This window comes from Mustela nigripes, chromosome 16, assembly GCF_022355385.1.
Source record: "Mustela nigripes isolate SB6536 chromosome 16, MUSNIG.SB6536, whole genome shotgun sequence".
NCBI classification, from domain to species: Eukaryota; Metazoa; Chordata; class Mammalia; order Carnivora; family Mustelidae; genus Mustela; species Mustela nigripes.
The window spans coordinates 21,190,014-21,260,086 of NC_081572.1; the positions used below are offsets into that span (position 1 = coordinate 21,190,014).

At 44.6% G+C, this 70,073-nt stretch overlaps 2 protein-coding genes and 1 long non-coding RNA gene across 4 annotated transcripts in view; 1 reads left to right on the forward strand and 2 right to left on the reverse strand.

Annotated features, from left to right (window-relative positions):
- Positions 1-7,199: 7,199 nt before the first annotated feature.
- Positions 7,200-19,225, reverse strand: IGFBP4 (insulin like growth factor binding protein 4). Its single transcript, XM_059379737.1, has 4 exons — positions 18,409-19,225; positions 10,978-11,135; positions 10,107-10,241; positions 7,200-8,431 (listed from the first exon to the last, which is right to left on the reverse strand). Exons 1-4 carry the CDS (start codon positions 18,755-18,757, stop codon positions 8,297-8,299), a joined length of 777 nt encoding a protein of 258 aa, XP_059235720.1. The 5' UTR covers positions 18,758-19,225; the 3' UTR covers positions 7,200-8,296.
- On the reverse strand, positions 11,146-18,402 carry LOC132003883 (uncharacterized). Of its 2 annotated transcripts, XR_009400353.1 has the most exons (4): positions 18,076-18,402; positions 17,679-17,745; positions 16,255-16,389; positions 11,146-11,697 (listed from the first exon to the last, which is right to left on the reverse strand). It is a non-coding gene; the product is annotated as an uncharacterized LOC132003883 (long non-coding RNA). The 2 variants fall into 2 exon arrangements; XR_009400352.1 differs by having other exon boundaries at positions 17,679-18,402.
- A 20,918-nt stretch (positions 19,226-40,143) lies between the features above and the next one.
- Positions 40,144-70,073, forward strand: part of TOP2A (DNA topoisomerase II alpha) — a 30,745-nt gene continuing 815 nt past the window's right edge. The window contains exons 1-35 of the mRNA XM_059378485.1: positions 40,144-40,298; positions 41,170-41,325; positions 41,545-41,635; positions 41,905-41,968; positions 43,399-43,544; positions 43,699-43,796; positions 44,002-44,214; positions 44,558-44,731; positions 44,923-45,024; positions 45,133-45,270; positions 47,716-47,854; positions 50,480-50,637; positions 50,919-51,044; positions 51,316-51,426; positions 51,566-51,671; positions 51,763-51,872; positions 52,122-52,214; positions 52,965-53,079; positions 53,436-53,557; positions 54,811-54,959; positions 57,083-57,314; positions 57,546-57,680; positions 57,790-57,990; positions 58,370-58,565; positions 60,065-60,156; positions 60,260-60,424; positions 60,549-60,632; positions 62,751-62,933; positions 63,253-63,343; positions 66,939-67,091; positions 67,327-67,453; positions 67,574-67,617; positions 68,014-68,154; positions 68,600-68,799; positions 69,795-70,073. The exon at positions 69,795-70,073 is cut by the window's right edge and continues 815 nt beyond it. Of these exons, the coding sequence (XP_059234468.1) occupies positions 40,278-40,298; positions 41,170-41,325; positions 41,545-41,635; positions 41,905-41,968; positions 43,399-43,544; positions 43,699-43,796; positions 44,002-44,214; positions 44,558-44,731; positions 44,923-45,024; positions 45,133-45,270; positions 47,716-47,854; positions 50,480-50,637; positions 50,919-51,044; positions 51,316-51,426; positions 51,566-51,671; positions 51,763-51,872; positions 52,122-52,214; positions 52,965-53,079; positions 53,436-53,557; positions 54,811-54,959; positions 57,083-57,314; positions 57,546-57,680; positions 57,790-57,990; positions 58,370-58,565; positions 60,065-60,156; positions 60,260-60,424; positions 60,549-60,632; positions 62,751-62,933; positions 63,253-63,343; positions 66,939-67,091; positions 67,327-67,453; positions 67,574-67,617; positions 68,014-68,154; positions 68,600-68,799; positions 69,795-69,923 (4,605 nt within the window). The 5' untranslated portion in view covers positions 40,144-40,277 and the 3' untranslated portion in view covers positions 69,924-70,073. The remainder of the gene's footprint in view (positions 40,299-41,169; positions 41,326-41,544; positions 41,636-41,904; positions 41,969-43,398; positions 43,545-43,698; positions 43,797-44,001; positions 44,215-44,557; positions 44,732-44,922; positions 45,025-45,132; positions 45,271-47,715; positions 47,855-50,479; positions 50,638-50,918; positions 51,045-51,315; positions 51,427-51,565; positions 51,672-51,762; positions 51,873-52,121; positions 52,215-52,964; positions 53,080-53,435; positions 53,558-54,810; positions 54,960-57,082; positions 57,315-57,545; positions 57,681-57,789; positions 57,991-58,369; positions 58,566-60,064; positions 60,157-60,259; positions 60,425-60,548; positions 60,633-62,750; positions 62,934-63,252; positions 63,344-66,938; positions 67,092-67,326; positions 67,454-67,573; positions 67,618-68,013; positions 68,155-68,599; positions 68,800-69,794) is intronic.

A 70,073-nucleotide genomic window follows, 5' to 3' on the forward strand; every position in this document is an offset into this window, starting at 1 on the left:
GTGCTGAACAGGGTAGCATTAGCCATACTGGGGCTGGGCAAGGAATGGAGAAGAGGTCTGCATGTGCCCCACAGATGTTCTATCCTCCAGAGCATGAGATGTGACACCCGTGAACACTGAGATGGGACATATCATTTGTCCAGTTCTCACCACTCTCACCTACACACACACACACACACACACACACACACACATCACAACGTCCCTCTTCTGCATCAAGAATTAGAAGCCTGGGTGGTCAGGCAGATGTGGGTGGCAGGTCCCCTCTGCCATCGACTAGCTTCGTGATTTATCAAGAGTCGGATGCTCAACCAACTGAGCCACTCGGGCGCCCCATCTCATTTAACCTGGACAGCAATACTGTATAAATACTCTTATTTATGCTCATTTGATGGATATGGAACTGTGGAGTAGAAACTAAGTCAGCCTCTTGGGATCCAACCATAATAAGTAGCCCACTGAGATTTGAACCCAAGCAATCTGGACCCAAACCCATGGTGATGATGACAATAAGAATGATATTTGGAGTTTGTTGAACCCAAGGTCATCAAGTTCAATCCCCACATATCCCAGGATAGGGCTGTCTGCCTCTCCTCTGGTGTCTCGGCCAAACCCCTCCTCTCAAATCAGGGATTAGGTCCCCCACCCCAGGCTGCTCAGGATATTGACAAAGTCACCCCTCCTCCTTCCTGCCTGGAAAGTGGCACATCTCCCCCTATAATCTCCCACCCAGAATCCCAGAATCTTCCCCCAGGGCCACCTTCCTTCCTCTCCAACTAGAGCCCTTAGTTAACTTTCCCTTTCTGGTATCTGAAGAGTTTCCTGTGGAAAGGGTAGGTGCCCAAACATTCCCCCCGCACTCCCTAGGAGATGGTGCAAATAGAATATCGCCCTGAGTTCTAATCCACTTCTGCCACCAGCTCTTTTATGGCTTTAGACAAGCCAGTCGCAGACCCCAGTAAGCCTCCATTTCCCATCTGTGTAATGGGTGAACTGGAGAAGAACTTAAAGGCTGCTCCCAGCCCTAGTCTTCTTGATAGTGACCTTTCTCAGTCACCAGGTTGGAGCCATCCTCTCTCCCACCACATGTGCCCCCTCTCCAGTGAGATACCGCCTGGCTCTCCCCAAAGCTTCCTGTGTGGTCTTCCCCATCGCTACCCCCCACCCTAGGGCAATGGAATCTGCCTGTGGACAGCCTCTGCTCTCCCCCCATTCCAGACCTGCCCTCTACTTTGGATTGTGCTGACCCTCCCTTCCTCTGCCAGAGCCCAGAGTCCCCTATAAGGCCACCATCTTCAGAGAACACAAAGGGAGACTAGCCCTTCCCTAGCCTGTGGGCCGGTTCCCCTCATTTGAACCCCAAGAACATAATCCCTTTGCATTTTAAAGGCAAACTTCCCCACTCCTCTCCCAAAAAAAGAAAACTTATCAAAACTTTCAAGGTCCCAGTTTACATTTCTTACATAAACCCTTCTGGGCCTACTGCCTGGGATTTGGGACTCACCCACCCCTAAATTCAAAGTCTCTTTTGGGGAGGGTTTTTGTTTTTACCAAAACCCCTCCCTCATTGCATAGGGCAAGCACTGCCCAGGGCTTTTGGAAGTGGGGGTGGTCACAGTTCCGGGCTGGCCTGGCCTGACCCCTCACACAGCCAGCGATCAGGCCAGGGTCACTGAGCAGTCACATGTCACTTTGAATGGAAAGCCTTGAACTGAGGCTGAGAAATGAAGTTGGGAAACAGCTCGGCCAAAGGCAATTGAACTTTTTTTTTACTTATGTTTTTTGGGGGAAAAAAAACCTCTATTGTCCGGCTAACCTTCCATGATGCTGGAAAATTAAATTTATTTCCTGAGCAGTCTGGTCCAATTTCCCCTGGGTGGGGACAAGACTGGGCTTCCCTCCCTGCTGTTCCAATTTAGAAGCTCTGGCTGCTCTCAGAAACCGGGACCCAGGAGGGAGGCAGGGACCCTGAGTCTTGGCCCTTCCAGGAAGCACGACCCTCCCCCACCCCACAATCCTTTCCCAGGAAGCCCCCATTCCAGCCCCTGCAGGGTAAGGAAGCTCCTCCCCCAACCCGCCCTGCATTCTCAAGGTCCCAGTGTTCACTGCCATTCTCACTTTCACAGCAACCTGGGTTTGCTGGGCATCCATCCTGGCCTGTCCCAGACCTACCCCAGCAATCCATGTGTGCCCCTCTGTGCCCCCCCAGCTTCCTGCCTCTGTCTCCAGTCTCTGCGGGGCAAGCCAGTAGAGGTACAGCTGTAAGGCATTTGTGCTGGCCGCCAGGCTGTGGGGGAGCCATCTGCAGCTGAGGAGCTGCCAGGCCTGCAATGACTAGAACCCTGGGCCCCAGCCCTTCCACCCCAACCCCCAACACAGGAACCTCTCTGTCCACCAAGGCCTAGGAGGCCAAGGGGAAGGGGAATGACCTTGAGGCCACGGCAGGAGGCAGTGTACAGACCTAGTCAGCCTTTACTGGGCAACCTGCAGCTGAGCGTCACTGCAGAGGTGGGGGATGGGGTGCTACTCCCAGAGAAGGCTGTCGATGGTCGGGGGTCAGGGGTCGGGGATGGGGGTCGAGGGCTACCCCCCAAGCCTCGTGACAAATGTGTCCTCTGGTCAGCGCCCCATTGCTGCCCTTCCTGGGCTAACAGAAAAGTTCCCAGGGCAGTAGTGGGCAGAGTAGCAAAGAGGGAAAGGACTCTCTCCTAGCAGGGGCACAGAGAACCCCCAGGTCCCCACTTCCCCTAAACTACACCCACCTCCCCTCCTTGGGTGAGGGGGAAGTTGCATTGAGTGAATGGACTTCTGAGATGCCTCTGGCCACAGCAGACCCATTTGGTTCTCATCAGAGCCGTTTCCCAGGGCACATGGGGGAGGGAGGCTGGGCACAGGAACCGCCCCCCACTCCAACCCCTCCCCAGAGTGCAGCCCCTGTCCTATTAGATCTCCTTTCACCTCCCAGGTGGGTCTCACTCAGCAACTGGAAGACTCGGTGAGACAAATCTTAGGGGGCAACAGTATAGACCCCGGAACTATGTCCATGTTAGAAAGACAAACTACAGAGGAGAGTGGAAAACTGAAGGAAAGAGGGGCCTGGAAAGAGGAAAAGGGGCTGCAAACAGAGTCAGAGCAACCAAGGTCCTGGAAACCATGAGGCCCCCACCTGGATCCTATCACAAATGAGGAAGCAGAGGTCCTGAGAAGCAAATCTAATAGAATCACTTACTGAATTCAGACCCAACCCCTGTTCCTGCATTCTGCTCAGCAGTCTTACTAGGAATTACAATCCCACCTTCAAAAGATGGGAAAACTTTTGCTCATAGAAGTAGGAAGTTCCACCTGCCCAACCTCACCCAGGTGGTAAGCAACCAGGGCCACCGTTTTGTCTTCCCAGCCATCTCTAGACTTGGATCAGGTGGGAGCCCAGTTCTGGAGACATCTACCCACCCCAGGTAGGGAGGTTCCCCAACCCTCACCTAGCCAGTCCCAACTTCTGTCTGGGATGTGCAGGATAAAAGCCTGGGGGTGGGGGTGGGGGGCCTTCCTGGTCATGCCTTGGTGCCAGGGTCCTAGGGTCCTAGTTCTGGCCTGGATGACTTTGGCACTGGGGTCTCAACTTCCCCATTGATAAAATTAGCCAGTATTGTCTAAAACTGGATGGGACAGTGATTCCCCAACCCTCCATTTCTATCATCCTAAACAAACCCAAAGGTTTCCCTTGGCTTGGGTGGTCTTTAGGAAGAAGGTCAACCCCAATTTCAGAATTTAGAGCTGGCAAGGGAGCCAGCTCTAAAGAGAACAAGGGGACCCAGCCAGCCATGGAAGCCGCTAATCTCCATCTCTCCCTGGGGGGACTTCACTGCCGCCTCCACTGAAAGCAATTTGTCATGCCCTGAATTAAGTGATTCCAACAAGGGTTTAATTTCAGTTTAATGGCTCTGTTTTTATGTGTAATTAAATACCATTGCATGGCGAAAATATGTTGTTTGCACTTCTTTAGAGACTGTGTAAGGGCCCAGGAAGCCAATCCCATGGGGTTTCTACTCCCAGGCTCCACCAGCCCCTCCCCTAGTCTGGCTGGAATTGTCCAGGTCTCGGAGAAGGGGGCTGGGGACCTGGGGAAGAGAGGGGGACCGTGAAGGGGAGAAATGGTCCTGGTGGCGCCTGCTCACTCAGTAGAGCATGTTTCTAATTATCCTCAGCACCCCCACTTCTACTCCCTGACCCTAACTCTCTCCAGGCCCTGGGGCCTCAGACATAGAGGGGACAGATCACTCTGACAGTGAAGATCTAATTAGACCCTTGGCTGGCTGAAGTGGTGTCTACACCCCCGCCCCCGTGGGTATACCCAAAGGTCTGCCCCATTGTCTCTCCTCCACTTATTGTTCTCATTAACTCTCTCCTCCCCCATGAATATGCTTCCTCCCCATTGATCCTCTCCCCTGACTCACAAACCCACCCTTTCCTCCCCTCTTCCCTGAGAGGACCCCCGGGACCCAAAAACTGACCCAATGTCGCAGCTGCCTGCCTGCCTGCCTCCCACATCATCTTGACTTTCTCTTTCTAGGTCAGAGGTGACAGTGCCATAGGGGTCTGGAATGCAGGGGGAGGTTCTCTGGCTGGGAATGTTTCAGGGTCATTTACCACACAGTCATATCCCCTCCAACGAGGGGGGGCCAAACAGGCACCCCAAGTCCTGCATACCTCATAACATTCCTGGAGCAGCTTGGTAGAGCTGAATGTGGCCCAGAGGGCCGAGGGGTTGGGACAAGCAGCCTTTTCCTGGAAGGAGCTAAAGGGATTGCAGTAGCTGGAACCTAGGAACCTTCGTAGGAGGAGGGGCCAGGAAGCTTGGCCAACTCTCCAGAGATGCCCCCGCCTGAATCCAACTCTGGAGCTGGAGTCAGTCCAAGTCTCCCCTTTTTTCTCCCTATCCCCACCCTGCTGGCTTGCCAGTGGAACACCCAGCCCCCAGTCCTCAGTGACAGCAGGGCTTGATCTCAACTAATGAGCTGGGAAATGGAAACCAAATGCCTGAAGTAGATCAGCACCAATGGGCTAAGGGATCCTGGTGGGGAGCCTCCCACCCGCCTGCTCCAAGCCACAGTGGAGGGGAATAACATTTCTTGGGGAAGCAGAGCAGAGCCCTCAAGGACTTCAGTTTTAAGTTTCTCTAGGTAAGTCCCAACAGGACACAAGAGTTTAGTCCTTGCTCCCTCCTCCCTTCCATGTCTGCCAGACATACTGATGCCCTGTGGCTACTAGAGCGACCATCCAAGGGTATTTGGAGGCCATGGCTGGGCAGGGAGGGGGTGGGGCTAGGTGCAAACTAGACCAGCAATTCTCTGAAGCCTGGTTCTCCCCACTGTGGCACTGTCCAGGACAGTGTACTTCCTCTAGCCTGGGAGTGGTAGAGCGTGCCCACGCTGACACAGAGCTGCCTTGATTTCCTTCTTTTTGGACACCTAGGACCTGACTCCCAGATGGTGGAGGCAAGCACCAGGCAGTGTTTCCGTGGGATGTGTAATTCCCTCTCCCAAAGTGTGTATCCTCTATTCTTTGACGCTTGCTTAAGCTCCCCACATATCCTGCAGTGGGGACACCTAATGAGTGAAGGCCATGCGTTCATAATCGGCAGGGAACTACAGACATACTCTGCGAATTTCTCCATTCCCTCCCGCCTCACGTCGCATGCATTCGCAGATTCACACAGCCCACATAAACACGCCCCTCAGATTAGCATCTCCCCTACACACACCCACACCCAGGACACATGCGTTCACATCTCACCTTGTATATTCGCTTCGTGTATTCAGATGTAGCACTTTGCTGTATTTACACAGGTGCGTGCACCCACACTCAAACCCACACACACAGGTACCACAAACATGCAGATATAACAAAGGTTCATCCCAGGCCACATAGGCAGCTACTTCCCAAGCAGATCCAGCTCTTTTCGGAGGCCCCCGAAGGGAAAAGGACCTCTTAGTACTCACTACCAATGGTACCAGGGGTAGAGCATTGAGAAGGGGGGCTGGATAAAGAAGGGAAATTTAAAGAGATGCTTTAGGGAAAGAGATACTCTCTCTACATTTATTTGCTTTAAGGACCTAAAACTTAATTGTCAGCCTACACCTACCTCCCACCCCAACAGGCCTTGGCCTCAGCCCAGGAAGTAGGGGGCTCCATGAACGGGGGTCAGGGGGCCCAGGTCACTTTGTTCTTTAATCTCCTACTGCTGGCAGTGGCTTGCGGTGCCTCAGGGAGACCAGATGGCTGCGGGATGCTGTCACTGAGGCAGAGCTAGAGAGATGAGGATTGCAGGCCCAGATTTACGATACAGATAGCACAGGGGCCAATTCATCAGCAGCCAGAGAATTTAAAGTCTGAGAGTGCCTCTGGAACTGGAAAGGGGCTAGGAATCCAGAAGACAACCCAACAGGAGGGAACCCCTTCCCCCCACCCCTGCAGAGCACAGCAGACTTGGTGCACAGGGTATTCAGGCTGCCTATGACCACCTGAGAAGGGGTACCCAGATCAGCGTACACACACACACACACACACACAGCACAGAAATGGTGGAGAGGGGTGACCAGAAATCCAGTCATATCACATGGGCACAAATTCTGGGTCTGGCCCCAAGAGCCCACAGCCTGCCGAACTCAGGACAGCAAAATCAAAGATGCCCCTACTCCCAATCTCTCAGAATCAAATAACGACACAACCACCCCATTAAGGAATCTAGGCAGCGGGAGCTATGGAATATATTGGAGCTTACCCCCTTCCCTCAACTTCAGGGAAGTGCCTCCCCCACTAAATTAATACATCAAATCAGATGCAAATCCAATATGCCTGATGCCCTAGGAAATACCCCAGCTTCACACACCATATGATCCCAGAAATAGCTCTGGCCCAGCAGGGCTGTCCTTGCTTGCCTTCCTTCAGAAGCCATTATTTGCTCACCAGGAGTCTGAACACAGACAGTATGACTTTGGGGACAGGGAAGCTCCCTAGGAGGAGCCTGCAGGAAAGAGGAGGGTGAACTGGTTGACTCTGCAATCCTCTTACCATGTAGGATAGGTCTAGGGACCACATGATGACCCCCCTTCCCACCCCTGGTGCATCTCTGTCTCTAATTATAAATAAATCAACCAAACACAATTGTCTAGATTTTTTTGTTTGTTTGTTTTGTTCTGTTTTGTTAAAAAAAAAAAAAAAAAAAAAAGACAAGACATCATGGCCAACTGGTAGGTCCCTAAGTCTCCTTCCATCCAGTCAAGTCAGAAATGCCTGGAGGATAGGGAGGTACAGGGAGGGAGGCAAAGCCACAGGCAGTGAGGCACTGGAAGGATGGAGTCATCCTGGTGACTTTGTGACTGTGACCACAAACAGGGGAGGAAGCAAGACCCTAGACAAGTCCTTTACCCCCCAGCATGTGTGTCCTCTGTTCCATCTGGCACATGCAGTCCCATTGCGTATCCTTTCTTCGCACTCTGAATATTCAGAAATGGGCCCCACCTCCCCAGCGCTCTATCCCGCATGACTGCTTCTGACCTTCTTCCCTCCCCCACAGCAGGGTCTGGGCAGCCAGGCAACAAACCATGTGACACACCAGACCCAAAGGTGGGCTTGTCTTATAGGTCCTTCCCGGTGGAGGGGCCTGGGGAAGAGAAGAAGGGGAGCCTGGCAGGTTTGAGCTTTGGAAGTGGGTCTGGACTCCTGACCATCGAATCATCTGCCACCCCACACTTTCCCTACGGCCTCTACCCTCTGACTAAATTGAGGGGAAGGACAATAATAGTACAAGGTACAAAAGTCAAGGTACATGTCTACTTTGCTTCTCTGATTCTGGAAATGGGACTTCTCTTCCCCCACAAGCTTGTGCTCAGCTTATAAGAAGTGGCCTCACATGCCCAAATCAAACAAAGTCAATATAAGAGCCCCCAGGACTAAAAAACTAGAGCTGGCATGTATATGTTGTCAATAAGTGTTTTTAGATGGCTGGCTGAATGAATGAATGATTGAATGAATGAATCCAGGATCAATTTGGAGACACACCAGGGCTCCCCGTTGCCACTCTTAGACCTCTCTGACTATCTAAGCCCAAAGATACCACTAGGCTTTTGCTCACCCCAAGGGCACACCCATGCACACACACATACACACACAGAAAAAGGGAAACTTCTGGGCCAGAGACAGAGCTAAGACTCAGACCCAGGCTCCAGGTCAGGTCTATAGCCTCTAGGGGCTGGGGGCCGCAGGGGGCACTGAGCCCCCTGCCTCCTGGCAGGGCTCACTCGCGAAAGCTGTCAGCCAACTGGTGGCAGTCCAGCTCCCCTTTTGGCTCCAGGCCCCCCGGAAGCTTCACTCCCGTCTTCCGGTCCACACACCAGCACTTGCCGCGCTGCCCATCTAAGGCCGGGTGACACTGCCAAGACAAGGGTGTGAGAGGTCAGTTCCCAGGCAGTCTGCCCCCGTCCCACCCCAGCTCAAGTCAGACAGCTGATCCCAGATGGCCTCTGAGGGCAGAGGCTCTTTCATGAGTTCATGGAGTAGACAGAGCTTGGCCAAGAAATGAAGGTTGTCTCAGGGGCCAGCATTGGTCTAGGGATAAAGGGCTCAAGTGTCAGAATGTTCAGTGGGAAAAAAACTGGGGGAAGAAAACACATAGAACTATACAACAAGAAAAGTGAACCCTAAGGTAACTTATGGACCAATTTTAGTTCCTTAATTTGTGGTAGCATATGTACCACACTAAACCAAGACGTTAACAGGAGAAACTGGGGGTGAGGAGTAGATAGGAATCCTGTACTTTCTGCTCGATTTTTCTGAAACCTAAAACTGCTCTAGAAAATAAAGTCTATTAGCTCTTTTTAATGAGGGAAAAACATTTTTAGAAATTGGTCAAGGATGGGGTTGCCTGGGTGGCTCAGTCAGCTGCGCATCTACTCTTGGTTTTGGCTCAGGTCATGATCTCAGGGTTTGGAGATGGTGCCCTGCGTGGGGTTCCTGAGATTCTCTCTCTCTTTCCCTGTCTCTCTCCCCCTCGCCCTGCACTTGCTTGCACTCTCTCTCAAATAAATAAATAAATAAATAGAAATTTTTTTTTTTTTTTTAATGGGACAAAGATAAAATTCGTGTTGGGATAAAGCTTGCAGGTAGGTTTGGCACTGGTTTGAGAGGCCCTTTTTGGTTCTGCCCTCATAACCTCCTCATGCCATCCTGGGATTTGCAGACCTGGGAGCAGCCCTGCTTTTCCTATCTAGGTGTCTAGCCCACTTTGTGGATCTATCTATAGAGCACAGAGTGGGAGAATGTATGTATCTATGCCCACAAAGAGCTGGAGAAAGACCCAGGCCAGGACTCCCCAGGTCACACCCAGTATAAGGCTCTGCCCAGATGTGCCACCCTGCCAAGTAAGCCCACCTCTTACAGGTCAGAGTTGGGGCTGAGGCAAGCCAACCTTGCCAAATATCCCAGCCTCCTGCGGGGTTATGAGAGGAACCCATGTTCCAAGGGAATGAGGGAGTATGGAGGTTCCTGCATTCATATTTTCTCTCCTGTCCCACTCCTGCCTCTGCTTCCATCCAAAGCTCCCTTTCCCAGCTGTCAGATCTGGCTTTACCTCCATCCTGGCTGTACCCCAGGTGGTTTGGGGGAAAGGGCAGGCTGAATTTCCTCCTTAAATCTTCACAACTGAGCCCCTCCATCCCCAAATGTAACCTGAGACATTCTGTGGCAAAGGAGAACTACTCATAGGACGGAGTACAGTACAGGGAGTGAGAGAGTGCGGGGAGGTAGAGGTTGGCAGGAGTGCTAAGTGGTAGATCCAGAGGTGATGGAAATAACCCTGGATGGGGAGGCAGGACAGCTGGTCTGCCGTTAACTCACGCTGTGACTTTGGGCCTCAGTTTCCTCATCTCCAAAATGAGTGCGGTAGGCAAAATAAGCTGAAACTGTAAGGCTGGGGGAGGGTCCAAGGGGTTAGGTGTAGGTGGGAAAGTTCCCTTTGCTGAGATCTCCATCCTGGACCATCTCGTGGAGAGACCAGGCATGCCCCAAGAGCTGAAGTCAGGATGGAGCCAGCGGGGATGAAGACCCACCTGCTTCGGGTGGAAGTTGCCATTGCGATCGCAGTTGGGAATGGGGATGATGTAGAGGTCCTCGTGGGTGCGGCTCTGTGAGGCGGCCAGCCGCTCCAGGGCCCGGTGCAGCTCACTCTGGCAGGAGCCCTGGGGCTAGAGGAAGGGAGAATGAAAGCGCTTAGTAGAAGGGAGAGAGGCAGGAAGACCAAGGCTGGGGGTCAGATCAGAACTAAAGGCCCAGAAAGGAGGCTCAAGGCCCAGAGGCCAGGCAGGACCCAGGGTTCAGGGGACCCTGGTGGACAGAGCAGGACACTAACGAGAGGATCCTGAGCCAAAGAGCTTCTAAAAAGGAAGGGTGTGAATGGAAGGGACCTTGTAGGGGAAAGTGGCTGTGGAAACCAATGGAGATGGTTGGGAAGGGAATGATTTCTAAGCAGGAGGGATAGCGGACATCATACAATCAACAACTTGGTAAGAGCTGGGCATGGATCCATCAGAACCATTCATCAGAAAGGACATTAGCCAGACTGTGGGGCAGGGTCTCCAGGCCCCCTGCTGTGGCCAGCGTTAACCCCTTAGTTACTGAAAAAGTCTGCATGGAGAATCCAAGAGAAGAAACACCAGGAAGCTTGGAGCAACCACTATTTTTACACACCAGTACGGAAGTATTTCAGTACTTAACAATTACTTCCACTGCAGCAACATGTAGAACTGATGAACAGGAAAGGAAGTTCACGGAAAGGAATGAGGATTGTTTGGGTCCTGATGATGCATTCTAGGTGCCTCTTGCACACAGTTTGGCATCCAGTGAACATTTGCTGAATGAACATAATCCAGATCTAGTGGGGAAGGGTGTGCACATGTGCATTTGTAGGTCAGAGGTCCTCACCACAGGCCGAGCTTCCTCCCGGGGCACCCCGATGACCTTCATCTTGCCCCCGCTGTTGCTGCGGTCTCGAATTTTGGCGAAGTGCTTCTGCAGGCACCTGCGGTCGTGGGCGCTGCAGGGACTGAAGCTGTTGTTGGGGTGGTCACCCTCATCCTTGTCTGCAGTCAGGCCGAGATAGGGAGAGGTCAGCACTGGGAAAGGACAGGGCAGCACACCCACCCAGCCTCCCACCTTGCTTTTCTCTTGGGGATTCTCCAGCCTGGTTCTGGGAAAGAATAGGGGACCTTGGAGTTGCGGCGGGGGGGCGGCGGGGGGGGGATGAAAGCAACACCCTCGTCTCCTCCCCATTCTCCCGGGATTTCCTCAGGAGAATATTCTTCTTAAAGTCCTTCACTTGTCCCTCACCCCACCCAGTCCAGCCCTCAGATGAGTCACCAGCTGCAGCTGCGCAGACAACAGGAGTGTCCCCTGAGCCCTGCAGGGAGGTCTAAGGCAGGCAGGAGCCTCCCCACCAGATCTCACACCCTCCTCCATTCAGCTCCTCCTACCATCCCCCACTCCGTCTGCTCTCTTTTCCTGTCTCCTGTCCGTTTCTTTTCAGCATCTGGCTGAGCCAACCAGGGGATCCTCAGATCTGTTGGCTCTGCTGCCCCTCTTCCACATGGCCAAAATCAGAATTTCCATGAGTGATGAGAAATCTGGCCCCAAAGGCTCTCCCCACTGGCTGAACAGGAGAGAAGAAGCAGGAGTGGGTGTGTATGTCTACATCTGAAAGTGTGAGTCCGTGCGTGTGTGACCCACTGTGTGGCTGCAGGACCAAAAACACCCTCACACCTCCCTTCAGTTCCCCCACCCCAATTTCTTCCATCCTTAGACTTTGGACTCCATCCGAAGTCCATGTCTATTGCCCAGAGTCAGGGCACTGGGGATGTGGAGATGGGGGTGGTGAGGCTCGACCTGCACACTCTCCCTGGGATCTCCTGAAGACTCTATCTGAACTCAAGAATAACCTGATCCCAAAGTCCCAGAATCCTAACCACTATTCCAACCTCCAGACAGCCAAAACGGGGATTCAGGGCTGAGCTGGAGAAAGAGGTTGCAAGACCTCTCTGCAGATCAGAGTCACCTCTAAAATGCTTGGGCTTGGCAGCTTGCTGCTGGCCTGAATGCAAAGCCCCTGCCAGCATTCCAGATGTTGGCAGCCAGACAGAAGGTTACATCTGGTTTGCGTCAGGATTTTTTTCCTGAGGAGTTAGCAGGTTCCTCCACGCATGGCAGCAGTCCCAGAGCTGCCTCTGGGTCAAATGGTATTTTTCCGTCTAGCCAAAGTTAGTTGGGGGGTTAGTTCTCTTTTTATTCTCCTAGTTCTGGCGGTGTGGGGGGGAAGCAAGTAGATAAAGGGAAACCGGGCAAGAAGAAAGTCTTTGTCAAGATTCCATACCCAAAGGTTATTGATAAAATTGAGTCACCAAGGATGGGAAGGTTTTGTCATGGGTGGAGGGCGGGTTTAGAAAGAATCAAAGGTAAGGAAATAAATGAAGCAGATAGATATACTCTGTCCTTCTGCATATTTAACATCCCAAGAAAGACAGTCCAGAGGGGACTCGTCTCAGAGATGACATCAAGTTCTTAAGGGTCAACCGAGGAGTATCCACTATAGCAAGACCTCCCAGCGATGTGGGCAGTAAAAGATGTGGGTAAATTTCGGAAGACCAGGATTGTCAAGGGAGCCGTAAGAAGACGGACCCCAAACCCTTGGTCAGAACCAGAGAAATGATCTGGGATCCAGGCTCTACCCTAAAGACCCTCCCAAGGAAACTTTCTGGCCAAAAGGCCCAGAATAGCCAGCGATCCCTGCCCCTGCATCCACCTTGCACAAAAGCATAAGACTTTTGGAGGGCTCACAGTGTTGCAGGGGTGTAGGCTGGAGGTAGATAATGGAGAAGAAGAGGAAATGGAAGAAATAAAAGAATTAGAGCCAAATTTTGAAACAACAGAGGCTGAGCTGAACTGAGCCATGGACAAAAGCACCACCATTTTACCCGGAAATGACTGGAAGGAATCACAAGGACTCATGTGCCACAGCCCATGATGCTAATTCAAGCGGCACCCTTGGAACCTGGAAAAGGTTTTGGTCTTTCCTTTAAGCTTGCTTTCTTTTCATGGCCATAAAGGGAAGCACTACTTTGCACAATAACACTTGTTTCTCTTGGTAAGTGGGCAGAATGTTCTCAGGTTCAAGAAGTAAGCAAGAGTTTTCTTAACAAACGGAGGTAGAGAGTCTCCCATCCTGAAAGTGTGGCCCATCAGAGTGGTAAAGGCCTCAAGAACCTAGAGATCTGGAGTAGAAATATAACCGCAACTAGGCTTTCCAACATTGAGTTTCCATGAGTTGAAGTTCACAAATGACTAACTCTTGGGGGTTATTAATGAATATATGGAATATTTTTTCCCTTAACTTAGGAGGCATGATTAAGGAGAACAACTGTTGGAGACGTCTGGGTAGCTCAGTTGGTTAAGCAGCTGAGCATCTGGCTCTTGGTTTAGGCTTATGTCATGATCTCAGGGTTGTGAGATCAAACCCCAAGTAGGGGTAGGACTCTGCACTCAGCACATAGTCTGTTTGGGGTTTTCTCTTTCTCCCTCTCTCTCTGATTGTGGATGCTGTCTCTTTCTCTCTCTCACTGAAACCTGGAGCTCTATGGGCCATAGGGCAAGGCTGGAAGCATAGCTTATGCTCTTGTGTGGGTAGGGCCCCATGTCACACTAAGGGGGTTATCTGGGAAAGCTAAGCAGGCAGTGTGCCTGGCCTCCCCTTCCTTGGTTTCCCCACTTCTTTGTTGTTGCTAGGCCAACTTCCTTTTTTATTTTTTGAAGAACTGAAGAATCCTACAAGCCTCCAAAATACACATACTTGAGTCCAGATACGCATCCATGCCATACTCGGACCCTTCCTGTCCAAGACCAGACTGTTTCACCCCACCAAAAGGGCACTCCACAGAGGAGATCAGTCCTTCATTAACAGCAAGCAAGCCAACTTCCAGCTGCTCTGCCACTCTGCAGATCTGGTCCCGGTCTGTCCCTACCTCGAGTCTAAGTTCAGGGAAGAATACACCAGAGAGGAAGAGTAGCAGCTCACTTACTCTCACAGGCACACAGATACACAGAGTATATCCGTATCTTCCCACTCAGACACAGGCCAGGATTCAAGAACCACAAACATATACAAACAATCACGTGTCCGGGCACTGGTCCACACAGGCACACCCACATACACTTGGGCACCTTGACCCTGCCCTGGGCAGAGACACAGAGACTGGGGGCAGGGCACTCTGCCTGCCCCATCGCTTGTTGACTTTCCATTTAATCTGTAACTTTTCCTTGCTCAGCCTTGCTTAGCAGGCGGACTGAGGATCCACCCCAGGATCCACCCCTAGACACTGGGTTTGGGAGGGTGAGGGTCATCGTAGCCTTGGGCCTCTGAAAAATGTTAACCTTCCACTCTCCAAAGCTGGCTAAATTCTTGCTACTTCCCCGCTCAAGTAGGAATTCCATCCCTCTGGTCGTGCTCACCCAGGTGGAGCCCTCAATCCCTGTGGACCCCCCCCCCCCCCAGAGTCAGACCTAGTCCCCTGAAAGATTTGACTTTCGGACTTCCAGAAGGCTTATTTAGAGGGTGGGACTTCCAAGGTGGGCCAGGTCATCTCTTCCAGCCCCTGCATGGGGCTAGGCCAACAACATGCAACCACAGTGCAAACCTTGGTCTTTGCTCTAGCAACTAGGTGCCCAGACAGAGAAAAGACTTCACAGCTTTGGCACCAATGGCTGAAAAGTTCATGGTCAAAGCTAGAGGATTTCCTCTTAATGGAAGCCTGATTCCAACCCCATGATTCCTCCTCAACTCCAGCCCCCATCCCCTTCAAGACACCCAGGGTGAGGCTGTGACGTAGGTGGGCCCAGCCACCCAGACACAGGCGTTTCAGCTCACCCCTCCTACCCTGCAAGAAAGGCTTTTTCTTTCTTCCCCTGGACTCTCTCTAGAGAAACCAAGATCATCCATCCCAAGTACCCAGCCCTTACTTCAAGGTCAAGTTCAGAAGGCGTCCCCTTCACCATCATGCCACACTGCTTGCCTCAGACTGAAGGAAAGCTGATCTGTTCTTCCCTTGTTTACAGCATCAAAAAGGACCAAGTTCCTGCCCACCCCCCTCAACAACTCTGAATGTCCCCCTACTTTGCTCAGTTGCCCTAATGTCCCTCAAAAATCCCAGCATCAGAGGAGGATTTAAGTTTGGACCAAAATCTTCTCAGCTTCTTCTTCTTCTTCACCATCCTCATCATGGCTCTAACTGATGAAGCTCTTACTCCATGCCAGACACCCCAAGCCTGTGAGGCAGGTCCCGTTGTCATCTCTATTTTACAGATGAGGAAATGCAGCAGCCTGGGCGGAGGAGAAGGAGGACTTATCCCTGCAGCTCCTATGTCTTTAAATGGAAAGACTCCTGATACCCGAGGCACCAATAATTCTGGCTTTGCCAATACTAAAGAAAAAATGTTAAGCAGCCATGCTCCTCCCCCTACCTCCCCCAAGGCACAGAACTTCTGGGAAGGCCCTGTTCCCATGACATGACTGAATTCCCAGTACTGAAGTAAGGGGGACAATATTTGCTGCGTTGACTAAAAATTAACCCAGTCTGTCTGTGCCCTCACCCTGTCCCAGAGAGACCCAAGAGCACAGTTTAGGAGCTCCCCAGTCCAAGCACCGATCTTCGTACTGTCCACTCCCCCAGATTCCATGGGTCAAGGGTCAGTCCACTGATGCAGAATTTTGGACTTCTGACGCACATGTTCCTTCCCACCCCCACCTCCGGGGGCCTGAGCAGTGTTAACCCACAACATTTCCTGGCTCAGAAAGCTGGGACAGGAGGGCTCTGGAGAGGTTAGGGGCAAAGGCTTAAGATGGAAGGAGAACACCTGCTCCTGGGGCACGTAGTAAGCAGCTGGACATAGCAGACCAAGGGAAGGGACATGCCATGTGACTGTCTGCCCCCAGTCACCTGCTGAAGCTTAGCTCTAAGAGGAAAAGGCAGAAAGAAGAGCCTGATACTCTCTGCCAAACTATTCCCAAGGCAAGAGGGTCCAAGTCTGGGGACCTAGGAGGGACACTGGCCTATTGACAGTGAAAGGTTAGAGAGAATAGTGGGGATAAGGGCTGAGCTCTGGCCATCTTGTCACACCAGAGACCCTGCAGGGCTGTTGCACAACTCTAGGGGGCACCTTTCACATGGTGCAGGGGAAGCTTCTGTGATGACTAGGAGGTGAGAAGGCACGGACACAGCTTGCCGAGTCGGTACCAAGTTTTCCCCAGGGTTCTCCAGGCTTGCCCTTTCCCTCTCCAGATCTTCGCATACCCTGCATGGGTGGAGGACAGGCAAGGAGGGAGGGGGTGGGCATTAGAGACCTGGACCCTGTAATCCCAAGGGGACATAAAGACCAATTCACATGATGTCCACAGGGCAATCACGAACTTCATACCATTTCTCCCAAAGCCTCTAGGGGATTAGATTTTCCCCCACTACAGGATGAGGTGCTCCTGCTCAGCCAGGGAGGAAGGGGTACTCAAGACCCTCTGAGAGCTCTTTTGTCCTGAGTTCAAGTCAGTGAGAGAGGAGAAGCACCCCATTCTAATCTGGTGCCAGATACATACGCACTGGCCAGTGAAGGATGGAGATATGAAGGAAAAGAGATCCCATTATACTCAGGGAACCAAGGGTTCAGCCCTCACTCCCAGTCTGGTCTGGTACCAGTTCCGCTCCTCTCCAGCACCTATGCCCCAGGATCAGTGCCTTACTCCCTCAGGACCACCACCCCCCGCCCCCCGCACCCCCCCGCCCCCCACTTCCCAGATGTGTCGGGTGCCAGGCTGGCATTTCTCCTAGCATGTTTTTTGCTGACCCATCTCTCACTGCCTAAGGACAGGAAGGGCAGAGAGGCCTGAGGCCCAGACCCCTGGGGTCCACCTCCTTCCTGTTTTCCCTGCATCCTGCTTTCCTCCACTAACAAGCTGCAGAGGATTGAGGAAGTGGACGGTCTGGGACCCGAGGCAGGAAGCTCGGGGCCAGAGTCCCAGCATCCGGACTGCAACAATGGAAGCTTCAAGCACCAGGAAAAGAGACAGACACAGACAGAGTCACAGGGAGAGCAAAACAGTCAGAGAGGGAACAAGAAACAGAGGCAGAGATACAGAAAAGCAGACAGAGAGAATCCAAAAGTAACAGAAAGATAGGAACAAAGACAGAACGAGCAACAGTGACAGAGACACAAAGAGAAAGAGCAACAGAAAGAGGCTGAGGAGAAAGTGAGAGAAGCAGGACAACAAAAGCAGAAAGGGAACAACGTAGAGAAAGAGAAACTGATAACAGGCAGAAGACACTGGGGAAAGGAGAACCAAGGAGAACTCAGGCCTGTTGGTAGTGAAACTAGAGACAGCGAGATGTCGCAGGAAATAACAAAAGAATACGAACGACTGAGAACGATTAGAAGGAGAAACTGAGAGGCTCACTGAAAAATGGAAAAAGAGAAAGTGTAAGAATGAGTTTAGAGCAAAGGGCCTCCCCCCCCCCCTCCCCCCCCCCCCCTCCCCCCCCCCCCCCTCCCTCTCTCTCCCCCTCTTTCTCCTTTCTCTACTCCCTATCCCGCACCGTTAGGTTTCTACAGCTCTGGGCTGGGAGCCAAGACTTGCTTCTCTTCCGCCACCTCAGATGACACCTGCCAGGGGAGAGGAGCGGGGTGCCCATATACCAGAGCAGGATGAGGTGCCCAGGCCTGGCAGAGAGACCTCTGTCTTCCCAATACCTCTCAAACAGCTAGGTGAGCTGCCTAGGGGCTTTGGGGAGGGGCAACTCTGATGCCCCCCACCACCAAAGCCCCTCTGATCTGCATGTCCCACTCCACCCCACCCCACCTCAATGTCAAAAGGCTTCTTAGACCCCTTGGGTTTCAAGTGTGGCCAGGACGAGGGACATTCCAGGATCAGGAACAGAAAGCCGCCACCCCTGCCAGCCCCATCCTCTAGTTATCTGACCCCAAGCCGCTCACTTGCAGGCTGCTGGCTGGACCAGGTCAGGCTATGTTCCACTCCTGCAGCAGCAACCAGGACTACCACCGAGACCTCTCTTCCCAAATAGGCACCCTTGGGAGGTTTGAGATGGAGGGCTGGGACAGTCTTCCTTGCTGGTGGCAACAGGCTGCTAGGGACTCTACAGCAGTTTCCCTGGGTGAGCCTGTCCCATGCCATTCCAGCCCTGCCAGGTACCTGTCTCCTTAACTCACGAAAGATTTTCAAGGGCTTTTCGGACTAGCTTGAAAGGGGAAGGGGTGTCTGGGAGAGGAGAACACCAGGTAGGGCACGCAAGGACAGGGGCACCTTACCAGAGGGCTGCAGGCTTTCCTGGATGGCCTCGATCTCCGCCAGCTCCATGCACACGCCCTGCCCGTGCATCAGCGTGTGCAGGGGCTTCTCCACCCCCCGGGGCGGGTAGCAGCGCAGGCCCGAGCCACAGCGAGGGGTATACACCCCGCAGGGCATCCCCTTGCCCAGGGCGCAAGTGGCGCAACAGCCGCAGCCAGGCTCCCGCACCAGCTCCTCGCAGCCCACGGGGGGGCGGCAGCGCGCCAGCTTCTCCTCGGAGCAGGGCGGGCAGTGAATGGCTTCGTCGCCCAGGCTCGGCCCGGGCCCGGCGGCCAGCAGCAGCGCGGCCACGAGGCAGAGGGGCAGCATGACCGAGCTAGGACGGGGGCGCGGGCGCGGGGCGCGGGAGCTGAGAACGCGCGCGCAGACTGGCAGCAGGGACCCAGGGAGACCGCGCCTGGCGCGCCTGGAGGACCCGACCCGGAGGGCGCGGGGAGACGGGGCGGCCCCGCGGGCGGACAGGGACGGAGCCAGGGAAGTTAGCAAGCGGACGGGAGGGGAGCGAGCCTGGCCGCCGATGCGCTGCGCCGCATCCTCGGCCGGGCCCAGGCAGCGGGCGGTGGGGCAGGGGGGCAGGGGGCTGAGCGGCTGCTTGGGACCGGCTCCCCCGGACTTTATACCGGCCCCTGGCCACACCCCCAGAGCCTTCCCAGAGGTGGGGGAGCGGGGGCGCCGGGGGGAGAGGGAGAGGCGGCCGTTAGGGGGAGGGGGCGCTGTCCTGAGTCGCCGCCGCCGCCGCCGCCGCCGCCGCCGCTACAACATCTGAAAGTCCTTTTCTGCCGCAGAAGGAAGCGGAGCAGTTTGGAAGCCGTGGCAGGCGCCGAGAGCGCCTCTGAACCGGAGTCTGGGAGGGGAGAGAAAGGAGAGGAGACGCCAAGGGGCTGCTCTTTGGACCCCTCCTCCGACCTTGGAGGATTCCTCCCCTTCCCCTCCAAGGCGGCTGCAGCCCCACCCCCCGCCCTCCAAGAACGCGACCTCCTAGCCCAGACTCCCGGCTCCGCGATTCAGTCTCCCGGGCCAGAGTCCTTTCCACCACCACCCCCAGTGCTTCCAGTCCCAACCACTGGAGACCAAGTCGGGTGAAGCGGGGAAAGGGAAGCAAGCACCCAACGAGGGACCCAGAAGGGCTTCATGGCCCTAAGAAGTTAGTAAGCTCTCTTCCCACTTGCCCTTCCAACTCCCCGCCCCGGCCGCGCGCGCCCTGTCTCCGCGGGGCTCATCTGGGTCCTGATATGCTCTACCTTCCTGAGAACTGAATCCACCGAACTCCTGGAGAAGGAGGTGCCCAACCTCTTCTTCCTCCAGGATGCTTGCTTCTACTGCCCGACTCCTTCCCCAGAGGAGGACTGGCTGGGGAGATTGCCACTCTCAGTGTGCAAACTGTGCATAGCACAACTCCAGGGGGCAACATTTCTCTTGTGGGCATTGTAGGTTTGTGTAGCTGTTAAGACAGTTTTCCAGCAGAGGGCAGTCAAGCATTTCGAGGAAGGGGTGCCTTCTAATTCAGCCAGCATTGTGCGTGGGGCTGGCTAGGCCCTCTGTGATATCCTATTGGTGCCTGTTTCCCTCACCCTTCCCTCAGTCCTGCTGCGATCCAGAGAGACCTGGAGTAACATTTGAGTAGAGACCCATCTCCTAGGTTCTCTCTCTGGTCCCGCAGGTACTCACCGGTCCTCCCCCACAAAGGCTTCTCCTGTCCTGGACCTGGTTTCAGGGTAAGAGTGCCTGTCAGGGCACAATCAGTGACACACTATGGACTTTTTTTTTTTTTTTTTTTTTTTTTTTTTGGCTTGGCTTGGCTTGGCTTGGCTTGGCTTGGCTTGGCTTGACTTAGCCTAGAAAGCGGCAAGGCAGCCAAGCCAAGTGCAGATCAGAGACTGTTTTCCTGCTTCCTACTTCCTTTCCCAAGGCAGCAGTCTTTCATTTCAGTCTCACAGCCTTTAGGCCCTCTCTTACTTTCTCCAAGTGTAGACTGTCCAGGTGATAGTAGGAAGAGAGGAGCTAGAAGCTGAACTTGCCTGGACAGAACCAAAAAGTTGCAAACTGACGGCACCTACTGGCAATCATCAAGACTGCAGAAGGTCTGGAGAGCTCTGGCAGGGGACAAGATTGTACAATCCTCTCCCTGCCATCTCGCAGACATATTGGGGTCTCTTCTGTCTTGGAGCACAGCAAAAAGAGCCAGGATCCTCATGTCCCTGGGGGAAGCCCAGCCTGTCCCTGATTCAGAAAACTTCCCCCAGCCCTATCCCCCTCAATCATCTTGAACCCATTTCTGCCACTAACTTATTGTGTGAAGTTGGACACCACTCCTTGGAGTTTGAATGTCCCTAACTGTAAAATAGAGGTAGGTCATCTCCACCTATTCTGCCTCTTAAAGCTCTTATGAGAGTAAAATGGGATCAGAAAGGACAGTTCTGGGGCGCCTGGGTGGCTCAGTGGGTTAAAGCCTCTGCCTTCGGCTCAGGTCATGATCCCAGGGTCCTGGGATCGAGCCCCACATCGGGCTCTCTGCTCAGCAGGGAGTCTGCTTCCCCCTCTCTCTCTGTCTGCTTCTCTGCCTACTTGTGATCTCTGTCAAATAAATAAATAAAATCTTTAAAAAAAAAAAAAAGAAAGAAAGGACAGTTCTGATACCAATGCCAGACTTGCCTCATAGACAGCAAACTTGGGAGAGCTAAAGACACTGGGACGCGGAGGAAAGCGTGCAGGAGAGGCTGGACTCAGAGCAGAAAAGTACCTGAGGTGAAGCATGAGTGCAGGTGTGAGAAATCTAGAAAGGTTTCCAGGTGAGACAGGTGCCCAGACCTCTACCCCAGCAACCCCTATCCATCTGCTGGTGCCCACCCACCACCCCACATCACTGTCTGGGATAATTTCAAGGAAGCAGAAAAATAGACATAAGTAGGCCATCCAAGCACCTCCCCATCATTCGTGCAACACATATTTACTGGACAGTGATTTGCGCAGGCTTTGTGCTACATACTGAGGACACAGAGATGACCAAGATCACTCTCTGCCTTCAAGAAGCTCACTGCCTAGTGAGGGGGGACAGGCATATAAATAAAATGAACCTAAGAAGTGTGCAGGTGCCCTGGGAGACATTCGTGTGGGGCACCATGGGGACCCAGACGCATAAGTGGTCAGTTCTACAACCAAGGCATGGAAAAGCTTCACAGAAAAGGTGACTGATGAGCCAACCATCTGCCACGCTAGAGTAAAAAGCACTGGTATTAGCATTAGGCTGACCTGGATTCTAATCCCAGCTTTGCCACTGGACTCACTAGGGAATCTGAAACAACTTACTCTGAGCTCACTGTTCTTACCTGGAAAATGGGGCTTTGTGATAAGAAAGATAAAAGCGTAAGGAGGGAAGAGAGAGAAAGACTAGATTGTGCAAATTGTCCAGCCTACAGGGGCACTGAGTGTTTGCTCCTTCCTATCAGCCACCCTGCTGGAAACTAAGGATCTTTGTCATCCTGCACCCCCCACCCCCAGCCCCGGCGGACTGGAGGCTCTCAGAGGACTAGAGATTTAGTGTCCTCCTTGGGCTTGCTGGTGCCTGGGGATAGGCTACATAAAGGGCACAGGATTTGGAATGAGAAGACCTGGGTTCAAGTTGTAGCACAGCTGCTTAAGAGCTATGTGACCTTGGATACCCACTTAATGTCTGGAAGGGTCATTTCATCCTCTATTTTAAAAAGAGAAAAAAAAAAATCTGAATTCAGTTCTTCTGTGTTTTTTACATGCTCCTGAAACAAAGATATAACTTAAAAAATTAACCTTAAAAACATATCATAAAAATAAGAAAAAAAGAGCAAGAGAGGTAATTGGGCTTACCCCACAGGATGATTTCAAGAGAAAATGAGACAATGGATAAGAAAGGGTTCTGGAACCCAAGAAATGGGGTACAGAGGCTGCTCATTGATTTTCTCCAAATGATTGCTGCTTCCTTGAGGACTGAGAGCACCTCCAGGAGCCCCCGGAGACAGAAACATCGCCTTTCTTCCCTGTCATCTGTTCCAGCCCAGGGCTCTACCAGAAAAGGAACCTGTTTGGGGCACCGGGGTGGCTCAGTTGGAAGATCATGCAATTCTTGATTTCGAGATTGTGAGTTCCAGCCTCACACTGGATTACTGAAAAAGAAAGTAAACTTTTTAAAAAGAAAAAGAACCCCTGCCTCCCTCTCGCATCCTTGTCTGTCCCTAAGCTCCTGCGTACTCAGGATGCCAGGAAGATGCTACGGATGGAGAAGTGAGAATGATCCCCACTCCCCGCCCACTTCTTCCAGCCCACAATCTCCTTGGCTTGTTGCTTAGAGTCTAATTAGGCTCCTTGTTTGTTCAGTTTCAAAACTCTACTGCGTTCAGGATGGGCTTCTTAGAGAATTGACAGTCCTGCCTTCAAGCTACCCCCAATCTCATGGGCTTGTCCTATAGAGTGTCTTGTCTGATGGAGTAGGCAAAATATGCATAATAATGAAGGTTAACACTTGATGAGCATGAGTCGTGTGCTAGTCGGTTCCAAGTGCACTTCACAACAATCTCATGAAGTAGGGGCTATCATTATCCCCTTTTTAAGACAGGGAAACTAAGGCACAGAAAGATATGTAACTTACTTAAGTCACACAGCAAGTAAGTCAAAGAACAGGGTTCTGAACCCCACCAGTCCTGCTCCAGAGTTTATATGATAAACCTTTATGTTTCACAGCCTTCTGAAAGAGCTGTCAGAAGTATCCTAAACAAATGCCAAGGGCAAAAGACTATTGTAGAGAGTGCAAGATGGGTGTAGGGGGTCAGAGTGGAGGAGGCGGTAGCAGAGAAATAGGCCCCAGGCCTCCCCATACCTTTGGCTTCCCAGCCCTTCCCTGGTTGCCCTGGACTTCCCACAGTGCCCAAACTGAGTAGGGGGCTCAACTCCCCTCCATGTCTGCTGATGTCCAGACCCCAGGGAGAACATCCTTCACAGTCACTCCAGGTGTGAGCTGAGCAATGGCCCATCAGTACAGCTGCCTCCTTGTGCACCAGGGCCCCATACTTGGAGAGATCAGATCAAGAGAGCTAGAGTCTCCATAGAGACCCCACAGTGCAGAGGGAAATCTGGTTCAGGAGCTAGAGCCTGGGTCCTTTCCTCAGGACATGTGGCTCCAGAAATGAACTCCCAGACAGAGGATGCAGAAGGAACAGGAGAGCCCATCTGTAGTTGGACTGGGCAGGATTCAGTGTCTTATCTCCAATCCAACCAGCTCCACTACTTGCCAGCTTTGTGACCACTTCCCCTTCCTCAGCTTCAGTTTTCCATCTGTAAAATGGGGGAGGGGAATACATTGAATTGGGAACCCCCTTCCAGCTTGGGCAGTTGAGGAATCTAGAACCTCTGGAGTCTTTACACGGTCCTAGACCCCAGGCCAGCATGGCTCCCAACACTCCAGAGTTTGCGCCAAGACAATTGGCACCCGTGGAATCACTTTCTCATTAACTCATCAGCCAAAGCCTGTGTAGGAGGCAAGTCAAGGGAATGATGTTGGGTCCTTTGAGAGTTCTGTCACCGCCCAGAAAGGTGATGAGTTTCACCAAAGGGCACACAGCTAGTAATTAATAGAACCAAGATTTAATATATTTATATTAATATTTTATTAACACGTATTATAAATATATTATATATAATACATATTTTATATATATATATAAATATATTTACTACCTGCTACAGACTTAGTGCCCTGAGCCAGGCTGCCTCTGCTGCCAGAGCATTTCCAGTGAGCCATGGGCTCAAGGAAGGCGTGAGTGGGAGGAAAGGGAAGTACAACCTGGGAGAATCTATACAGACAACACTTGCAAAAGTACCGATACAGAGGGCACTCTGGGAGGAGGGTGACAGATGTTAGAAAGCCCCCTCGACAGCTGCTGAATAAAAGAACAGCATACCTGTTTGCCAGGGTGCCTCTTGGCCTGACAGATCAGAAGCCCAGAATCAGAATAGACCCCAGGTTCTTCTCCCACATTCTCTGGAGGGCCACTAGGTCCTACCTTTTACTCCCCCAACCATGGAGAACAAAGTGTTACCTACCTCTTACCTACTTCTTAGAAAACTCCCAAAAGACTCTACTAAGGAACTGCTGAGCCCAGAGTGACCCCTTAAATGGGCTCTAAGCTTAGAGAGACCCCACAGACTCCTCTGACTTAGCAAAAACCCCAGAAAGAGGTCCTGGGATCCAGAAAAATCCCCAACATCCATACACACGTGGGCTCATATTCCCCGGCTACACAACCCCTCTTTCTACACCAGCACTCAAAATTCACAAATATCCACTGTCGTGCCTTCTCTCTATTTCCAGACCTCTCTTCTGGCCCCCTCATCCATGCCAAGAGCCAGAATCTCTTCACACCCATCTTTATGCCTCATCCTTTCTGTCCTACCATCCCTGCCCACTTCACCCCAGGCTTCCTCTTTTCCTCACACAGGAGAACATCCTGACCTGAGGGCCTCCCAAACTTGGTGGGAACCAGGCCTCCCAACCCTACTGGGGAAAGTGGTGAAGGGGCCTCCAGGAAAGGTGAGTGGATCGTGCAAGAGGAAGGGGAAAGGAGCAACTGTGGCCTCCATTCCTCATCTGCAAAATGGGAATGATACCTGCACTCCTAGGGTTGTCAGGACAAGCTTACAGAGTGCTTGCTTTCACCTCATTTAATAAATAGATATGAAAAAACATACTGAGATACCACTTTATAGCCACCAGATTGGTAAAAATTTTAAATGCTGACAGTGCCAAGTATGAAATAAGGGACTCTCATATAATGCCAGTAAGAAAACAAAGTTGTACAACTGCTTGAAAGCAACCAACAATTCTACCCTGAGATATATACCCACTAGAAATGTATGCATGTGTGTGTGCGTGTTTGTATTCCAAAACACATATACAGTGGTCATAGCAGCATTATTCAGAATAGCCAAACACTGGGATCAACAGTGGAATGGATGAATCTATAGTTGAATAAACTATTGCTCTACCAACAGCATAGAGGAATCACAAAGCAAGCAAAAGATTGCTACTGTAGGATTGTCTTTCCATAGAATTCAAGAACAGGAAAACTAAGCTATGGTTCAGAAATTACGATAGGGGTTACTTTTGGGGAGAATGGAAGTTACTAGAAAGTGCCTCATGGGGTACAGGTGATGTTTATTATTTTGTTACATAGTATATTTACCATATGAACACTCATTGAGCTAAACATTTCTTATTTCTACACTCTTCTGTATGTACTTTCATTTTTAACTTTCATTATTTTAAAGATCTTATTTACTTATTTATTTATCTATTTATTTGAAAGAGAGAGAGTGAGAGAGCACAAGCAGGGGAGCAGCAGAGAGAGAGGGATAAGCGGACTCCCCATTGAGCCAGACGAGGGGCTCCATCCCAAGATCCGGGAAATTATGACCTGAGCTGAAGGCAGACACTTAATCGACTGAGCCACCCAGGCGCCCTTTAATTTTTTTAAGAAAAAACTTCTTTGTTTATTTTTTTAAAGACTGCTGGCTTTCAAGTAGCCTGCCTGGACTGGATTCTTGGCAGTAGGTTTAGGCTAAGTTAGCACACCTCTCCGTGCCTCAGAATCCTCAGCTTTCACGTTAACTGACTATTATATAGAGTGGCTATAATGATTAAATGAATGAATCTGTATAAAACACTTACCATAGTGCCTACTATATAGGAAGTACCCAGAAGGTGTTGGTCATTAGCCATGACCAATCAAGTGAGTGAGATGAAGAGCTTGGAGCCAAAATGCCTGCACTGAAACCTGGATTTGCCATTTACCTGCTCTATAACTTTGGCCAAGTGACACCCTCCCTCTTATCCTTAAATACCCTCGGTTGTGAAGGAGGGCTAATGGCAGCCCAGCCTGATAGGGCTGTATGAGAACTTACAGAAACAATGCAAAGAGGCACTGAGCACAGGGCCCGCCACAGAGTAAGTCTCAACCATGCCAGCCATTATTAGTATTATTATCACCATGGTAACCTAGACCCATTGTATAGATGGTCCTCCAGGTAGTAAAAAGACTGGCTTAAGGCCACATGCAATTAAATGTGCTTTGAACCCATTTGTCCAGGCTCCAACTGGCACCCCCACACCACCTATAGAGGCACCATAGCCTTGAAGAGTTTTGCCCAAACCCAAATAGCACCTCTTGCTCCTGCTGGCCTCCCTTTTGCAGCTGAAGCTCTTATCTTCCTAGCCCCAGTTTTCGGGGTTCTGTGCTCCCACAGGCTGTTGTGCCTTCCCTGCCTGCCCAGTTCTAGCAAAAATCTGATCATTCTGGTACCGTCCATTGGAATGCTGGTGATGCAGCCTAGAACCCAGATCTAGCCCCACCTGTGGGAAGAGAGGGTCTCAAAGAGAGCCACATTGCCCATGCCAGGGCCCTCTTCTGCTGCAGTCTTTGATTTTCCTTGTCCCCAAAGAGGTAGGGAGAGTCCTATAGATGGCCAGTGAGGGCTGGAGAGAACTTGAGGGCAAAGGGACAGGCTGAGTGAGCCCAGAAAGAAGGGCCATCCTGCCTGGAGCCCCTAATTCACATAGCCTCCACCTTGCCTCTCCTGAAACCTGGATTCCTCCCACCCTCACCCACTCAGTCATCACTGTTTCCAGAGGCTTGATATTTGGAGCCAGTAATCTTCAAGATCTGTGCAATCTGTTCCTCACCCCCACCCAATCTTTATGATCTAAAAAGCAGGAGAAGTTGGGCCCCAAGCCAGGGGAAAGGCAGGCTGCCTGCAATGGAGAATTTTGCCCTCAGGTTAGAGTACACAAGCTGTGAGGCAGAGAGCTCTAGTCTTGCAGTCAAAGCTAGGGGTTCAAATCCCAGCTCCGTCTTTATAAGCCATGTACCATGTGCTTTTCTCTTCACCATGATGATCCTCAATTTCTTCATCTGTAAAAATAGGGATGTCAGTCCCTACTTCACCCTAAAAGGCTCTTAAGGAGCATTGGGTGAGGCTACTACCTATATAAGTGTCAGGATATGTATACCTGAAAACAGGTTACCAATGATTGGTGTCGTTATTGTGACCTTTTTTGATTCTAAGATTCTATGATCCTTTGAGGTGGAAGGATAGAAAGAAGGGGAGAGAATAAGGCCAAGAGAGGAAGGGACTGAATAAGGAGTAGGACACAGAGATGGAAGGCAGAGAAAGATGAGTAGATGTGATGAAATGAAGAACTTGGAGAGATGGGAGAGATTTATAGATAGTTATGAGACCAAAGATTCGCAGTCCAGACTCCCCCTCTCCATTCATTCATTCCTTCATTCACTCATTCTGCAGCTCCAGGTGACCTCTTCCTCAGATCAGATCCCTGGGGTTAACAAACCAAAGTCAGAGGTAGGGAAGCAGCTAGCTCCTAGGAATGCCTGTCCTCTCCCACTACCCCCACCCTGACTCTCATTAAGGAATGGGACAGGGATCCCAGTGGACAGGGTTCAGAGAACTCATTGTTTGATGGTGTTGGAAAACCCACACATCAGAATTGGTATCGGAATCATAGAAGACTTTCGGGTGGGGCCCAGAAAGAGAGGAGGAACCCCATTCTTTATGGAGACTTTATTACAGACGCATGATTAATTAAATCATTGGCCATTGGTGATTGAACTCAATTTCCAGCACTTCTCCCCTCCTCAGAGGTAGGGTTTTGGAACTGTTCCCACTCTCTGATCCCTGGGGTGGCTCCCTGGCAACCAGCCCCCATCCCCAGGTTACCTAGGGGCTTTCTAAAAGTTGCCTCATTAACATAACAAAAGACACATTTATGGCTCTGATCGCTTCGGAAATTCCAAGCGTTTTAGCTCTGTGCCAGGATCAAAGAAAGACCAAAATATTTCTTATCACAACATCACACCTCCCAAGGACATTTTCTGGGATTTACGCCAATTTCAGAACTGTGTAGAAGATGACAGGTCCAGGGGTGCCTGAGTGGCTTAGTCAGTTAAGCGTCTACCTTCGATTCAGGCCATGATCCTGGGGGTCATGAGATCCAGCTCCAGGTCACTTCTTCCTCTCCTTCATTCTTCCCCTTTCTCTCTTTCTTTCAAATGAATAAATTTAAAAAATCTTTTAAAAAAATGTGATTGGTCCAGGTGATCACATTCCCCACCACATTAGGAGACATACTAACTTTTTCACCCCATCCTCCAGACCAGCTTGTTGCCCCATTGCTGCCACCTGCAGTTATATCTCTCTCTGGGCCTCAGTTTCCCCATCTGTACAATGAGAAGGTTGGTAATCTAAGAGCCAGTTTGAATCTCCTCTCTTCCAAGGAGATCCAACTCTGCTCCTGTCATATATTCTAGATGTGTCTGTTTTGTTGGACCCCCTGAATGTCAGGTAAGTTCCTGTCTGGGTAGGAATTTCAGGAACTCTGGGAACTTTGGGGATGACAGTGGGGGTGGGATAGGGGAACAGAAGGAAGATTGAGAAACTGGACCAACCTAGAAAACTCACTCTCCCATTCCCACTTCTACCTCTATTACGTGCCCTTCTGTCCCAACAGGGAAAGCAAAGGGAGAGGAGCACCCCAGGACTAGACTCCTGGCTCTACTGATGAGAAGGGGCCTATGGAGAGCCCAGGACCCCCTAATCCTCCAGGGCCCCCAGCTATCCCTAGCCTCTTAGCACATCCCTGTAGCCCCAGATCAGCCTCATTTTTGAAGGGAGAAGTCAGACCAGAGGTAAAGGGTAGACGGTGTATGGGTGGTGGGAGGTGAGTGGTAAGTAGATGGTGGGGTGGGTGGAAAAACAGGTAGATGGTTCGTGGGTGGGAGGGTAAGTGGTGGATGGGGCTAGATGAATGGTACGTAAGTAGAGAAGGTAATGGGTAAGTGGTCAATGGATGAGAAATGATAGTGTTCTTTGGGTAGAAGGCTGGTTGAGTCCTTTGAGTCAGGGGCTGGGGCAAAGTTGGCAACAGGAATCTCAAACTGAGAACCCAGATTCCTTCTAAGACATCCTCTATATGTGTGTCCAAGTACTGTAATAGGGCCTTGAACCCAGAATTAATGATTCTGTGGGTGATTCAGTTAATGTCTCTCCCCCAGGATATCTCAAAAATCTCTAAATAATTCCAGGGCCATGGGCACTTTCCCATGTACACATTTTATTCCATCACAGTTTCTGGCTTGGCTGCATTGCCTTTCCCTACAAGAGTCCCCCACACCCAAAATATACATTGCCAGCTCTGTGGTTCACCACCATCCTTCCTGCCTCTCATTCCAGGAGCAAGATAGAATTGGACCTCCTGGTCCCCCTGGTTGCCAAGGGTTTCCAGAACCCCCAGGACCTCAGGACTTCCTTGCCATGAAGACTCCCAAGACCACTGTGGATACCTAGGGACTGGGACTGATGGGCTTGAAGGAACCCCAGGGACACTGGGCCTTCCTGGACCTGGGGTTACCCTGGCCCTTCAAGGTTGCCAGGCCCATATCGGCTCCCATGGAGCTCAAGGACTAGTGCGACCCTCTGCGTAAGGATCTCTTCCAGGGGGCACCTGGGTAGTTCAATCAGTTAGGTCTCTGACTTTTGATTTCAGCTTGGGTCATGATCTCAGTGTCATGAGATTGAGCCCCAAGTCAGGCTCTTCACTGGGAGTGGAGCCTACTTGGGATTATCTCTCTCTCCTTCTCCCTGTGCCCCTCCGACCCCATCTCTCTCTCTCTCTCTCTTAAAAAAACAAACAAACAAACAAACAAAAAAACAGCCTCCTCCAGACCAGCCAACCCAGCCTGGTCCACAGGTGAGAAGAAGTTCCACTCTAGGGGCACCTGGCTGGCTAAGTTAGTAAAGCATATGTCTCTTGATCTCAGGGTTGTGAGTTCAAGCCCCATGTTGGGTGTGGAGCCTACTTAAAGAAAATACCTTCAAATCTCCTTTCCTTTATAAAAAATAAAGAAGAAGAAAAAGAAGAGGAGAAGAAAACCCACCCTAGCCCAGTTCCTCTATTCCAGGCCTTCCTGCATCCTCCATAAACATTCTTTTTAACTTCTTTCCAGGGATGCTCACTTTTTAGCCAGCTGCCCTATTGCTATAACTAGAATGTGAGTTATTAGACGTTAACAACTCTGCACTTCTTTCCTCTTCTTCCCTCTATTTCTTTACTCCCTCTGTCCTTTTCTTTAGCAACCCCTCTCCCATCCTTCCCTACACCCTTTCCTATAATAAATGTGCTCACATGGAAGACACAGTGTTCATACATCCTGTGTGGTCTGGGGCTGGCACATGATATATACTCAATTACACTTGTTGATTCACTGACCCTCTACCCCTCCTCTGCTTGTATCTCTCTCCCCTTAGGGGTCTTCCCCTAGAGCTAATCATTTGTCTCATCCTATGTCCTTCCCCCACTTCCTACTACAGAGCCAAAAGGGAAAGAGAGGCTCAATAAGTGGCCCAGTTTTGCCTGGAGAAAGAAACTTGCAGGGGCCTCCTAGAGCCCCAGGTCCAAATGGGAAAAAGGATCCATGCTTAGATGGCTTTTCCTGAGAGAAGAGGCCAGAGCATCCCTCCTTCATGGCTGTTCTTCCTCTTTCTCTTTTTCTTATTTTCCTCCCTGAAGGAATATCCTCATATGCCTCTTAAGTCTCACCTTCCATCATTAATTCTTTTAGCTTTGAGGAGGCAGTGTGTATAGTCAAAAGACTGGGAATTGCATGTAATCTTGGGCACTTGGGCATGTCACTTCTTATATGTCAGTGAAGCTTATGAAAATATTTTTATTTTCTCTGGATAAATGATTCCAGGTGCCTCCCTTACTTGTTCTTCTCTCATCTGTTTGCTCAAAATTTAAGTCATCGGCAATACTGTGTCATTCCCTCATTCCTTCCCCTGTTCTACCCCTCTCAAAGTGCTCTGACATGACTGGATTCTCTCCTGCCTCTTCCCTGCTGCCCCCAGTACTGCCATGACCACCCGCCCAAGACATACTTTCTGCCTCCTGGTAGCTTCAATTAAGAGAAGTAGGAGAGTATCTGCAGAGACCCTCTGTGACTGCCCTGTCTGTACTACAGACAGAGACTTGGTCTAAAATCTCTGTGTTGAGCTCAGGTTAGACACACTGATGTAGGAGCCCCTCACCTGTCCATACCCCCAGCTCACCTTATCCCTAGAAGTGATATAGGAAGACTAGAACAACCAAGAGAAGGTTTGGAAGTAAGGGGCTTGTGAATGAGGTTGCTTGGACTTTCTCATTACCCACTCCAGTTGGGAGCAGGGTTCATTCAGCCTAGTGCAGAATTCTCTTCCTCCCCTTTCACCTCATGGGGATACAGCCTTATTCCAGAACAGTCTCCTCAAGTAGAACTCTTGCAGCTGATCCTTTCTGTCCCCTCTGGGTTTTCATTCCATCAGCTCTCTCACTGAATCTTTGAGTTCAAGGTGCAAAAGCCCTGGGACAGTCCCATTGTCCCCAAGGGCAGCCCAGCTAGTGTCAACCATGGCTACTCAGTCTTCAACTGAATCCCAAAGGGATGGTGCAAACTGTTGGTACAGTGGGTCCCAGCTTCCAGCGGGTAGTAAACAGAGGCATGTGTGGACCTTTCCTTTCACTTTGGAGTTTGACTTTATTAGGCTATCCCTCCAAAGTTGTGCATCCTGCATAAGGGGGTCTGCGGCTGGGTATGCTCCCCCCAGGTGGACAATGATAGTACTGATAGCATTCACAGAGAGTCTTGGGGAGGGGGCATTGAAGAACTAGGTGTTGAGGCTTCCAAAGGGGCAGACAAATCCCTGCCTTCAGAAGAGCTTGTGAGCCAAAGAGGGAGACCTGCAGGTAAACCCACCATGATCAGTATTATGTAACACAGAGAAATGTTCTAGATGCCAAGAAAACAGAGAAGAGCCCAGAATGGGTGGTTAGGGTGATGTTGAATCTGTGTCTTGAAAGATAAGTAGAATTTTACAATCTTGGGCGCCTGGATGGCTCACTTGGTTGGGCAACTGCCTTCAGCTCGGGTTGTGATCCCAGAGTCCCGGGATCGAGTCCCACATAGGGCTCCCAGCTCCATGGGGAGTCTGCTTCTCCCTCTGACCTTCTCCCCTCTCATGCTCTCTCTCAAATAAATAAATAAAATCTTTAAAAAAAAAAATTTTAAAACCTTGAGGAAATTACCTAACCCCTCTAATCCTCAGTTTCCTCAGTATAAAGTGTTGATATAAAGATTAGGGTGGAAATTATGTAGAGTGCTTAATACTGTGTCTAGTACATAATTGGCACTCAGAAAATTTATATGTAATAGGATTTGGTTTTAGGAATTGGCTCTGATAGTGGGGTCTGGCAGGTCTGCTATCTGTAGGCAGACTGGCAACTGGAGACTTATGGAATTTCTCTTCCAGTCCTGAGGCAGAATTCTTTTTTTTTTTTTTTTTTTTAGATTTTATTTATTTATTTGACAGAGAGAAATCACAAGTAAGCAGAGAGGCAGGCAGAGAGAGGAGGAAGCAGGCTCCCCGCAGAGCAGAGAGCCCGATGCGGGGCTCGATCGATCCCAGGACCCTGGGATCATGACCCGAGCCAAAGGCAGAGGCTTTAACCCACTGAGCCACCCAGGCGCCCCCGAAATTCTTTCTTTTCTGACAAACCTCCCTTTTTTTTCTCCTAAGGCCCTCAACTGATTGGATGAGGCCCATCAACATTACAGAGGCATTATAGGGGCATTACAAGCCTTTTTCTTTTTTTTTCTTAGAAGTGTTTTTCTTAAAGTCACCAGATTTTAAATGCTAATTACACCTACAAAGTAATTTCACTGCAACATCTAGATTACTGTTTGACCAAACTACTAGATGCCATAACCTAACCAAGTTGACATAGAAAATTAACCATCACAGAGGTCATTTCAAGCAGACACTACTCCAGAGAGGGACGATGGCACATTTTTCTGCTTGGTTATGTTTTCTGAAAAATCACTCTTTGTTAAATAAGTAAAATATTAATGTTAAATAAGACAACGTTTGAGGGGTACCTGGGTGGCTCAGTGGTTTAAAGCCTCTGTCTTCAGCTCAGGTCATGATCCCAGGGTCCTGGGATCAAGCCCTGCATCGGGCTCTCTGCTCAGTGGGGAGCTTGCTTCCTCCTTTCTCTCTGCCTACTGTGATCTCTGTCAAATAAATAAATAAAATCTTTTTAAAAATAAATAAATAAATAAAAAATAAGACAATGTTTGAATATGATAAAAAATTTAGAGCACGATTTATGGAAACAAACTCCTAGGTAAAATCACCCTAACATCTTTTTTTTATTATTATTATTTTTTTTTTTTTTGACAGACAGAGATTCCAAGTAGGCAGAGAGGCAGGCAGAGAGAGAGAGGGACGCAGGCTCCCCACTGAGCGGAGAGCCCAATGCGGGGCTCAATCCCAGGACCCTGAGATCATGACCCAAGCCGAAGGCAGAGGCCCAACCCACTGAGCCGCCCAGGCGCCCCTCACCCTAACATCTTAAAGTCAGAAGGATCTTATAGCTCATTGAGTCCAACCCTCACTCTGGAGAGATCTCTCTTACAACATATCTGGAAAGTGGTCATCTAGACTCTTCAGCAGTCCAGTGGTAGAAGTTCCTATGTCCTCAGAATGTCCATTCTTGCATAGCTCTAATTGGAAACTTTTTCTTCACATGGTACTTTCTTATATCAACACCTCTCCTATTAATTGTTCCTTTTTATAGGAACAATTTTTTGTCTTACCAAAGACAAATCTCATCCTGGATTTTTCCCATCCTGAACTAGAATACTTCCTTACTTGTCTAAATGTGTATTTACCAGGTCAAAATTCTTTGTTTTTAAATTTTTAAATTTTTTGAATTTCAGTATAATTAACGTAGAGTGTTATATTAGTTTCAAGTATACAATATAGTGATTCGATAATTCTATACATTACTCAGTACTCATCACAATAAGTGTACTCCTAATCTCCTTCCCCTATCTCTTTTTTTTTAAAGAGTTTATATATTTATTTGACAGATGGAGATCACAAGTGGGCAGAGAGGCAGGCAGAGAGTGAGAGGGAAGCAGGTTCCCCACTGAGCAGAGAGCCCAATATGGGGCTCAATCCCAGGACCCTGAGATCATGACCTGAGCCGAAGGCAGAGGCTTTAACCCACTGAGCCACCCAGGTGCCCCACCTTCCCCTATTTCACCCATCTCCCCACTCACTTCCCCTCTGGTAACCACCAGTTTGTTCTCTATAGTAAAGAGTTTGGGTTTTTGTCTCTTTCTTTCTTTGTGCTCGCTTCAGCAGCACATATACTAAAATTGTCTCTTTCTTTCTTTGAACATTTGTTTTGTTTCTTAAATTCCACATATGAATGAAATCATAAGGTATTTCTTTCTCTGACTGACTTGTTTCAATTAGCATTATACCTTCTAGATCCATCCATGTTGTTTTAAATGGCAAGATTCCACTCTTTTTTATGGCTGAGTAATATTCCTCTGTGTGTGTGTGTGTGTGTGTGTGTGTGTGTGTGTGTACCACCTCTTCTTTACCCATTCTTTTATAGATAGCACACTTGGGTTGCTTCCATATTTTGGCTGCAAATAATGCTGCAATAAACATAGGGTACATATATCTTTTCAAATTAGTGTTTTTGTATTCTTTGGGTAAATACCCAGTAATGGAATTACTGAATCATATGGCTCTATTTTCAATTTTTTGAGGAGCCTCCATACTGTTTCCTACAGTGGCTACTCCAGTTTGCATTCCTACCAACAGTGCACGAGAGTTCCTTTTTCTTCACATCCTAGGCAACACTTGTTGTTTCTTGTGTTTTCAATTTTAGCTATTCTGACAGGTGTGAGATAATATCTCATAATGGTTTTGATTTGCATTTCCCGGATGATTAGTGATGTTGAGCATCTTTCCGTGTGTCTGTTAGCCATCTGTATGTCTTTTTTGGAGAAATATCTTTTGCCCATTTTTAACTGAATTATTCTGGGGTTTTTTGATGTTCAGTTGTGTAAGTTCTTTAAATATTTTGGATATTAACTTCATATCAGATATATCATTTGCAAATATCTTCTTCCATTTGGTAGATTGTCTTTTTTTTTTTATTATTGTTTCCTTTGCTGTGGAGAATTTTTTTTTTTTAATGTAGTCCAGATAGTTTACTTTTGCTTTTGTTTCCCTTTCTTGGGAGACCTATCTAGAAAAATATTGTTATGACCAATGTCAGAGAAAATACTGCTTGTGTTCTCTTCTAGGATTTTTATATTTCAGGTCTCATATTTAGGTCTTATTTCATTTTGAGTTTACTTTTGTATATTGTGTAAAAAAGTGGTCCAGTTTCATTCTTTTACATTTTGCTGTTCCAGTTTTCCCAACAACATTTGTTGAAGAGACTTTTTCCCATTGCATATTCTTGTCTCCTTTTTCATAGATTAATTGACCATGTAATCATGGGTTTATTTCTGGGCTTTCTATTCTGATCCATTGATCTATGTGTCTATTTTTTTAAAGGATTCATTCATTTATTTTTGAGAGGGAGAGAGAGCGCATGAGTGCAAGTTGGGAAGGGGCAGAAAAAAATCTTTACACAGACTTCCCACTGAATGTGGAGCCTGATGCAAGGCTTAATTTCATGACCCATGAGGTCATGACCTGAGCCCAAACCAAGAGTCAGATGCCCTTTACTAATTTTCACAGTATCATTTCATTCCATGCTGCCAGTTCTTTTCTAACAAAAACAATATGGCAATAATTTTATATACATGCACAGTTGTGGGAGTGTATCAGTATTCCTAGAAGTTAGATTACTGAGTCAAAAGGTGTGTACACTTTAAAAAGTTTGATAGATACTGTATTGCCAGACTGCTGAGGGATACCCCTGAGTAGACTTACTGGAGACTAATCTCTGGTCTTGAGGTCCTCCCCACTGTAGCCTCCTTTGCTCTCTTCTCAGCTTTGTTTGGTGGCCCTCATTGTCCCTTTGCCTGGGGCCATTAATGGTCCAAGAAACAGACCTGCAGTGCCACCAGCAGGGAGAGGCTGAGCTCTATGGGACATTTTGGGCTTTCCTGGCCTCCTCCAACCCAAAGCTGGTATCCCTGGTAAAAATGACTGATTGGACCCTGCCAGTCATTAACCTCAAGGTAAACAGGGCCTGTTGGCACAGCCCTAACCACCCCAGACCTGGGCCAGCCCAGCCTCATTCAGAAATTCCCAGTGAGCTCCAGCCTAACCAGCTCCACCTCCCAAATCCAGAGCCACACTTTCAGCCCAGCCGCATTCACCAGCCAGCTAGAGGGAACAAATAATGCACTTTCAAGAACTTCCAGGTGGAGGATGGAGACACACCTCCTTTAGAACCGCCCCCCCCTTCCCCTGCTGCTGAGTGGAGAGGCAGAAAACATAAATACCCATAAGAAAACCAAAAAATATTTATCAAAGGAACTCATCCACATTTGCAAATGTACTCCAAACAACTAAAGGAAGCCTTGGGAAAAAAGGTCTAAGAAGACTCCCTGAACTAGGGGAATTTTGAATTGGTTTTGGAGGAGAGGATTTGGAGAATCAACAAGGAAAGGTGGGAAGGGGAGGGAGTCTTGAAAAGGAGTAGAGGTAATAACTGCTAAAATATTTTGTGCATTTATTATTTGCAAAGCAATACCGTAAGCACTTTACACATATTATCTCCCCTATGTGGGGGTACTCTCATTATCCCCATTTTAGGTAAAGAAATGGAGACACTGTAAGACTGAGTGACTTGTCAAGGTCATACAGCCAGGCAAGTACTGTGGCCAGGAATCTGACTCTAGTGTTTAATGTTGCTTCCAGGAAAGGGTAGGGTTGGGGCAAAGGCAAAGAGTAGCTAGTAAAGTTGGAGGAAGGTAATGAGGATGTGGTAGCTGCTCCCTCAGCCCACCAAAGCCCTTGGAACTGACTCCCAATCCCTTCTTGCCTCCCAGGAGTAGTGGCTAGCAGGCACCTGGAATTCCCTCTTTGTGGACAATACCTCCCAGGCCCACCCATCTCAGACATCCTAGTGGTCCCCCAAAAGTCCTGTAGAACACCCTGTGATAGTCTCTGGAAAGGAGAGGGGCTGACAAACAGCTTGAGTCCAAAAAAGAAGCCCAACTCCACCTCCCACAAGACCATCCTGCTAGAGGGCTGGAAGATTGTCCCAAGTGCTTCCATATCTCATTTAGCTCTCTGTACTTTTTATTTTTTTAAGATTTTTGTTTATTTGGGAAAGAGACAGAGAGACTGAAAGAGAACACAGCAGGATAAGGGGCAGCAAGAGAAGCAGACTCCCTACCGATATGGGAGCCTGATGCTGCTTGCTGGATCCTGGGACTCGAGGACCTGAGCCAAAGGCAAACACTTAACCGAATGAGCCACCCAGGTGCCCCATAGCCCTCTGTACTTTTAATAAAGGATGAAGACATGGGAAAACTGAGGTTCAGGAAGGGTGTTGTTGTTGTGGTGGTGGTGGTGGTGGTGGTTTGGTTTGGTTTTGCTTTACTCAAGCATGTGTGACGCCAGAGTCCTTTTGACTCCACAGTTCTTCTTCTGGGTTTTTGGAACAGACCCTCACATAATCAGGATCCAGCTCAACAGCAGGGTCCCTGAAAATAGGACTGGAACTGTTTTTTAAATTTCTGTTACTTCATCCCCAGATGAGTCTTACAAGGTACTGCAGGCTGAGATGAGCTACAGGGTAGAGGCCAAGAAAGGCAGAGGCTGGGCTGTCATCCTTGGGAAAGCATGCCCACCTCCCCCTACCATATGGGGTCTCTGTGTTCCAGGAGGCAGAAGGTAGAATAGCTGGTCTCTGTCATGGTCACCTTCTGTTCTGGGGAGACTACGGAGAATGAGAGGCTGCCCTGGAGCCCAGGCGTGGCCAGCCTTTTGGATGGGCAGAAGCTACTGGATGGGGTGGGCTTCCCTGCAACTGCTCTGAGACTGTGGGTGATCCTGTGCATTGGAGGTTGCCTATCTGTATCAACACATGTGGTGAGGAGATTGAAATGAAATACTTGGAATTACTGGAGGCCAGGTGAAAAAAATCACCCTAGCCCATAGGCTACCTCCATGCTTGACTTCCTGTCACACCACCACCACCACCACCACCCCACCCCTCATCCCTCCACCCCCAGCCTCCACACTGGCCCTCTAGGGCAGAGTAGGCATTAGATATGCTGGGGTAATTTAATAATTGGTTGACCTCTGATTTCTTTTAGAAAGGGGGAAAAAAATTAAAACGACAAATTTTCACGCCAGCCTAAGGAAGATTCCTGCTTCCTGATTCTGTTACTGTTAGCCTACTACTCTAAACACCTTACATTTATCTAGGGTAATCCTCACACAGTTCTTGGGCACTAAGTTTTGGGTTTGTTTGGGGGTTTTTTGCTTTGTTTTTAAGATTTATTTGAGAAAGAGCCCAAGAGACAGAAGAGAGCAAGCACAAGGTGGGAGGCGGGAAGGGCAGAGGGAGAGGGAGAAACAGCTGACCAGGAAGCTGGAGGAGGCAAGGCTGGATCTCAGGACCCTTGAGATCATGACCTCAGCCAAGGTAGATGCTTAACCCACTGAGCCACCCAGGCGCTCCTGAGGCACTACCGTTTTTTTGTTTCTTTTTTTCATCAGAGAAAACAAAAGCACCAAAAGCCTGCCTCCATCAAGACCACAGGACTGGCCAATTGCCCCGCAGGGACAGACACTCAGGTAATAACGGTTGAAGGAGGTGGTTCAGATGACAGAATTAGCAGTCATTCAAATTGTGCAGTTCTTTTTTCAAGCATCTTGTGGGGGAGGGGTGCATTCTTTTGTCATTTAACATCGTGGATTGACAAGGACAGAATAAACCCACTCGAACATTTATACGGCAGAATTTTAAAAAATTTAAAAAAAAGAAAAAAACTTCGGTCTTTGGCAAGTTCTCGTTCTGGACAGCAGAATTCAGGGAATTCTCGCTTTCTGAGGGAAAAGTTTCTGTCCTAGAATGGCCCCTAAACCCTATCCTCCGCTCCTGAGGCGGGAACTACAAACTCTTCCTTTTGACCCACCAGCCTGGGGCGCCCAACGCCGCTCTGCAGGGGGACTTGAATGCTGCTCTCTATTTTGAGTGGCCCCGCCACATCCTTCTATTATATCCCCAAAGCACAACTGCGGCGCTTCCGTTTCTTCGAAAATAAGTTCTTGGGAGGGAAGATTGAGGCAGACGCTAGAAATCTGTTCACTTCACCAAATCGCCTGGCTGCCATCCAGAAAGCCGGCGCTCAAATTTCCTCAGGAAAATTAAGCTAGGACTCCTGTTTCTCTCTTTAAAAGCCTCAGGACGGGAGACAGTTTATAGATTTCAGCAATCTGAAATAAGTTAGCAGCTCCTGAGGAACGTTCCTTGCACCCGAGAGGGCTTCTCAGAAAACCCTTTCCCGCTAGCATCGCGAGTCTCTTCAGAGCAGTCGGCTCCGAGAGAACAAATAGCCCCCACCTCATTGGCCAGGTTCCCTGTCGGTCTTTCCGCGACGACTCCGAGTGGTGCCTTTTGAAAAGCCTCTAGTCCCGCCTCCCTTGCCTAATTGGTTTGTTCAAACAGTCCCCCGACAACTCAGGCGTTCATTGGTGAATATGAAAAGACAGATATGATTGGTTCTTCTGGACGGAGCCGGTGAGAGAGAGTCAGAGATTGGCTTACTTGGTTTGGGCGGGCTACAGGAAAGTTCAATTGGGACCGGAGGCGTTCTTCTAACCGACGAGCGTCTGTGGAGAAGCGTCTTGCTCCACGGTGGTCTCGAGGGTCCCGCCGGTTTAGTCGCTTGCAGGGTTCTCGAGCCCCTTCACGACCGTCACCATGGAGGTGTCACCATTGCAGGTACAGCTCGCGGAAGGGGCGGGTCGTGGAGCCTCAGCGCGGCCCCGCATCTCTCTGGCTGCCCGCGAAGAATTAGACTCCTGGGCTGTGGTCCGATCGCCGCCGGCTGGGAGCCGGTCTTCCGGGTGGTCCCGGGTCTCCTGGACTCGGTGTGATCGTGAGGAGGATACCCCCCCCCCGTATGGTTCTAGTAATGAAATATTATCGGCTACAATGGCTTCTGGGGTGTCGGGTTCTGTTTTACTGTTTCTAGGGCCAGTACTCAACTGGCTTATATTTTAATGGCCCGCGTGTGACTTTAAGTAGCACAGATACGTTCCTACCCTCCGACGGAAAACGGGATTGAATGTCCCTGACCTTGGAAGGTGCAGAGCATGGCACGCTGTTCCAAGTGAGGAGCCGGCAGGCCCGAGTTACTCAAAATATGTCCTTCCTCTGTTCAAAACGTTATGGTGGCCAAAGAAAGGATTGACTCGATGAGCTCCCAAACTGCTGCTGACTAGAATCTGTTATGTGCCTGGGACATAGCATGCACTCAGTAAATATTTGCGGAATGTCTGAAAGGAGTGTGTGTATTTTATTGATGACATTCAAAACATTCAAGGAAAATAGTTCCATGTTACATGCACTTGATGAGATAATACATGTTTATTCAAACTGACACCTGGGAACTTGGCTGCTGTTAGCTTAAATTGCCGTGTTTCAACAAAACGTTGTAAACTCCGCCAATACCTGATAAAAGATTGTGATTGCACATCACTATGTGTGATGACACATAGTGCATAAGCCATTACGGTGGGTGATTTGTTTATAGTTTTTAATATAACCTCCGATTAAATATCCCTTTTCTACAATTTTCCAACATTGCTAGCCTGTAAATGAAAATATGCAAATCAGCAAAACAAAGAAAAATGAAGATGCCAAGAAAAGATTGTCTATTGAAAGAATCTATCAAAAGAAAACCCAACTGGAACATATTTTGCTCCGCCCAGACACCTACATTGGCTCTGTGGAATTAGTGACCCAGGTAAAACCAAGTAATTACATGCAGTTACGAAGTAGTTAAAATGTATGCTTTTCCAGGTTAATTTTCTATATAGTCCACGTACTCTGAATGTCACTGGAACAAGCCTTAAGCTATCATATGTATATTATAGTATTTAATCCAGAAGAATTTACAGTAATGATGATGACAAAACAGAATAAACAAGGTAAAAGTAACTATATCTCCTTGCCTTATTTCTAGCACATGTGGGTTTACGATGAAGATATTGGCATTAACTATAGGGAAGTCACCTTTGTCCCTGGGTTGTACAAAATCTTTGATGAGATTCTAGGTAAGTAAACTCTTTCACATAAAGATCTACTAGTAAAATCCTTCATAAGAAGTATTATTTCTAGCAAACCCTCTATAACCAGAGCGCCTATCATTTCAAACAATAGTTGACAAGGTGGAGCAGTTTACTGGTGTCTAGCAAGTTGAATTCTTTCCTAGAAACAGTACTGTGAATAAATGTTAATGCCTTGTTAATCTGACTTTTTTCTTTCTATATCTTAATGTTTTCTTTTTAAATTTAATTTCTTACAAATGTGTATTTTCTTTCAGTCAATGCTGCAGACAACAAACAAAGGGACCCAAAAATGTCTTGTATTAGAGTCACAATTGACCCGTAAGTCTCTTGAATGGTCTTTTGTTTGTTATAGTTCATTGTTACTGTTAGTTGCATTTACTTTGATTTATACTAATATTGGCCTTTTTAAGTAATGAAATTCTCCAAAAGCGCAGAAAAGCAGAATGCTAAAATGAACAATCTATGATACCTACCACCTAGATCCAGCAGTTATCAATGCTTTACCATAGTTGCTCCATCTATGTTTTTTGAGTCACTTTGAAATAAATTACAGACATTATAACATATCATCTCTAAATTTTTCAGTAAGCATCTCCAATAATTGTTCAGTCTAATAAGCATTCAGGAGTCTAGAGCTTTTACTTTTTCTCATGATGCTATTCAAATAGTAAACCAGCAGATGGTGATAGAGAATAATTGGATCTAACATTTCTGGTTATAAATGCTGGGTGTCCCTTTGTGGGTACACAGGATGCTTGTATCACCTTTTTATTAGCCTGATCAGTTACGGCGTAAACTATGTTTTAGTTTCTTTGGGAGAAGTGTGTTAATGATGTACTTGAATGCTCCTAAGGGCTTGATATCCTAGTCTAAAAACATGTTGAGCTAGTTTTAGTCTTTTTTTGTAGATAATACTAAGCACTACTTGGAATAAAATCCATAGTGTTTTGTCTAGTTATAACTAAACTGTACTATCTTATGAGAATTAACTTAAAATAACTAAGAGAAATAAATCCAAATAAGTTTTTAGCTTTTTTTTGGCAAGCAGGGAAGTTTACAATTGGTAGTGTTTTTCTCTTTCATATTTGTTTTGCAATGTGCCTTGCTGGGTGAGAAAGCTAAGGGAGCTAGGACAGTTCAGATAAATAATCCTCTAAAAACGGTATAATAGGGGCACCTGTGTGTCTGACATTTAAGTGTCAGAATCTTGGTTTCAGCTCAGGTCATGATCTCAGGGTTCTGGGATTGAACCTCAAATAGGGCTCCGCCTTCCAAGGAGTCTACTTGAGGAGTCTCTCTCCTTCTCCCTCTGCCCCCACCCATCCCACTCAAGCACACATGGTCACTTGCTTGCTCTCAAATAAATAATCTTGAAAGAAAGCAAGCAAGCAAGCATAAATAAATAATTTCCAAATTTTTCCTTTCCATTGGGCATAAATCATTTCCCTTTGTTTATCCTGACATTTTAAAATTTCATATTTTTTCAGCATTATCAGTGTCTGCCCAGGTGTTGGAAAAGGTTTAATTTTTTTTTCCCCTCTTGGCTTCTGTTTCAGGATTATCAGGAACTGAGCATGGTGGGAAAGGTAGTTGATGCTGAATTTCAGAAAATATGTATGAGAAAGAATCAAAGAAATTGAGACTTGTGAATTTCTGTATTTTAAGGATAATTATATTTAAGTATAAAAAATATCAAGCACTAGTTTACCATCTGTTTTACAATAAAAGTTTCATTCTTCTTTTCTTAGGGAAAATAACTTAATTAGTATATGGAATAATGGGAAAGGTATTCCTGTTGTTGAACACAAAGTTGAGAAGATGTATGTCCCAGCTCTCATCTTTGGACAGCTCCTAACTTCTAGTAACTATGATGATGATGAAAAGAAAGTAACAGGTAGAGTATGGAGGAAAATAACACATTTGTTGCTAAAAAAAAAAACCACATCTTTTAAATGACTATGACATAAATGTTTAAAACACTGAAATAAATCTCTATAATTGATTAGCATTGCCAGTGATAACAAAGTATTTTAAATTTATTTGCTTAGGTGGTCGAAATGGCTATGGAGCCAAACTGTGTAACATATTCAGTACCAAATTTACTGTGGAAACAGCCAGTAGAGAATACAAGAAAATGTTCAAACAGGCAAGTAAATACGTATCTTTTGCCTCAGTTATAACTTGTACTTTAACAATTTATAACAGTTTTCGTGATTGGTTTAATATAATTTATAGGCTATTAAATCATGGAAAGTTATTCATGAATATACATTAGGTTATTTTTTAGGACTTAGAAATTTGTGTTTAGTTCTAGTTTGTTGTGAATAAACTTGAATTTTTTACTTCCACAGACATGGATGAATAATATGGGGAGAGCTGGTGAGATGGAACTCAAGCCCTTTAATGGTGAAGATTATACATGTATTACATTCCAGCCTGACTTGTCCAAGTTTAAAATGCAAAGCCTAGATAAAGATATTGTTGCACTGATGGTTAGAAGAGCATATGATATTGCTGGATCCACTAAAGATGTCAAAGTCTTTCTCAATGGAAATAAGCTGCCGGTAAGCATTTTCCGGGTGTTAAGGGCAATGAGGGAATTTATATGATCACTATCAGAGGCAAAACTGTTTTTTTTTCCTCCCATATATTTTTTATCACCTCTCAGATACATTCCTGAAAAGAAAACAGTATGCCACATTTTTTTACTTAACTCTTTTAAACTCCCTAAAGGAAATGTCTTTCTCAAACAATCTCCTAAATGAATACTTTTGTGCCCTTTAATGACCATTCTCTTAATGCCCATCAGTAAATGTCATTTCATTAGTTTTAAAAAATCCTCGTGGTCTATCATCGAACACTTTTTATAACTTTTTTCTAATACCATAACTCTTAATTCCTGTACAGGTAAAAGGATTTCGTAGCTATGTAGATATGTATTTGAAGGATAAGGTAGATGAAACTGGCAATCCATTGAAAGTTATCCATGAACAAGTAAACCCCAGGTGGGAAGTATGTTTAACAATGAGTGAAAAAGGCTTTCAGCAAATTAGCTTTGTCAACAGCATTGCTACTTCCAAGGTAATTTTACTTTTGTATTAATCATAATTTATCTTTACATAAAAGTGTTATTGTTTTTAATAAATAAAATGAACTTGAATATTTGGCTGCTCTGGCATAAAGAAAGCTAAATTAGATTTTTTAAAATATTTGATCATTATTATAATTTTGAGGGGTCCTGAGCTTTACAGTTTGGTATTTTTCCCTATTAGGGTGGCAGACATGTTGATTACATAGCTGATCAGATTGTGACTAAACTTGTTGATGTCGTGAAGAAGAAGAACAAGGGTGGTGTTGCAGTAAAAGCGCATCAGGTATGGTATTTCAGCACAGTTTTCTTTTTCCAAAGTCAAGGAAGAAGAGAAAGGCTATAAATAAAGCATGAGTTTTTAGCAATTTAGTAATATCAACTTTTCCTGCAGGTGAAAAATCACATGTGGATTTTTGTGAATGCCTTAATTGAGAACCCAACCTTTGACTCTCAGACAAAAGAAAACATGACTTTGCAAGTCAAGAGCTTTGGATCAACATGCCTTTTAAGTGAAAAATTCGTCAAAGCTGTGAGTACTGGGGCCCCTGGGTAGTTCAGTCTACTGGGAGTCTGCCTCCAGCTCAGGTCATGATCCCTGTCCCAGGATTGAGCCCCTCAGCAGGGGGTCTGCTTCTCCCTCTCCCTCTATTCCTCCCCTGCTCATGCTTGCTTTCTCTTTAAAAAGGCTGTAAATACTTACAGGGACATAAGAAATATAAGCACCTTACTTTATTGTCCATTGCCCTTTTTTTTTTTTTTTTTGCTCTGCAAAAACCAAGATTCTTCCCACATGCCTTCTGCCTCTGAAAAGGAAATAGGAAATAGTTTTCACCTCACTGCTCTTACTACAGAGTTAATTACCATCCATATGCCTATATTTCCCCATTACATTATCACTATTCAGTTTGGATCACTTCTGAATTCAGCCCATTTCACTGCTTTCCAAACATTGCCTAAAGTTGGTTCCCTATCAACACTGAATTAGTTCTCTCCATACTCACTGACCTCTACACGAGGACCTTCCCCACCCCACAAAAACAAAACCGTTTCCTGTCTTAGTAAAAGGCCCCAACCAACCTAAGTAGCATAAACAAAGCTGGGAGCTTTCTCTTTACCCCTGCCCCCCCCCCCCCCGTAATCCAATCAGTAAGACTCATCTTTTGGATGCCACAATAGCCTCTCACTGTTACCTCTTTTCTGTATTACCTCTTTTCTGTATTTCTGATTCTTTTTTTTTTTTTTAAGATTTTTATTTATTTATTTGACAGAGATCACAAGTAGGCAGAGAGGCAGACAGAGAGAGAGGAGGAAGCAGGCTCCCTGCTTGAGCAGAGAGCCCGATGCAGGGCTCAATCCCAGGATCCTGAGATCATGACCTGAGCCGAAGGCAGAGGCTTTAACCCACTGAGCCACCCAGGTGCCCCTACCATAATGATTCTTTATGTTCATTACCTTTCAGTCCTTTCTTTGCAATGCTATTAAGTAATCTTCTTGTCTTAAAGCACACATTTTTGTCTTCAGTCTCTTTTTGAAGTCTTTCGGTAACTTCTACTCTTAGAAAAAAAGTCCAGAGGTGTCTGACTGATTCATTTGGTGGAGTAAGTGACTCTTGATCTCAGGGTTGTAAGTTTGAGTGCCATGTTGAGTATAGAGATTACTTAAAAATAAAATCTTTTTTTAAAAAAATGAATTGGGGCACCTGGGTGGCTCAGTGGGTTAAAGCCTCTGCCTTCGGCTTAGGTCATGATCCCAGGGTCCTGGGATCGAGCCCCGCATCGGGCTCTCTGCTCAGCAGAGAACCTGCTCCCCCTTCTCTCTGCCTGCCTCCTCTGCCTACTTGTTTGTACTCTCTGTCAAATAAATAAATTTTAAAAACATTTTTTTTTCTTTTTTAAATGAATCAAGGGCACTGGATGGCTCAGTTGGTTAAGTGTCTGATTTGTGATTTTTGGTTTAGGTCATGATCTCATGGATTGTGAGATGGAGCTGCACATTGGCTCTGTGCTTGGTTGGAAGTCTGCTTAGGATTCTCTTCCCCTGCCCCTCCCCCAACTTGGACACACTCTTTCTCTCTCTCAAATAAATAAATAAATCTTTTTTAAAAAATAAGTCTTTAAAATTAAAAAAAAAATGTTTTGGGTGGCTGGCTCAGTCAGTTAAGTGTCTGCCTTTAGCTCAGGTCATGATCACAGGGTCCTGGGATCTAGTCCCGAATTGGGCTCCCTGCTCAGCAGGGAGCCTGCTTCTCCTTCTGCTTCTGCTGTTCCTCCTGCTTGTGCTCTCACTCTGTCAAATAAATAAATAAGCTCTTTTTTAAAAAAATGTTTAAATCCAAATTCTTCCTTGTGGCCTACAGGACCCTGCCATCTCCAACCTCATCTTAGTACCACTTTTTCCTGTGTTGTCTAAGCTTCGATCCTACTGCCTTCAGATTACCCAGAAGCATTTGTACTCTTCCCCCTCCTTAGAGCTTTTCCATGTGGTAATCCTTCTATCTGAAATGCTTCTCACTTAGCTAGCTACTTTAGATCTTCAACGTCATTTCCTCAGGAAAGCCTTTACTTTCTACCCTTCTCTCTAGATATATGTTATCAGATGTAGCATACTTTTATCCAAACACTCATCACACTTGCAATTTCTCATTTTATTTCCACCTTCTTTATTTTTTTCTTAAAGTCCATGAGGTCAAGGACCATGACCAACTTGTTTTAACCACTTAATCTCCAACATGGATCTCAGTGCCTAACACAACGTAAATATGTAATTAGTAAATATTTACTGAATGAATGAACTCAAGGGAACCAGTTCCCTCAGTTATGATAACCTAAGACAGGAAGACATGTCACCTTTGTCTGAAAAAAAAAATATTTTTTTTACCTCTTTTCAAACTTTGAATTACTTTTATAGGAGCTCATCTGTATTCTGTATTTCTGATAGAATTCTTCTTCCCTAACATGAATCTTCTCATTTTCAGGCAATTGGCTGTGGTATAGTGGAAAGCATACTAAACTGGGTGAAGTTTAAGGCCCAAATCCAATTAAACAAGAAGTGTTCAGCTGTAAAACATAACAGAATCAAGGGAATTCCCAAACTTGATGATGCCAATGATGCAGGTACACATTTAATAATGCTTCTAAACTTTTAATCTTGTTCCGTTATTTGTTTTATTCATTAATAGCATACCGTGGATACTTTCCCCTCAACATGTAATATTCAACAGAATATTTTTACATGGGTAAAAATCAACCAATTACTGTTATCGAACATTTAGATCATTTCTAATTTTGGGCTGTTATAGTAATGTTAAGATGACTAAGAGTATAAAATAAGGGGGCACCTGGGTGGCTCAGTGGGTTAAACCCTCTGCCTTTGGCCAGGTCATGATCCCAGGGTCTGGGATCTAGCCCCGAATCAGGCTCTCTGCTCAGTGGGGAGCCTGCTTCCCCCTCTCTCTGTATCTGCCTGCCTCTCTGCCTACTTGTAATCTCTGTCTATCAAATAAATAATTTTTTTTTAAGAGTATAAAATAAGAATTTGTAGCGATCTGGGGTCCCTGGTTGACTCAGTTGCTTATACAACTAACTCATGATCTCGGCTCAGGTCTTGATCTTGGGTCATGAGTTCAGACCCTGCATTAGGCTCCATGCTGGGTGTGGAGACTATTTTTAAAAAAATGAAGAAGAAGAAGAATATGTAGGGATCTGTAGTGATCTATTACCTAATATAGGGGAGGAAAAATTTTTCTCAACCCTCTTAGTTCCTGTCTGGGTCTGAAAATTAAACTGACAAAGATAGGTTAATTGATAAAAAACATAGAAATTTATTTAAATATAAATTTTACTTGACAGGCCTTTCATAGGGAAATGAATACCCAAAGAAGTGGTTAAACCTGAGTGTTTTTGTTAGGTTTGAGGAAGAGTGGAAAGATATGATAAGGGCAAAGTATGAACTAAGTATAGTAAACTGGGGTAAACTCAATGAGGCCTGTTCATTCACATTCTTTTCAGTGTCACTCTGAGAGATAAGAATGTTCCCTTCCTCTGTGGTATATGGAGGACACTTCTCACATGAGGGTCTTGTGACCTACTTCAGGGTAGAAGGCTGGGGGATGAGGTCAGAGAGAACTTGCTTCTAGCATTTTCTCAAACTCCCTTAGCTTAAAATATTCAATATGCAAAGTGCTCTGTTTTGAGGTAGTGTGTTCTAAACCCCATTAATAACAAAAATTTTGGGGGGACGCCTGGGTGGCTCAGTTGGTTAAGCAGCTGCCTTCGGCTCAGGTCATGATCCCATCGTCCTGGGATCGAGTCCCACATTGGGCTCCTTGCTCAGCAGGGAGCCTGCTTCTCCCTCTGCCTCTGCCTGCCATTCTGTCTGCCTGTGCTTGCTCTCCCACCCCCGCCCGATAAATAAATCTTTAAAAAAAAAAAAAATAACAAAATTTTTTTTAAGATTTTATTTATTTGATAGAGAGGAATCACAAGCAAGGGAGAAGGGTAGAGGGAGAAGCAGACTCTCACTGAACAGGGAGCCCAATGCAGGACTCGATCCCAGGACCCTGGGATAATGACCTGAACCAAAGGCAGACGCTTAACGGACTGAGCCACCCAGGCACCTATTAACAAATATTTTTAACATAATATGATCAAAAGAATGTTCAGCAACAGTATAACTGTCACAAGAAATTAACATAAAAGAGGCGCCTGTCTGGCTTAGTCATTGGAATACGTGACTCTTGGTCTCAGGGTTGTGAGGTTGTGAGTTCAGGCTCCATGTTGGGTGTGGAGATTACTTAAAAATGTTTTGTTTTGGGGCACCTGGGTGGCTCAGTGGGTTAAAGCCTCTGCCTTCAGCTCAGGTCATGGTCTCAGGGTCCTGGGATCTAGCCCCGCATTGGGTTCTCTCTGCTTAGCGGGGAGCCTGCTTCGCCCCCCCCCCCCCACCGCCTGCCTCTCTACTTGTGATCTCTCTGTCAAATAAATAAATAAAATCTTAAAAAAAATAAAATGTTTTGTTTTTGGGGCACGTGGGTGGCTCAGTGGGTTAAGCCTCTGTCTTCGGCTCAGGTCATGGTCTCAGGGTCCTGGGATCGAGCCCCACATCGGGCTCTCTGCTCAGCAAGAAGCCTGCTTCCCCCTCTCTCTCTCTGCCTACTTGTGATCTCTCTCTCTTTCTGTTAAATAAATAAATAAAATCTTTTTTAAAAAATGTTTTGTTTTGTTTTTATTTTATTTATGTAAATCATCTCAACACCTATTGTGGGGCTCAAACTCATAATCCTAAGATCAAGAGTCACATATTCCTCCAGCTAAGCCAGCCAGGTGCCCCAATGTTAAATGTTTTTATTTTTTATTTATTCTTTTTTTTAAAGATTTTATTTATTTATTTATTTATTTAACAGAGGAAGGCAGGGGGAGTGGTAGAGGGAGAAGCAGGCTTCTGGCTGAGCTGGGAGCCCAAAGTGGGGTTCGATCCCAGGACCTTAGGATCATGACCTTAGCCAAAGGGAGAGGCTTAACCAACTGCACCACCCAGGTGCCCCAAAAATAAATTCTTTCAAAAAAAAAATAGTCTAAGAAACTAGGGGTTTTTTTTTGGTTTTTTGTTTTTTTAATATGAACATTAGTTCTAATATCTATTATATGGTTTTATCACAAAACTATTGATAGCACATTTGAGTTAGTATTTTTGAGGTTGAACTAAATGTGCCAATATTAATTTGTGTATTTTTATTTTAGGGGGTCGAAACTCCAATGAATGTACACTCATCCTGACTGAGGGAGACTCAGCTAAAACTTTGGCTGTTTCAGGACTTGGTGTAGTTGGGAGAGACAAATACGGGGTTTTCCCACTTAGAGGAAAAATACTCAATGTTCGAGAAGCTTCTCATAAACAGGTAGAGCCATCTTTAGGATCTAAATATAGTTTTATAATGCAGGATTTCATATTTGTGTTTCATTGCCTCACTGGGCATTTTGAAATATGTTTTAGTTTATTTTTATTATTTTAAGAAATTGGGTACACTGTAGCATATTTTAATAGATCTTTCTGACTAAAATGTAGGCTAATAATAACTGAAAATACTGGAGCTCAAGAAAACCCAAACAACATAAACTGCCCTATTTCTTTACAAATTTACAAAAATAAGTTACCTTTTTTGGTATATGTCCATTTCAGATCATGGAAAATGCTGAAATTAACAATATCATCAAGATTGTGGGTCTTCAATACAAGAAAAACTATGAAGATGAAGATTCATTGAAGACTCTTCGTTATGGAAAGATAATGATTATGACAGATCAGGTTAGATTTGCTTTCAAATATTTTAGATTGTTATACTAAACATGTCTTAATTGTTGCATTGCTTTCATGCTGTGGAAGGAAATTACTTAACTTGAAGCTTTATTCATCACATGTGTGTTACATATACAGATTAAGTGAGTGGATTTAAATAGCCCTTTTCTTTTTTTTAATCCCCATAGAAAATTTTTAGAGAAATCACCAGTAGGTCAATCATAATTTTTTTGAGTTTTTAAATAATTCTTTTGTGTTTTGGCTTTCCAAATATTTCTAGGACCAAGATGGTTCCCATATCAAAGGCCTGCTGATTAATTTTATCCATCATAACTGGCCCTCTCTTCTACGGCATCGTTTTCTGGAAGAATTTATCACTCCCATTGTAAAGGTATATTAACTTTTAAATTACCATAATGGATATTTTAAGACCCCTAGTCAATGTTTTATATGCATATAATCCCAGTGATATATGGTAAAGGGGGGACTCAGCAGTGTGCAAAACCACAGCAACATGTTCTTTACCACAGGTGTCTAAAAACAAACAAGAAATGGCATTCTATAGTCTTCCTGAATTTGAAGAATGGAAGAGTTCTACTCCAAATCATAAAAAATGGAAAGTCAAGTACTACAAAGGTTTGTGGGGAAACCCATCAAGTACTTCTCATTTTGTTATATACTATTATACAAAATTGTATGGAGTAACTTGATATTCTTGGTTGTGTAGGTTTGGGCACCAGCACATCAAAAGAAGCTAAAGAATACTTTGCAGATATGAAAAGACATCGTATTCAGTTTAAATATTCTGGTCCTGAAGATGATGCTGCCATTAGCCTGGTCAGTTTGAGTTCTATTTCATAGATATATTCTAGTTTTCTAAATCACTATTATAGTTAGTCAATTGAAACATATAAATTTTTATATAATAAAATGTTTTATAGAATATAGAATGTTTTTAATAAGCATATCATAGAGAAAGGGACCATTTGTTTTAGGAAACTCAGTTTATTGTTTGTTTAGTTTTTATACAACAGATTTTGGGAGACTGTTCATACTGGTGACGTCTTTTTTATCTCCAATGTGTAGGCCTTTAGCAAGAAACAGATAGATGATCGGAAAGAATGGTTAACCCATTTCATGGAGGATAGAAGGCAACGGAAGTTACTTGGCCTTCCTGAGGTAAAAATCTTATACATCTTGACACCTGGGTGGCTCAATCAGTTAGGCATGTCTGACTCTTGATTTTGGCTCAGGTTGTGATCTCAGGGTCATGAAATCTGTGGGGCTCTGTGCTGGAAGCTTGGGATTCTCCCCACCCCCACTCACATACCCGTACACTTGCACGCGCTCTCTCTCTCTCTCTCTCAATCTAAAAGAAAACATTTTTATATATCCTACAACACAATGACTGATTGCTCCAGAAGAAAATTTAATAATATGTAACTATATATGAATGTGCTTATTTAGACTGCTGCATAAATGTATGGGAACTGAAAAATTTTAAAGGCAGTGCAGTTTTTCCAAATTGTGCAACAATTAAATTTGCTTTATCTTTAAAACCTGTACAGTAGGGGCGCCTGGGTGACTCAGTGGGTTAAACCTCTGCCTTTGGCTCAGTTCATGATCTCGGGGTCCTGGGATCCTGCCCTGACTCAGGCTCTCTGCTCAGCAGGAAGCCTGTTTACCCCTCCCCCTCTGCCTGCCTCTCTGAATACTTGTGATCTCTCTCTCTCTGTCAAATAAATAAATAAAATCTTAAAAAAAAAAAAAACCTGTAAAATACTTCTACATAAATCTGTGTCTTTGAGGGACTTAAGAATTATCATAGAATTGATATGCTGAAAGATTGATTCCTTTGGTGTTAAGCATTATTAAGATCAATGAACTTTTTAAAATTAGATCATCTAATAACTCTCTTTGGTCCCTCAGGATTACTTGTATGGACAAACTACCACATATCTGACATACAATGACTTCATAAATAAGGAACTTATCCTGTTCTCAAATTCTGATAATGAGAGATCTATCCCATCTATGGTGGATGGTAAGTTCCACTATGTTAGCCTTTTTTTTATCATACATAGAAATCAATGTCCATAAATTGGGACGCCTGGGTGGCTCAGTTGGTTAGGCAGCTGCCTTCGGCTCAGGTCATGATCCCGGCGTCCTGGGATCGAGTCCACATCGGGCCCCTTGCTCGGCAGGGGGTCTGCTTCTCCCTCTGCCTCTGCCTGCCATTCTGTCTGCCTGTGTTCATGCTCTCTCTCTCTCTGACAAATAAATTAAAAAAAAAAAAAAAAAGGCTAGAAAAAACATAGGCTAAAAAAAAAAAAAAAGAAATCAATGTCCATAAATGATTAAGTTGAGGATACTAATATTTGTACTTCTTCCATTTTAAAGGCTTGAAACCAGGTCAAAGAAAGGTTTTGTTTACCTGTTTCAAACGGAATGACAAGCGAGAGGTGAAGGTTGCCCAGTTAGCTGGGTCAGTGGCTGAGATGTCCTCTTATCATCATGGTGAGGTAAACACACAATCCATACAATCCATAATGTTTCTAGAAAGCATTGTAGCAATAATACCTGCAAAATCATTTTCCAAACACATAGTGAGAGTACTTGGTGACATGAATACTGGTTCATCCATAGTAGAGGACAATTTGGTGAAATCTGGTAAAATCTGTCAAACTATAAATATGCTTACCTTTGGCTTAACAAATCTATTTCTAAAAATAATATTCCAATAAGGAGACTCATAAGTCTATAAGGATCTATGTTCAAGGATCTATAGTGATGTTTAATATATCTTTGTGATGCCAAAATTTAGACATCAAAAATGTCCATCAACTGGAAAATTGTCATTGATTATGATACATCTATGCCTGGAATCAGTTATATAACTGAAGTAAATCTGTGTGTACTAACATTGAGAATATCCATAATCTATTGTCAGTGGGGAGAAAAAGAGCCAGAACATTACTTAAACCAAAAACCTAGAAGGGTTTGCTCAAAGTTATTAATTTTGGTTATTTCTGTTGATTAAAAAGGACAACTTCTCAATTTTTTGTATTTCTCAGTTGTTTGATTTTATATAATCATATATTCCTTTTTTTAATTTTGGGATTAAATTGTTTTTTGTATTCATTGTATTTTAAAGAACTAGGTTGTCTATAGGTTTCTAGAACTTTAAATGTAATGATTGTCTTGTTTGTTGCTTTCAATCAAAACATAGTGGGCATGTAGTAAATGTTCACACAGCAAACATTTGTCAGATACTTACCATGTACCAGGTATATAAAGAAATCAAATAAGCTCCTTCTCAAGGTATAATCACAATTTAATCAGCCAACCCACACAAATATCAAAGTGACTCAGCAGGGAACCTCCTTCTCCCTTTGCCTGATGCCTACCCCTTGCTTGTGCTCTCTCTTGCTATCTCTCAGTGACAATAAATAAATAATCTAAAAAAAGAAATGAGTAAAGTATTAGACACAAAAGAGGAAATATTTCATTCTGCTGAGGGTGAAGAGAAGAGCTATGCCTTCAAGGTTGAATAGGACTTGGTAGAAATTATTAGAAGGCAAGAGCCCCTAAACTTGGAGCCAGAAGGCTTGAGTTTAGGCATATCTGCCATCTGCCATGTAATTACCTAGGAAGAGTCAATAAACATCTATATCTCATAAAACCTTACAGGATTATAGTGAGGCTTAGTCATAACAATGGATATATATTATTAGAAGCCTACAGCTTAGATTAATTAATCTTTTTCCACCCCCAGATGTCACTAATGATGACCATTATCAATTTGGCTCAGAATTTTGTGGGTAGCAATAATCTGAACCTCTTGCAGCCCATTGGTCAATTTGGTACTAGGCTGCATGGTGGCAAGGATTCTGCTAGTCCTCGATACATCTTCACAATGCTCAGGTGGGTATGCCTACAATTTCTGGTGAATTCATCAAAAACTAATGATGTACTATATGCTGGCTAACTGAACATAATAAAAATATATATATTGAACTTTTTAAAAAAAATTCTAGTGAATTGCCATTAGCAATTTTGAAGTAATGTGACATTTAGTTGACCAAAAATATAAAAATTCAACTGATCTGGGGTGTCTGGGTGGCTCAGTCAGTTAAGCCTTTGCTTTTGGCTCAGGTCATGATCCCAGGGTCCTGGGATCGAGACCCGCAACTGGCTCTGCTCAGCAGGAAGCCTGCTTCTCCCACTCCTACTCCCCCTGCTTGTATTCCCTCTCTCACTATCCATCTCTCTCTGTCAAATAAATAAATAAAATCTTTTTTTTTAATTCAACTAATCAGAAAATGTACTTTTGATATAGATGTTTACAGTATTAATTTTTTAAAAACTAGCTCCTTAAATTTAATTATGCTACTTCTTATAATAAACAGAACGTAAATTCTATTTCAGTTTGATAGCTGTGCCTTTGAATTTCTGAGAAATATTGTTTCCTTTCCAAACTACATGTTTTTACTTCAATTTCTTATATTTTCTTCACTTTAATTATACAGAGCAGTGGTTCTCAACCAGGGTAGATTTTGCACCACCACCCCATCTCCCAGGAGACTGTAATGTCTGGAGACATTTTTTATTGTCATGACTAGGGGAGCTGTGCTACGTCTAGTGGGCAGCAGCCAGAGCTACTGCTAAACACCCTACAATGCATAGGATAGCTCCCATAACAAAGAATTATCTGGCCCAAAATACCAGTAATGCCCAGGTTGAGAAACCCTGCTGTAGACTTGGGATCAGAGTAAAGAAGAGCTTAATTCTTCCTAACTACCGCAATTGAAATTTTACTCTATGGAAAGTACGTTATGAATGGTCAATTTTCTGCGGTCATCTTATTCAAACTTTCAGCAGCATTAACTAGTTAATCACTTCATCCTCCTTGAAGCTCTTCTTTATTGGGCCTTTGGCCTCCAAGATACAAAACTGTTGGCTTTCTTCCTTATTTATCATTTTTCCTGGGTCCCTCTCATCTCTCCAGACTCTAACTACTGGCCTGCCCCAAAGCTCCTTCATTTGTTCTCTTTCCACTAGCTATACTCACTTCCATCCATGGATGATAACCCATCCACCTAGTTTCTTTTTCTTTTTTTCTTTTTTTCTTTTTTTTTTTTTTAAGATTTTTATTTATTTGACAGAGATCACAAGTAGACAGAGAGGTAGGCAGAGAGGTTGGGGGAGAATCAGGCTCCCTGCTGAGCAGAGAGCCCAATGTGGGGCTTGATCCCAGGACCCTGGGATCATGACCTGAGCCAAAAGCAAAGGCTTAACCCACTGAGCCACCCAGGCACGCCCCATTCATCTAGTTTCAACAGCTCCAATCCTGAATCTCTTATAGCTGACTACCCTCTCAATATTTACTAAGGCACCCCGTTTATCTAAAGTACTATAATATACCATCCTGCTTTCTTATGGCAGCCAACTAATATTTTTAAATAGATCGTTCTGGTTCAGAACCTTCCAACTTTTTCATTTAGAGTAAAATCTAAAGGACCTACATGATCTATGTGCCCACTCCCCATATCTTTTGACTCTATCTCATACTGTCTGGTCCAAAAACACCTGACCTCTGCCTATATTCAAACATGCCAGTCACACTCTCTCCTCAGGGCTTTTTACTTACTGGTCCCTCTGCTTACAATACTTTCTCCAGATAACCACATGGTGGTTCATCCTCTCAGTTTCTTCACTTTAATGTCATCCTTTCAGAAAGTGTTACCATTCCTTAGCACCTCCAGTCATTCAATCACCTCTATTTTTTCTTTCTCCTTAGCATTTACCCCACCTGACAAAATGTATGTGCATTGTCTATCTCCATGTATGTGAGCTCCTTAGAGATTTTATGTCTGCAGTAACTGGCACATACAAAGGGCACAGAAAGTACTGTTAAATGATTACAGCCAGCAAGTAAAGCCAAAGTAATTTTCATGCATAGATATGAGCTAGCACATGTCCTTTTCACAAGTTAAGTACAAAGTCAGTGTTTTTATAAAATAACATTCTTTGATTATTTATTTTAGCCCTTTGGCTCGGTTGTTATTTCCACCAAAAGATGATCACACATTGAAGTTTTTATATGATGACAATCAGCGTGTTGAACCTGAGTGGTATATTCCTATTATACCCATGGTGCTGATAAATGGTGCTGAAGGAATTGGTACTGGGTGGTCCTGCAAAATCCCCAACTTTGATATTCGTGAAGTTGTAAATAATATCAGGCGTTTGATGGATGGAGAAGAACCTTTGCCAATGGTAACTATTCTGTGTATATTGGGATCCCTCATTTTCCTCTGGCTTCAATTCAGTAGACTATATAGTCAGAGGACACATAGAAAACTTATTATTTTAATGTTCATCAGATTTATTGTTTAATGCTATTGGGATTTCTTTAATGTTTATCAGATTTATTGTTTAATACTGTTGGGATTTCTGTTTTTAATGTCACATTTTAAAAACCCAATCTTCTTTAAAATACCAATTTAGCTTCCAAGTTACAAGAACTTCAAGGGTACTATCGAAGAACTGGCTCCAAATCAGTACGTGATCAGTGGTGAAGTGGCTATTCTTAATTCCACAACCATTGAAATCTCAGAGCTTCCGATCAGAACATGGACCCAGGTAAGTTACTGTGGATTTCTTCTTCGATTTTTGTGATCAGGGAAACACTTTGTACTACTTGATGTATACTCCTAAGCCTGTATTTTAAAAGGATTATCTCTTTCTTTAGACATATAAAGAACAGGTTCTAGAACCCATGTTGAATGGAACTGAGAAGACTCCACCTCTCATAACAGACTATAGGGAATACCATACAGACACTACAGTGAAGTTTGTTGTGAAAATGACTGAAGAGAAACTGGCAGAGGCAGAGAGAGTGGGACTACACAAAGTTTTCAAACTCCAAACTAGTCTCACATGCAACTCTATGGTATGTCTTTTTTTTTTTTTTTTTTTTTAAAGATTTTTTTATTTGTTAGAGAGAGAGAGAGATACAGAGCGCAAGCACAGGCAGACAGAGTGGCAGGCTAGAGGCAGAGGGAGAAGCAGGCTCCCTGCCGAGCAAGGAGCCCGATGTGGGACTCGATCCCAGGATGCTGGGATCATGACCTGAGCTCATAACCAACTGAGCCACCCAGGCGTCCCTGGTATGTCTTATTTTATGAGAGGTGCCCATGTTTCAGTTTATATTAAAGTTTAATATCAGTTTTAAAAGGAAATCCTGGAATACTTTTATGTTTTTGAAGAATAAAGTCTTTTCTCTAAAACCATTAAAGTTTTGGCTTTATAATCTTGTTTTTCTTTTCTAGGTGCTTTTTGACCATGTAGGATGTTTAAAGAAATATGACACGGTGTTGGATATTCTAAGAGACTTCTTTGAACTCAGGCTTAAATATTATGGATTAAGAAAAGAATGGCTTCTAGGAATGCTTGGTGCTGAATCTGCTAAACTGAACAATCAGGCTCGCTTTATCTTAGAGAAAATAGATGGCAAAATAATCATTGGTATGTTTTTAGATCAATAACTGTACTAAAACTACAATTATGCCAAACTTTACACATTTCTTTTAAATACCTAGTCATTTACAGTTTGGAAAATATAGCTTTCCTTAGATTGAACATCTTGAAAAATCAAGATTTAGTTGACATGTAGACAGAGAATAGAGAGATAGAAAGGTACCTGTGTAAACTGATAAAGAGAAGAATTATTAAGTCTGAGAGGGGAGAAAAAGTCCAGAAGGAAGACTATAAAGGGTTTATATTACAGCTAAATTGTGTACTGGAAGACTGAAAGAGTCATGTCTTGGGTTTTTATGTATTTATTTATTTTTAAAGACATTCTAGAAGCAACTAAGTCAGGGTTTAAGTTACCAGGAAGGAAACAGTTTTGATAAAAGCTGGGTTGTAAGGAGGTTTAAAAAAAAAAACAAAAACTCAACACTGGCCAGTGCTAACTAGGAAGGCTAGGCAACTAACTTATGGGTCATAGTAGCAAGTGCCAAAACATGGCAACATGAATTCCTGGTGATCACAGAATAATTTTCTGGTCGTACACAAAAATGTTTAACTTGATAGTTACATGTTCAAATACATGAATATTTTTTAACAACACTAGCATAAGCACTCCTTAATTTCTTAGAATTATTGCTTAAAGCAAAGCTAAAATGAGTGATAATGGACATGATTCAAAGAAAACAGTAAGATTTGTGTCTCGTTTACCAGAATTTAGGGAATAATAGGACTATGCAGTCTTGAGTATAAAAATGTAGGGGGCCTACACATGTAATCTGTATCAAATTAATTGATAAAAAATGGTGCTCAGAAATTCATCCCAAAATACCTTGTAGCTAGTAATTCAATATCCCTCAAAGTGTAATAAATTGACTGCAGTAGTCACTGGAAGAAAGGTACTCTAGAAAAAGGGAATGGGTATAACACAGTTGGATTGGTGGCACAAATTATTGCCCAATTAATGTTAAAATTTTGAAAAGGGAGCATAACTGAGGTAGAGACTTATCAGAAATAAAGGTTTGATTGCCTCCTGTTCTTTTAAGAATTATAATTAGATGGGGCGCCTGGGTGGCTCAGTGGGTTAGGCCTCTGCCTTCGGCTCGGGTCATGATCCCAGGGGCTTGGGATCAAGTCCCACATAGGGTTCTCTGCTCAGCAGGGAGCCTGCTTCTCCTCATCTCTCTCTCTGTCTGTCTCTCTGCCTATTTATGATCTCTCTCTCTGTCAAATAAATAAATAAAATCTTTAAAAAAAAAAGAATTATAATTAGATCAATAATTTCATAATGTGATTTGACTGTCCCAATTGTGGTAATTTACATTTGTCAGTGGTTTAGGAAAAAGACTTCTCTGTAAACCAGGATGTATAGATTTATGCAAGATAAAGTTTAATTTTTAGTTAAACTTTAGTTAAACTTTTGAATTCATATGGTAAAACCTATTCCTTTCCTAAAATATTCCTCAAAACCATTATCTGTTTACATTTTTTAATAGAAAATAAGCCTAAGAAAGAATTAATTAAAGTTCTGATTCAGAGGGGATACGATTCAGATCCCGTGAAGGCTTGGAAAGAGGCACAGCAAAAGGTAAATTCTCGGTTAGCATGTTCTATATTATCGAAGACTATGTAGAATCTAATGTCTCTGTTTCAAATTTCCTGTTAAAGCTACATTTTAATTTCTCCTCTAGGTACCAGATGAAGAAGAGAATGAAGAGAGTGACAATGAAAATGAAGCTGAAAAGAGTGACTCTGTAAGAGATTCTGGACCAACCTTCAACTACCTTCTTGATATGCCTCTTTGGTATCTCACTAAGGAGAAGAAGGATGAACTGTGTAAGCTGAGAAATGAAAAAGTGAGTTGTTGGTGGAGGGTAACATTGCTCAGTTGTTAAAGTGGTGAAAGTAAAAACTGTGCCTCATGAAAATTTATGCTATTTAACCCATAAATTAACTCTTAATTTTCTGACTCTTATGAAGGAGCAAGAGCTAGAAACATTAAAGAGAAAGAGTCCATCAGATTTGTGGAGAGAAGACTTGGCTGCTTTTATTGAAGAGCTGGAGGTATGTAGTTTATAATTGCTAATGTTAGAGTTTTTATTAGTGAAATAGTACATTCTAACAGTATACAATATACAATTCTAACAATATACCTCTTGGTCAAGAACTTTCACAATTAGGGGTGCGTGGGTGGTTCAGTTAGTTAAACGTCTGCCTTAAGCTCAGGTTGTGACCCCAGGGTCCTGGGATCGACCCCCGTCTCTCAAATAAATAAATAAAATCTTTTTAAAAACACCTTTTGGGGGGGTGCCTGGGTGGCTCAGTGGGTTAAAGCCTCTGCCTTCCGCTTGGGTCATGATCCCAGGGTCCTGGGATCAAGCCCCACATTGGGCACTCTGCTTAGCGGGCAGCCTGCTTCCCCTGCTCTCTGCCTGCCTTTCTGCTTACTTGTGATCTCTCTCTGTCAGATAATAAGAAATCTTTAAAAAAAAAAAAAAAAAAGACCTTTTGGGATGCCTGGGCAGCTCAGTGGGTTAAAACTTCTGCCTTTGGCTCAGGTCATGATCCCAGGGTTCTGGGATTGAGCCCCACATCAGGCTCTGTGCTCAACAGGGAGCCTGCTCCCCCCCCCACCCGCCGTCTGCCTCTCTGCCTACTTGTGATCTCTGTCTGTCAAATAAATTAATTAAATAAAAATAAATAAATAAAAAATAATTTAAAAAAAAAAAGACATTTCACGATTAGCAATAGAAAGAATAAGACATAAGAAAACATCCCAAGATAACACATAAAAGAACAGATTGTTAGAATAAAGTAAATGATGGCCAGAAGCACACTACTAGAACTTTTTGGACAAAAAGAGAAAAGGGTAGGAGTTGATTTCTGACTAACTGGGAATAGTATGGAATAAGAATATTTACTTAAATATGGAAAAAGACCAACCCAATCTCCCAACTCAATCTAAAAGGACAAAGATGTTTACCTTCAGGGCTAGCTCATCAATTTCAAAAGATACTTTGTTATCTAAATCTCACTAATGTTTTGTTTTCTAACATTATTTTAAGATTAAAAAAAAGCATTTCATAAATGAAGCTAAAATGTTTTACCTGCAGTTTTATATTATTACACTTTAGTATGGATGTACAAGTAGAATCCCATCCTTTCACTTCTTTTTTTTTAAGATTTTATTTATAAATTTTTTTTTTAAGATTTTATTTATTTATTTGACAGACAGAGATCACAAGTAGGCAGAGAGGCAGGCAGAGAGAGAGAGGAAGAAGCAGGCTCCCCGCAGAGCAGAAAGCCTGATGTGGGACTCGATCCCAGGACCCTGGGATCATGACCTGAGCCAAAGGCAGAGGCTTTAACCCACTGAGCCACCCAGGCGCCCTAAATTATTTTCTTAACATATAATGTATTATTTGCCCCAGGGGTACAGGTCTGTGGACCGTTATGCTTACACACTCCACAGCGCTCACCATTTCACATACCCTCCCCAGTGCCATCCTTTCACTTCTTAATTTGAGTTTACAAATATGTGTATATAAATCTATGCATTTTATCCCTAACACAGCTTCCCCTTTTTATTTTCAGAAAACTTAAATGGTAGAATCAAGAGTAGAACCCAGTCTTCTGTGTCCACACTTATCAAGTGGGCCTTAATTATATATATCTTCAATGGCAATGGCATACTTTGTTGTGGCACAGCTATTCACAAATTTAAGATGTGGGGTGCCTGTCTAGCTCAGTCAGAAGAGCATGTAACTCTTGATCTCAGGGTCGTGAGTTCAAAGCGCACACTGGGTATAGAGATTACATATATACATAAATTAAAAAATTTTATCTTAAAATGTAACAAATTGAAATCAGTTTAACCAGCCTTTTATTTTATTTTATTTTATTTTTTAAGATTTTATTTATTTATTTGACAGAGAGAAATCACAAGTAGATGGAGAGGCAGGCAGAGAGAGAGGGAAGCGGGCTCTCTGCTGAGCAGAGAGCCCGATGCGGGACTCGATCCCAGGACTCTGAGATCATGACCTGAGCCGAAGGCAGCGGCTTAACCCACTGAGCCACCCAGGCGCCCCTTAACCAGCCTTTTATTCTATTCCTATAAAGTAGCCTAGATTTTATAGTGTCTTTGTTGACTTATAAACTTGCTTTCTCTTATCCCTTTTGTAGGCTGTTGAAACAAAAGAAAAACAAGAAGAACAAATAGGACTTCCTGGGAAAGGGGGGAAAGCAAAGGGGAAAAAAACACAAATGGCTGAAGTTCTGCCTTCTCCGTGTGGGAAAAGAGTCATCCCCCGAGTGACCGTAGAGATGAAAGCAGAGGCAGAAAAGAAAATTAAAAAGAAAATTAAGGTACTACTCTTGAAAAGCTATACATAAATACTTAAGACTTATTTTGGCTTAAAATTAAACAATGATATAAAACTTCTAATCCCATAGTTTGTAGTTAATCCTGTATCTAATCATAACTTTGCTTTCCTATGTGCCTGATTTTTTTAAGATGTTTAAGTATCTTGAAAAAGTCATACCCATACCTTTATTCAGAGCTCTTAACCAAAATTTAAAGAAAAAAATCACTCTTTGACCAGATAAATATTTGTATATTTGACCTTACATTATTCCAAATTATAAGTTACCAGAACTTGACCATCTTTGTCTTGCTCTTTTTTAGAATGAAAACACTGAAGGGAACCCTCCAGAAGACAGTATTGAACCAGAAGGTCTGAAACAAAGGTTGGAGAAAAAACAGAAAAGAGAACCAGGTATGAAAAAATTTTAAGTAAAATGGTATAGAATTGAGATTAAGTTGTGTCTGTTACCAAGTACATTCTACATAGATGTTTAGTAAGTCCTTACTGAGTAACATGATGGAAGGCTATATCTAAAGTTTACTTGAACCTCCCTAATACTGTCCCTTGGATATGATTTATGTTAGAAGAGATCATTTTGAGGGGCACTTGGGTGGCTCAGTGGGTTAAGCCTTTGCCTTCATGCCTTCAGCTCAGGTCGTGGTCCCAGCATCCAGGGATCGAGCCCCATATTGGGCTTCCTGCTCGGCGGGAAGCCTGCTTCTCCCTCTCCCACTCCCCCTGCTTGTATTCCCTCTCTCGCTGTGTCTCTCTCTGTCAAATAAATAAATAAAATCTTTTAAAAAAAGAGAGACAGAGATCATTTTGAAATAGTTTGTTAATTTGGCAATTTGAGTTTCTTAGTTGGGATCTAAAGAAAACACAGTTTAGGGCGCCTGGGTGGCTCAGTGGGTTAAAGCCTCTGGCTTCGGCTCGGGTCGTGATCTCGGGGTCCTGGGATCGAGTCCCGCATCGGGCTCTCTGCTCAGCAGGGAGCCTGCTTCCTCCTCTCTCTCTCTGCCTGCATCTCTGCCTACTGTGATCTCTGTCTGTCAAATAAATAAATAAAATCTTAAAAAAATATATTAAAAAAAAAAAAAGAAAACACAGTTTATTAAATTCTACTTTTCTAGCCAACTATAAGGCTCTATATTAATATATAAAGCTTCTTGAGAACAGTGAGCACATCTTAGTCACATTTGTATTATCCCTAAAGTTGAACAAAATGCCTAGAATATAAGTAGCACTCAGTAAATTAAATAGAATTATAGATTATACCTTTACTGAGTATCTACTTTTTTTAATAAGATACTAACATACCAAGTTCATCCACTTAAAGTATACCATTCAGGGGCACCTGGACGGCTCAGTCAATTAAATATTTGCCTTTGGCCCAGGTCATGATCCTATGGTCCTGGGATCAAGTCCCATGTCATGTTCCCTGCTAAGTGGGGAGCCTGCTTCTCCCTCTTTCTTTGCAGCATCCCCTGCTTGTTCTCTCTCTGTCAGATAAATAAAATCTTTTTAAAACAAATAAAATGTGCCATTCCATCATTTTAGTATGCTCAACCCATGAAAAACAAACACTCTACCTGTTTAATGGTCACTCCCCATTGCCTACCAGCTTCCCTTCCTCCTAGACAACTATTAATCTACTTTCTGTCTCTAGATTTACTTTTCTGGACATTTCATAGGAATGAAATCATGTAATAGCTGGTCTTTTTTTCCCTGGTATCTTTCACTTAGCATAATGTCTTAAAGGGTCACCTATGTAGTGACATGTATCAATACTTTGCTCTTTTTTTTTTTTTTTAAGATTTTATTTATTTATTAATTTGACAGCAATCACAAGTAGGCAGAGGCAGGCAGAGAGAGAGAGAGGGAGGCAGGCTCCCCACTGAGCAGAGAGCCCTGCGCAGGGCTCAATCCCAGGACCCCAGGATCACGACCTGAGCCGAAAGCAGAGGCTTCAACCCACTGAGCCACCCAGGTGCCCCTACTTCACTCTTTTTTATCACCAAATAGTTTTTCATAGTATGGATATACCACTTTTTATTTATTTCTTCATTCGTTCATAGGTATTTGGCTTTTTTCCATTTTTTGGCTATTGTGAACACTGCTAGGAATATTTATATACAAGTTTTTATATGGACTTAATGTTTTTATTTCTTTTGGGTAGATACCTAGGAATGGAATTGTTCTGGGTCATATGATTTTTTCTATGTTTATCTTTTTGAGGAACTGCCACACTGTTTTTCAGAGCAGCTGCCTCATTTTACATTCCCTCCAGCAATGTATGAGGGTTCATATTCTCCATATCCTCAGCAGCACAGTTAATCCCTTGTCTTTTTTTTTTTTTTTTTTTTTTTCATTCTAGCCATACTAGTGGATAGGAAGTGGTATCTCATGGTTTTAGTTTGCATTTCCCTATTGGCTAATGATGCTGAGTATCTTCTTAATGTGCTTATTGGCTATTCATATTTCTTTAGGAAAATATCTATTTAGACCCTTTGCCCATGTTTTTAATTGGGTTATTTATCTTTTGTTGTTGAGTTAGTTGTAAGATTTCTTTATGTATTCTAATTTTTTTTAAGATTTTTATTTTAATTAGAGAGAAAGCACAGGTATGTAAGGCGGGGAGGAACAGAGGGAAAAGGAAAGAGAGAATCTGAAGCAGACTCTACCCTGAGCACAGAGCCCCACACAGGGCTCAATCTCATCTCATGACTCCGAGATCATGACCTGAGCCAAAATCAAGAGTTGAAGACTTAACCAACTGAGCCACCCAGGCGCCCCTCTTTTTTTTTTTTTTTTTTTAAGATTTTACTTATTTATTTGACAGAGAGACACAGAGAGAGAGGGAACACAAGCAGGGGGAGCGAGAGAGGGAAAAACAGGCTTCCCACTGAGCAGGAAGCCCAACGCAGGCCTCGACCCCAGGACTCTGGGATCATGACCTGAGCCAAAGGCAGTCACTTAACAACTGAGCCACCCAGGTGCCCTCTCTTTCTTTTCTTGATAGTGTCCTTTGAACCACAAGTTTTTAATTATGATGCAGTCTAATTTTATCTTTTTTTCCCCTTTTGTTGCTTGTGCTTTTGGTATCATGTCTAATCTTTTTCTGAATCCTAGGTCATGAAGATTTACCCCTATGTTTTCTTCTAAGAGTTTTAGTTTTAGCTCTTATAGATCTGTGATATATTTTGAATTAATTTTTGGATATGGCATAAGGAAGGAGTCCAACCTCATTCTTTTGTATGTGGATATCCTCTTGTCCCAGCATCATACTGAAAACCTTCTTTCCTATTACATTGTCTTCACCCTTGTCAAAAAATCAATTGCCCATAAATTTTAGAGTTTATGGATTCTCAACTCTATTCCATCGATTAATCTATATGTCTAAACTTGAGTATCTACTTTTAATAGGTAATATGTGCTCAGTTCTGTGGGGCATACAAAGATGAATAAAACTAATGGAAACATCTTAGTATTAAACTAAAGAAATAGTAAAAGTATGCCATACTGTGCAAAGTCATAGACTGACCTTTGAATGCAGCACACCTTTAACTTTGAACCTAGCTAGCGATCTTTTAGCATATAAAACCAATGAATCATTTGAGTATTTTGACCTTTCATGTTCCCATGAGTTTGATTACTCTCAAATAATGTGAGGGCACAAGAAGTGGGAGAGCATGGCTTTTTACCTTCAAGGGGTTTATCAAGAACAGGAAATTAAAGCAGTATATACTAGCCATTGTGGGACTGAGAGAAAGGTGAGATCAGTGTAGGTGCACATCTACATAACTAGAGGTGACAACAATTTATTTATGGAATTGGAAGACCAAACTATAAACTCCACAGGAAGAGGCACTATGTCCATTTCTCTTCACCACTGTATTCCCAATACTAGCACAGAGCTCAATAAATATTTGAAAGACGGTTGGTTAATAGATGGAGAAGAGTGAGTCACAGAACATGTAAAGGTGGTTAATTCCTATCTCACTTCTAGGTACCAAGACAAAGAAGCAAACTACATTGTCATTTAAACCAATCAAAAAAGGAAAGAAGAGAAACCCCTGGTCTGATTCAGAATCAGATATGAGCAGTAATGAAAGTAACTTTGATGTCCCTCCACGAGAGATAGAGCCACGGAGAGCAGCAAGTAAGGAAAAGTGCTGAATGTGCTGAAAGATCTGAGTGGCTAGTGTATTTGAAGGCATTAATCCCAGAAATTGTTATATCTTAGAGCAGTAATTATTTTAAGTTTTTGAAAAATGGACATATCTTTTAGGAGATTAAGCTAAAGCTGGGATCTTCATGAAATGTTTTATCAATCTGTGGATTAAATATTATTTCTGTTACCCTCATATTCTTTGCTCTACGAATGTTTTTTATAGCAAAAACCAAATTCACAGTGGATTTGGATTCAGATGACGATTTCTCGGATTTTGATGAAAAAACTCAAGATGAAGATTTTGTCCCATCATCAGATGTTAGTCCACTTAAGACCAAAGCTTCCCCAAAGTAAGCATCTTCTCTAATATGGATTTTATCATGATTGTTGCCAGTGATCAATGATACTGTCTTTGTTACTTGACACATTTAGAATTGGTTGTCAGGATGTTTTTGGTTTTTTTCTTCCAGACATGCTACCAAAGAACTGAAACCACAGAAAAGTGCCACATCAGGTATGTATTTAAGTAAAAATATAGAAACGTCTGCTTCACTGTGACGCTCGGTTCCTGCTGGGTTCTAATCTGACTACATTATCTAAGTCCTGCCTTAGAAGATAAAAGTGGGTTCTTATTAGCATTACACTGATGGTATTCTTTAGGGTTCGTTCACAGAAAGGGGTTCTACACTTCATATACTGGAAGTCATCTCGTGCTTACTGTTTACTGTGCTGGGTCCTAGAGGTACAAAAAATAACTGCTGATGAAGAATCCAGAAATTAGATCAAAGTTCTAAGAGTATGTTTTAAATATTCTAGAAGAGTCAGGGACTTGGCGTTTAAATGGAAATTCCGAGCAGGAAACAGATTTTTATGTGTCGCTTATATGTACTATTTTCCTTTCCGTTTGAAGTAATGGACGTTGATGCTGATGATGCCAAGGACAGTGTACCACTTCCTCCAGGTTCTCCTGCTGCTGATTTCTCAACTGAAACTGAAATCCTAAACCCTGTTGCTAAAAAGAAGGTGGTGGTGAAGAAGATAGCTGCAAAAAGTGAGCTTCAGTCTTTGACATGGGTTAATATTAGGATTAAGTAGCTGGCTTCCACAAGTCAATTTTAATTTTTTACTCTCAAAAGTTACTATTAATATTGGAGTTAAAAACCTTTTCCAAATGGAAGCAAATATTTAGCTCTTTATAATCAAAATTGGTGGTCAAAAGGTTTAAAATCACCATGTTTCTCAAAATGCCAGGCATTCTCTAGCTCATTTCTGTGACAGGGACAGAGTTTATAAACAGTGCAAAAATTTAATGTAAAACATAAACCTATAAAAAAAATTAGATGCTTAAGAATACTTTGATTCTCTAATGTATCTTCAGCTCTATTAGATTTTTTCTATATTAAATATAAGCAATCAATAGCTTACTAAAGAAAGTTCACAGTGAGAACAATTCGTCTACGAGTGGCCTCATGATAAATGCCTGTGTTGAATTGCAGGTCAGTCTTCCACCTCCACTAAAGGTGCCAAGAAAGGGGCTGCACCAAAAGGAACTAAAAAGGATCCAGGCTTGAATTCCGATGTACCTCAAAAGCCTGATCCCCCCAAAACCAAAACTCGCCGCAAAAGGAAACCATCCACTTCTGATGATTCTGACTCTAATTTTGAGAAAATGATTTCTAAAACAGTCACAAACAAGGTATTTATCCTAGCCAGTCCTTTCTCTATAGGTGTTTTTAAAAAATAACCAAGACTTGTTCTTAATAATCTGACACATTTTAGGGTGCACCTAGGTGACTCAGTCGCTAAGTGTCTGCCTTTGACTCAGGTCATGATTCTAGGGTCCTGGAATCAAGCCCCTCATCAGGCTCTCTGCTCGGCAGGAAGTCTGCTTCTCCCTCTCCCTCTCCGACTCCCACTCCCCCTGCTTGGGTTCCCTCTCTCACTGTGTCTCTCTCTGTCAAATGAAGTCTTTAATTTAAAAAAAAAAAAAAGAATCGATTTAAAAATAAATAATACTAAACTGACACTTTTTAAGAAAATAAATGTAGGGACACTTGGGTGGCTCAGATGGTTAAGTGTCTGCCTTCAGGTCAGACCCTGATCTCAGGGTCCTGGGATCAATCCCTATGTCAGGCCCCCTGCTTATTGGGGAGCCTGCTTCCCTCTCCCTCTCTCTCTGCCCCTTCCCCCCACCCGCTCATGCTCTCTCACTCTCTCAAATAAATAAATCTAAAGAAAAAAAAAAGAAGAAAGAAAGAAATATAAATCTCCTAATTTATTTAGCTTTTACTAGTTGTAACAAGTTACACTTAAAAACTTGCTGCTTATGGGTCACCTGGGTGACTCAGTTGGTTAAGCATCTGCCTTCAGTTCAGGTCCTAATCCAAGGGTCCTGGGATTGAGTCCCACCATCAGGCTCCTCACTCAGCAGGGAGCTCGCTTCTCTTTCTGCTTGCCACTTCCCCTGATTGTGCTTTCTCTATCTGACAAATAAATAAAAATCTTAAAAATATATATATATACATGTATATATATGTACCACTTAGTTAACGAGAGTTGCCTTAGATCTATTTCTTAGTACTTATTAGAAGGAGAGAAACTCATTGAACTGTAGTCTACTGATATATTTTTTACAATGAAATGTTGCTGTCAAACTAACATTGTGCAAATTACTTGGTCTTCCTCTTCTAGAAATCCAAGGCGGAGAGTGAGGACTTCCATCTGGACTTAGACTCAGCTGTGGCTCCTCGGGCCAAATCAGGACGGGCAAAGAAACCTATAAAGTACCTCGAAGAATCAGATGAAGATGATCTGTTCTAAAACATGATTATTTTAAGTAATGGTCTTATTGAGCCCAAGACTGGTTTTAGAGTTACCTGAGCCCCTTAATTTCTTCTCCTCTGAATTTTGTTTGGGGAAGGTGGTTTTAATCCAGAACCATCAAAGTGAAGTGTGTCAAGCCCACTATTA

What these genes read in the sequence shown, in the direction of transcription:
- IGFBP4 (XM_059379737.1), bottom strand. Translation starts at nt 18,757, where the DNA reads ATGCTGCCCCTCTGCCTCGTGGCCGCGCTGCTGCTGGCCGCCGGGCCC. An exon ending in GGAAAGCCTGCAGCCCTCTG is followed by an intron (nt 11,136 to 18,408) that starts GTAAGGTGCCCC and finishes GCCTGACTGCAG; the next exon opens with ACAAGGATGAGGGTGACCAC. An exon ending in GGGAGGAAGCTCGGCCTGTG is followed by an intron (nt 10,242 to 10,977) that starts GTGAGGACCTCT and finishes CCCTTCCTCTAG; the next exon opens with CCCCAGGGCTCCTGCCAGAG.